The sequence below is a fragment of the Alnus glutinosa genome, chromosome 7 (genome assembly GCF_958979055.1).
Source record: "Alnus glutinosa chromosome 7, dhAlnGlut1.1, whole genome shotgun sequence".
Taxonomy (NCBI): domain Eukaryota; kingdom Viridiplantae; phylum Streptophyta; class Magnoliopsida; order Fagales; family Betulaceae; genus Alnus; species Alnus glutinosa.
This window is the reverse complement of record NC_084892.1, coordinates 1,237,352-1,300,193: the sequence shown is the minus strand read 5'-3', so window position 1 is coordinate 1,300,193 and position 62,842 is coordinate 1,237,352. Positions and strand designations below refer to the sequence as shown.

At 36.9% G+C, this 62,842-nt stretch overlaps 5 protein-coding genes and 1 pseudogene across 9 annotated transcripts; 5 read left to right on the top strand and 1 right to left on the bottom strand.

Moving 5' to 3' along the window:
- Window positions 1–1,043: 1,043 nt before the first annotated feature.
- On the bottom strand, window positions 1,044–2,169 carry LOC133873980 (uncharacterized). The gene has a single exon (XM_062311793.1). The coding sequence runs from the start codon at window positions 1,855–1,857 to the stop codon at window positions 1,201–1,203; it is 657 nt and encodes a 218-aa protein (XP_062167777.1). The 5' UTR covers window positions 1,858–2,169; the 3' UTR covers window positions 1,044–1,200.
- A 9,188-nt stretch (window positions 2,170–11,357) lies between these two features.
- On the top strand, window positions 11,358–14,421 carry LOC133872397 (putative disease resistance protein RGA3). The gene is made up of 2 exons (XM_062309900.1): window positions 11,358–13,997; window positions 14,127–14,421. Exon 1 carries the CDS (start codon window positions 11,358–11,360, stop codon window positions 13,896–13,898), a length of 2,541 nt encoding a protein of 846 aa, XP_062165884.1. The 3' UTR covers window positions 13,899–13,997; window positions 14,127–14,421.
- Window positions 14,422–25,975: 11,554 nt separating this feature from the next.
- On the top strand, window positions 25,976–30,967 carry LOC133874375 (uncharacterized). 5 transcript variants are annotated; one of them, XR_009901254.1, is made up of 4 exons: window positions 25,976–26,195; window positions 26,273–26,337; window positions 26,944–26,999; window positions 28,112–28,378. XR_009901254.1 is itself a non-coding variant. In XM_062312277.1 (3 exons), the coding sequence occupies exon 3, from the start codon at window positions 29,343–29,345 to the stop codon at window positions 30,174–30,176; it is 834 nt and encodes a 277-aa protein (XP_062168261.1). In that variant the 5' UTR covers window positions 25,976–26,195; window positions 26,944–26,999; window positions 28,091–29,342; the 3' UTR covers window positions 30,177–30,967. The 5 variants fall into 5 exon arrangements, 3 of the variants coding, with proteins under 3 accessions (XP_062168261.1, XP_062168262.1, XP_062168263.1); XR_009901253.1 differs by having other exon boundaries at window positions 28,091–28,378; XM_062312277.1 differs by lacking the exon at window positions 26,273–26,337 and having other exon boundaries at window positions 28,091–30,967.
- A 5,447-nt stretch (window positions 30,968–36,414) lies between these two features.
- On the top strand, window positions 36,415–40,372 carry LOC133874398 (putative disease resistance protein RGA1). Its single transcript, XM_062312302.1, has 2 exons — window positions 36,415–39,291; window positions 39,422–40,372. Exons 1-2 carry the CDS (start codon window positions 36,745–36,747, stop codon window positions 39,506–39,508), a joined length of 2,634 nt encoding a protein of 877 aa, XP_062168286.1. The 5' UTR covers window positions 36,415–36,744; the 3' UTR covers window positions 39,509–40,372.
- A 5,388-nt stretch (window positions 40,373–45,760) lies between these two features.
- LOC133872451 (putative disease resistance protein RGA4) lies at window positions 45,761–49,227 on the top strand (annotated as a pseudogene).
- A 9,174-nt stretch (window positions 49,228–58,401) lies between these two features.
- LOC133872591 (putative disease resistance protein RGA4) lies at window positions 58,402–59,328 on the top strand. The gene is made up of 2 exons (XM_062310147.1): window positions 58,402–58,465; window positions 58,592–59,328. Exons 1-2 carry the CDS (start codon window positions 58,402–58,404, stop codon window positions 59,326–59,328), a joined length of 801 nt encoding a protein of 266 aa, XP_062166131.1.
- Window positions 59,329–62,842: the final 3,514 nt, after the last annotated feature.

Below are 62,842 nucleotides of genomic sequence, written 5' to 3'. Positions count from 1 at the left end.
GGTGTTGCTACCGCTGAGTTGAGGCTGGGCTAAGTTCTCTTTAATTTTTTTTTTTTTTTTTTTTTTTTTTTTTTTTTTTTCTTTCGTCTGAGCAAATACAAGAAAATGAATGTTTTGATTTAATTTGTAAGGACTTGTAAATAAAAAATCGCGTACTCTAACGTATTAGTCCTGACAGTGTGGATGCTTATCTAATTTTGTTAGAGAATTGGACACGTATGTATACATGGATTAATGGGCCCTGATATATAAAATTTTATTGGGCCTATCTTTGACTGCATTTGCAAGGAAGTAGCTAGCAGTTGGCTTCTAATTAACGGGCTTCGGATCCATCTATGAATTACACACTGGCTTGATCAGTTGATCTACATATCTGTGTGTCTGATTAAAGTTGGGTCCAGTTGCTATAATCCCATGAAACACTGATTTGATTTCTATATTCTTAATTTGAATATTTTTTCCTTGAGGATATAGTTTTCCTCCTATATAGGTTGGAGAAATTTTTATCGACCTATCTATAAAATTGCCATGTGAGATATACATTTTTTTTTAATAACATTAATTAATAAAGTTTGAGAAAATTCTATTAAAAATGCATATGTTTTTCATACTCTATTAAAAAATAATGTGCAACTCATATGCTAAAGATACGTGACAATTTTATAGATTGGCTTGAAAATTTATGCTAAGATCAGGAGATGCATAAATTTATATTTCTATAAACTTGTAAAGAAGAAGAGGCCGGCCAGGACGCTCAAGATAGGTTGTTTGATTGAGAAAACAAATAATTAAGAAAACAAAAATTATTTTTTTAAAAAAGCTGGTGCTTCAATTTTTTTTTTTTTTCGTTTTTTAAAATTATATTTTTTTTAAAAAAAAAAAAATCAGTTATTCTTTTCTTTTTTGTTTTTGTAATTTTTCATATTTTCGTTTTTTTAATTTTTCAATTTTTTTTTTTCAGAAATCAATGAAAAAAATTGAATATGTAGTGTCCAAGCAATGGGGTGAATAACTTCATGAAATATTTATTTGGTCTAACGACAACAAGAAAAACTCGGGCATATAGCAATTGACTGAGATTTAAGAAAGGTATACAGAGCATGGAACGAAAACCAAATGCACAAATACATACAGAGAGAAAATTAAACAAAACAGAGAAAAGAATAGATCTGAATGAACAAGGAAAAACTACAACCTTATCTAGCCAAATCTCCTTTTGGAATTGTTGATGCTGGTGGAGACTTGTGGGATAGAGAAATCTGTGTGCATGTCCATGAAAAACTTGTCGACAATGTCGACATAAAGTGGGCTTGTAAGGCGAGAATAGTAGTGCAGAGCCTCTTCTACGTCCAACACTTGTTCCAAATCATCTGTGTCCATCATCTCCAAATCCTTCATCTTTTCTGATAACACATGGCCCCCTAGGCCTCCATCTCCATTCGTGTTCTTTGAGCTGCACAGCCTGCACGACTCTTCTTTTCCTATTTGGGGACTTTCTCTGTTCTTCTTTTCTTCTACCACCCCTTCTTGTTTGCCATTCGCAGGACTTTGCTTTGCAGACTTTACGAAGCTTCCACTACATGCAACTTCTTCCTTCCTCTGCTCTTCTGAGGCCATTAGACTGCTATTGTAACTCTCTTTCGCCTTATTTAGACTGGCCTCCCATTCATCACAAAACTTGATGTAGAATTGATCTCTTTGATAATCTTTCCGGCTGCCACGACCGCCGCAAGAGAAGGGATTGAAGGAAGGGAGTTTGGAAAGCTTTTGGTGCTTCCCATAGAAGAAAGACCTGAGGTTTTGAAGGGTTTTGTAAAAGCATAAGTTGGCTTTTTGAATGGTTTCTCTAAGCAGCATTTTGAGGCTCTAGTGTGTAATTGCAGAGGCTTAGTTTTTGGTCAGTGTCTACAAGAACAGACACCACCTCCCCAATCTGTTTGGTTGCTTCTTATCTTCTCTTGATTTTACTTCCAACGTACAAATATAGAAGATAAAACAGTTCAAGTTTCTTAAAGTAACCTAATTAAAGACAAAAGCAATGGAGTTTGGACGGAACATTTTCTCCTGTTCTGCCTTCTAATACATCTGCTTTTGTGCATGCCCTCATGTATTGTCTTCGCTCCCTCTCTCAGGCTGAAACCTGACAACCGTTTGATTACATGATCACAAATCACACGGCCAGAGTATTACAAGCCTTCAAGCACATGGTGCTTGAATGATCGAGTAGGGAGAGGAACATTCCATACAGTTAGAAGATATTTAAAATTAGATTACGAGAATGAGGGCTTTGGAATCCGATGATTATGAATGTATTGTTTTTGACTACTTGTTGTATAAAGTGTTGTGGCATTCATTAAGATGCAAAGCTAAAGGTAGTGGGGTTGCTAAAAAGCTTATTGCAGCAATCCTTGTGTTCATGTCGTTATACATTTTAAGACCATGGGACCATGCATGAACCAAAGGGTCTCATGATACCCCTTCCCCCATTTGAATAGACCCTAAAAAAAAAGGGTCCCATTATGCCAATAAAAGTGCTTGTCTATTTTTTATTATTAGGGTAAATATAAAATAAATCTTTGAGTCAGCGTATATTTTGAAAATCCCTTCATTTTTTTTTTTCTACATTGGGTCCTTGTTTTTCACAAATTTGAAATCAATCCCTCCAAGTTTTCCGTCCATTTTCGCAACTTTCGTTAGTGTCACGTTAGCAATCTCGCCATATCATCTTAAAATATTATTTTTTTAATAATTTAGTTTAAGGAAAAAATGCATATTTGGTCCTTGTGATTGGCCTAAATTACAAATTACTTCATGTGATATCAACATGAATTCAGAGATCCTTATGATTGGCTTAATTTACAAATCGATCATTGGAATCAAATTTCGTTAAAAATTTTGACAAATTCTAGTTAAACACCACGTAAGCACCTCGTCAGCCAATAAGATGGTAACACATGTCCATCTTAATAAAAAAAAATTAAAAAATAAATAAATAAAACTTATTTTTTTAAAAAAAATTAAATTAATTTTTTTTTTTTTTAAAAAAAAAAAAACAAAGTGGTGGCTGCCGATTTTTTTTTTTAGAGGGGAGGGGCAGCCACCCCCATTGGCCGAGAGTGGCTAGGGCACCCATTTGCTTTATTTTTGTTTTAAAAATAATAATAATAATAAGTTTATTTATTTATTTTTTTAATATATTTATATTTTCTTATTAAGATGGACACATCACCATCTTATTGTTGCTTACGTGGCATTTAACGGAATTTGTCAAATTTTTTAATGAAATTTGATTTCAGAGATCGATTTGTAAATTAAGTTAACTACAAAGATCTCTGAATTCATATTTATATCACATGGAGTAATTTATAATTTAGGTCAACCACAAGGATTAGAGCATCAATATTGAACTCTCCAACTTATAAGTTTCAACAAATTTTAAAGAAAAACCCAGAAATCCATCATGCAGCAAACTCTCCGATGTTTCTCTAAAATAAGTTATGACAAAAAATCTCTCCAAATTTGACCCCAAAATTTCTTAGGCCATTTTTTTTATTTTTTTTTTTATCATTTTCTTTTATTCTCCCGCTTCTTCCCTCTATTCCTTGGCGCCCACTTTCCCTTTCCTTTTCTTTTTCCTTTTCCTTTTTTGTGACCCGCTGGTGATGACAGTGGAGGCCTTGGAGTGGAACAACGAGTTTTATTTCTTCTATTCTCGAACCTTCGCTTCCTGTAGACCTCTCTGTCTCTGTCTGTCTGTCTCTCTCTCTCTCTCTCCACCATTTTCTTTGTTATTGAGCTTCTTCCAGATTGGATTTTCTCAATCCTTCTTACTTGCAATGAAAAGTTTTACAGAAAGTGCTTGAAATTAGGGTTTGTTGGTTTGTGGTGGTGCTGGTTGAAGATGGTGATTCCGTGGGGTGGACTCAATTGTTGTTTGAGTGCAACTGCTCTTTATGTTCTCAGAAGGAGTAGTGGAAGGTCTGTGTTATTTCTTCTTTGTTAATTCATGGGTCTGACCGGGAAAGATGGGTTTGATCGGAAATGGGCTGACTGAGAGAATGAAGCTTTTTTATTTTGATCGGAAATGGGTGCGATATGAAAGATGTTTTTATGTTGATTCTATGTTTAATTTTGGTTTCTGTTTGTTGATTCTTGTTTTTCTGTTTGGTTTCTGAGAAAGATGGGCTTGTTCGTGAGGGAGTGGATTGGGAATGAGATTAAGAGTGAGGGGTTATTAATATGGTTGGTCTCAAAATCAATAAAAAATAATAATTAGTTAAAATTGAGAAATTTTTAGAGAGTTTGAACTTTAATGTAGGAATCTTTTTAAAAGTGATAAATAAAATCAAAAAAGTAATTTTTTAAGCTAAAATTTAGAGAAAATTTGAAGAGCTTGATAGTGATGCTCTTAATGGTGCATTTTTTCCTTTATTTAAAAATAATTTTTTTTAAGAAAGAAAAAAGAATGGATTTGGTGGGTTTGGGGTTGGCCGCCGGGAGTGATAGCATCCATAACAATGCGATCTTCCCTATGAGGTTGGGTAATTGGTCGCATCTTACCAGGCTTGTGCGGCTTCGGAATCCATGATCGAAACAAAGGTAAGAACTGAAAGGAGGAGTGTTCGGCAATCTCCATTTTGTTCGGGACAATCGAAAGAGATCATTGAGAAATTTTTACAAACAACTTGTATGCCGTGTCTCCTACCAGATTGGAGAATTTATTTTCAATTCAAACAATTTCCTTTTTACAACATTGTCAATCAAAATTGTATTTCAACAACAAAAACCCATATGAAACATCCGAGTGATGATCCACCGGAGAAGACGTCAGAGGTGCCTCTGGCTATGGCGATTGCAGCTGGTACAGGCTGGTGTGATGGGGTGTCTTCGTCCAGCACATTGGGGTTTGCAAAACCCGAATCGTCTGAAGAGCTACGGGTTTGTGAGAATTGCAGAAAAGAATTCCTGTCGTGGAAATCTTTTCTTGAACATGGGAAATGTAGCTCCGAAGAAGCCAAGTCGTTAATCTCGTTGCCTAGTTCAAACGGTGACGATGGAAGAAGAGGGTCCGGGTAGTCCAAAAGAAAGAGATCGTTGAGAGGTTAAAAATTGTAGAATTTAACCTCTTCTTGTACAACTGCAACTTTTCTAGGTGAACTAAGTTTCCAAGCTCAGTGGGAATGTTTCCATTGAACTGATTGCTGTTTAGTTCAAGATCTACAAGCTTGTTACAGCGACCTAGTTCAGAGGGTATTCTCCCAACTAGCGAATTCTCATACAAAGAGAGTCAGCTCAGAGAGCTGAGAGCAAAGTCCCAGCTGAGTTGGAATGCTGACGGTGAACGAGTTCAAAGTTAAATCAAGAGCCTGGAGGCTTGAAAGGTTTCCAAGAAATGGTGTAATTACACCTTTGAGCTGCTTATCAACCAGAGATGAGGAAATGACATTTGATAAAGGGTCACAAGCAATACCAGACCATGCAGTTCTGAAAACAAATGCAAACCTTGTTCATTGAACTCATCAGGCAAAAAACCCAACTGATGCAGTTCTGAAAACAAATTCAAACCTTGTTCATTAAACTCGAATTGGGTCAGCCCCGTGACATTTCATCAAACACCTTCTGGGCATTCTCCAAATCACCACTTTGCACACACCCATTGATCAAATTGTTACAAGACATTATATTTCTTTTAGACATATTATCGAACAGTTTCACAGCCGTTCGTAATTCTCCGATTTTGGAGTACATGTTAAGGAGGTGATTGGAAACAAACTTAGCTGAGGAACACCCAGATGTGATTATCATAGAATGGAGCTGTCTTCCTACTGATACAGCCTTTTGGGGTATGCATGCTTTGACGAGATTAGAGAAGAGAGGTGGGTCTGCACGGCCACCCCCGGCCCTAGGGGTTGGTCGTGAGCCACCCCAAACCCTTTCTTTTCTTTTTTAAAATTTTTTCTTTTTAAATAAAATGATTAAAAAAAAAATATTTTAAGATAATGTAGCAAAATTGCTGACATGGCACTAATGGAGTTTGCGAAAATGGACGGAAAACTCACGGAGAGACTGGTTTCAAATTCACAAAAAATTAAAGGATCCAATGTTGAAAAAAAAAAAAAAAAAGTTGGGGTTTTTTCAAAATATGCCTGCGGATTCATAGATTTATTTTATATTTATCCTTATTATTATTAGTTGTGTGAGAAAAGAGATAAATTGAACCCTCTATGCATGGAAATTTTGATTGTATTTTTGTATAGAGTTTGGTTTTGATTTTTCGGCGTTTCTGGTGTAATTGGAATTAAGAAAAGAGATGACATGCAGAATGAAATAATAAAAGAAGAATGACGAAGAAACTGGAGATAAATGGAATAGTACGTCTAACCTCCTTACAAACTAGCTAGGCTTGATCACAAAGTTCTGAATGAATTCAATTTGCTCTTTATAACTATTGAATAGTAATCAGCAATTTGCTCCTCCCCCTTCTCCTTTTTTTTTTTTTTTAATTTTTTATTTAATGGCAATTTGCTTCATTTATTGTATCGGAATGAACAATAAACTATTGCCCTTAAACTATTGCCCAGGAAAAAAAAAAAAAAAAAAAAAAAAAAAAAAAAAAAAAGGTTGCTCTTAAAATTATTGAATTGTCATAAACTCTTAGAACTTTCTTGGTCTTGATCTCACCAAAAAACAACTCAATTAATGAATAGGACCTTTTTTTTTTTTTTTTGTTAATTTTTTTTTTCTAATATAGCGAAATCAATAGTTGGGTTGGGAGTTAATTGTTTCTTAATTTCATTGAGAATAAAATTCTCAAGGTAGTATAGGTTGTACGCTTTCTCATTCATAAAAGAATAAATAATTAATAAAAAATGGTTTTTTTTTTTTTTTTTTTTTTTTTTTTAGTAAGAGCAAGACCTAGAAGGGCCCTTTTCACTGTCAAGCCAAATAGAACTATAACGGAAATGACATGATATTACTTCTCGAGTCATATTGAGAGACAACTCATTTTGTCACATGGTGAGTACAAAACTTTATATTTTTAAACTTTTTAGAAAGAGGAGGCAGTGATGCTCAATGTAGAAAAATGGAGAAATGTTACACTTTCTAAACTTTCTATTTTTTTTTTTTCTAAAATTTGATCTCTAAATGATGTGTCATGATCCCATATAAAAAATGTGTCATCATCTCATGAGAATTGTGATACATTGTTTCGAGACCAAATATTTTTTTTAAAAAAAAAAAAAAAAAAAAATTGAAAAACTCTAGCATTTCTCCAACGTAGATTGTTTGCTTGAGTTTGTAAGTAGATAGAGTATTGTACTGCTTTTATACATCCTATAGATCGAGGAGGAATCATGCGATTATCCAAACCAGGAATCATGCGATTATCCAAACCAATGACAGGTTGACTTCCAATATGATGTATTCATGTATATTCATATAATGAATACAATAGCATAATGAAAAAGAAAATGATGAATTTATGTTTATTTACATAAAAGAAAAAAAATGCCCAAATAAAAGACTTCCATACATTTTGATTATGCCAAGGGCTTCCAACTAACTCTGCGTCCAAAATAAGGAAGTAGGAAGTTGTTATCTATAGGGAAATATTTTTTTGCACACATTTTGTACACAAAGTCTTACGTGACAACTTGTTTTAATTTTTTTTTTAAAAAAAAAAATTATTTTACCAAAAGGAGCGGGAGATTTCCCCACCCCAGACCGTCACTCTCTCTCTCTCTCTCTCTCTCTCATGTTGGCTCTTCTTCCATGGACAATGGTCGACGACAAAAGCAAAATCAGACGACGGAACCAACATTTGATCCTTGATTATGTTATAACCATTTCGATCGCTATAATTTGTAGTAAGAGATGTAAACAAATAAATATTTCTTCTCGGTAAGAGAGTCTTTTATTTGGATGGGCTTTAAATATTTCATTGCGATGAAAAAGAAAAGGAATTTATATATATATATATATATATAAAACTTAACTTATAACATTTGATCTTTCATCACTTTTGTAAAAATGTATTAATACTCTACAAAGTGTCAGTTTACGGTATCCATTTTTCAATTTTTATTTTTATTTTTTTAAAGAAAAAAAAAATTAACCTTCAGTTAGAAATTTTCATTAAATCTTGTCAAAATTTTCAAAATACTCATCCATTTTTTTTAAAAAAAAAAAAAAAAAAAAAAAACCCGCTAGGATTTAACTAGTGTTGCTTAGAAGTTAACAAAATTTGTAAAAATACCTATTCCTGAATCTTTGAAAAAATTTCTAATCTTTATTTTTATTTTAAAAAAATAAACATATGGGTATTTTAGAAATTTTGATAGAATTTAATGAAAATTTTAACGGTGGGTTAAAATTGGAAAAAAAAAATGAAAAAGAAGAAGATAGATACCTTAAATTTATACTTTTTAAAATTTTGGTATTTTTTGTAAAAGTGATAAAAGATTAAGGGTTATAAGTAAAATTTTTCTAAAATAACAAAGACTTCCATACATTTTAGTTACTGATAAAAGGCCAAGGGCTTCCAACTAACTCTGCGTGCAAGATATACACAAAAACCCATATTGGGAGAACAATATGTAGTTGGCTGTCTTTTATTCTTTTTTAAATCTAGTGAGTATAAAAGGTACGCTAAATTGTCAAAAGTAAACTGCTTTGCTACTTAGCCTGCCTCTGTTAGAAAGAAATTAAGGAAAAGACTGGCACAAAGCCAAACCTAAATGGGGCAATTCTTCACAAAAAAATCAGACGCCATTTTACCAGTTTTGAAGAATTCGATGCAACCTTCTTCAGTTGTTTGACCGCATCAGATATCAAAATCAAAAGTTTTACAAACAAGTGTGAAGATTTTGCGAAATTCGATTGCAGCCTTGAACATCTAATCATATCTATAAATTTTTAAAAGTTTCAATTTAGTGTATCTATTTTTCAATTTCAATTTTTATTAAATTCTAATAGAGTTGTGTCAAAATTTTTAAAATGCCCATCCCTTTTTTTTCGGTAAAGAAAAAAAAAATTTACGAGAATTTAAACGTTAGTCAGAATTTATTTTTAAATTTACTTCTAAGTAATAAAATTGTTTATATAAACTTTATTTTATAATCTTAATTAATACATGTGAACCAAAATTCTGACTCACCACCAATTTTGACACCTATTAAAACTATACTCAACCCAACATTCATGCTTTAACCCTCGCGACCATTACAACCAATATTGCTGCCAATGTAGTTGCGCCAGCAAATGCCCTCCTCAATCTCAGCCCCTCAAAGTTCACCTTCAGAAGAGGAGATCTTCTTAATTAAGCATTGCAAAATGTTGGAATTTTATCTTCAATTCCGGACGGTTTTGGTTTCATCTACAACGTACAATGCTTGGTTTTTCAGCTTCTTCTCTGCAGGTTTGCTCTATTTGCTTCTATCCTGTTTGACAGGAAAACAAGTCTTCTCTGCAAAATGGAATGAAGCCTCTTGCAGCTGAAAAGATTTGGCTGCAGGGAGATCGAATCTTTTACAATTCTAAGGAATAAGGGTTTAATCAAATCAGTACTGTCCAGCAGTTATAGGGCTTTTGGTCAATGATTAGGTTCTTAATAATTGAAATCAAATTAGGTACCACGTGAAAGAAGTTCGAGTTATGGAAAAGCCAACTTATAAGCAGGATTAAAATGTCATAGAATTATGTATGAGCCTTGTATTAAGACGATATTATGTCGCCAGTGAACTTCAATTTCTACTTAAAGTGCACTCCCTCAGACCTTAGTGCAATAGATGCACCTATATTTAAATAAGTAATGTAACTTATATATCATATTTTTATTTTACAATTACGATGTGACAGTCCTAATTAATCAACCTTTGGTTTTTTTTTCTTTTTTCTTTTCAAGAATGACTAATCTAAAATTGGTTGAGACTGTCATGTCAGTATTGTGGGATAGTTGTAATGTGATATGTAAAAATAAAAAAATAAAATAAAATAAAAGGTAAATGTAAAGAATAAACAGTTAGTTTTGCTTATGTTTTACTAAAGAACCTCCCATTATCCCATAATCTTCCATAGAATTTGATTTCAGATGTATTAATTACATCAAACTTTTCTGTTGGCTTATCACAAAGCAAATAAGACAGTTTTAAACTTTTAGCCAGCTAAGGTTGATGTGTTTCGACGTTTTGATAGTCTCCGATTTTACCATATTAACAAACCAAATTTAGAGTGCATTTAGGCCCGCAACTTTGTAGGCTAAACGCCTAAACATATATTTTTAAATAAAATTGCAAAAAAAAAAAAAAAAATCCATTTGAGAGTACGGTTTACTCTAAACATCAGCTTTCAGCTCACTTGGGAATTTTGATTTATTTTTGTATAAAATTTTAAAAAGTTCAGATTCTCTTTTCTTTCTTTCTCCCCCTCCCCGGGAAATTTTGTTTTTTTTGTCATTTTCAATTCCAACACGTATAGAATTCACAACAAAAAAAAAAAAAAAAAAAAAAAAAAGAAGAAGAAGAAGAGGCTACGTAAGACCAGTGGATGGCAGTGAGATTGAGGTGTATAAAAGGTAACATTTCTCTATTTTAAATGAAAGAACGAATATTGATGGAATTATGATCAGCTAAATCGGGCGTGATAGGTGGGAAGGACGACTTTGGACGGTGGCAAGTGACAGGTCGAGCCCACACGGTCATGAAGTGGGCCGGCGGCGCACGTGAAGGGGATGATGATTGTCACTTTGATGGGGACTGCACGTGCATTTTGCAAGCCGACACTTCAGACTTCTCTCACGGGCCATTACTTTCTCTCTCACGGGCCACAGCCTTATAAAAGTTTCATTTAATACTGAATTGAACAAAAAAAGTTTCTGATTTTTTTTTTTTTTTTTTGGATAAATGTGATTGGCTAAGTGCTAATAGGCTGAGATAGGATTTTCATTCAAGGAAGTTTTATGAACAACTTTATAAAAGAAAAAACATTTTATTTATCAATTTTTTTTTAAAAAAAAAAAAAAGCTTAAAAATATGGTAAAATATTACTCCGCAACGACCGCAACCTTCAGTTTCTTGCTACCTTCCACTTACGTACCGAGGTCTCAGTCTTCGTCAACCTCCAGAGCATCCTAAATTTCTAATAACACAACAGAAACAAGATACAATCGTCTTCTCATCCAGATCGATAACCAAAAATCCCTTTGAATCTCACCCTTCAACACATCCGTACCTCCCTTTATTTTTCTTTGCAATTTGTGACATCTACTTAAATCAACCCTTACTACGTCAGACCACAACCATCTTCCTTGATTTACGGCTGGATCTTCGGTGTCCTCTAACATCCACCAATTCAACAACATGGCTGAACTTGCCTATGATATCGCAGGAAAGATCTTGGAGAAGTTAGGATCCCTTGCTTACGAAGGGATCAGCTTGGTATTGAACATCCAAAGCGAGCTGGAAGAGCTTAAAGGCACCACGTCAACCATTAAAGATGTGCTCTTGGATGCTGAAGAGAAGCAAGCTAGCAATCGCGCGCTGAGCAGATGGCTAAAACAGCTCAAAGTCATTTTTTATGAGGCCGAGGATGTGCTGGATGAAGTTGAGTACGAAGTTCTAAAGAAGCAAGTGACGAGAACATATGGGCGCAGCAGTAGCGCCTTTGCATTCCGTTCTCAACTGGGTCACAAAATCAAGGACATTAGAGAGAAGTTGGCTAAGATTGCAGCTAATAAGGATCAATTTAATCTTATACCTCGACTTGAAGATAGGCATGTCATTCATGGGAGGAGGATGGACATGACCCACTCATTTGTTCCTCCTTCAGAAGTCATTGGTAGGGATGATGATAAAAAAAATATAATACATTTTTTGATGGGCCCAGATGCTGCTGACAATGACATAAATGTCAATGTCAATGTAATTCCTATAGTTGGAATAGGAGGATTGGGGAAGACCACAATTGCTAAGTTGGTATACGATGATGAACGTGTAGCCAATCATTTTGATTTGAGAACGTGGGTTTGTGTGTCTGAGCATTTTGATGTTAATAGATTGATAAAAGATATCCTTAAATCTGCAACTGGTGCAAATATTGATAAGACGTTGGGTGTAGATTTGTGGCAAACTAGATTAAGAAATTGTTTAAAGAATAAGAAGTTTCTACTTATTTTAGATGATGTTTGGAATGAGGATCGTAGTAAATGGATTGAGTTGAAAGGTTTGTTAAGTGGTGGTTCAATGGAAAGTAGAATTGTAGTGACAACACGCAGTCGCTCAGTTGCCTCTGTTGTGAAAACTGGTCCCATATACACTTTAAAAAGTTTATCCCACGATGATTGTTTGTCTTTATTTGTGAAATGGGCATTTAAGGAAGGGGAAGACAAACAATATCCAAACCTCTTAGAAATTGGAAAAGAGGTTGTGAAAAAATGTATAGGAGTTCCATTGGCAATAAGGACTTTAGGCAACCTACTTTTCTCAAAGGTTGATGAATGGGAGTGGAAATTTGTGAGAGATAATGGGATATGGAAATTAGAACAAAATGAGAGTGATATTTTACCTGCATTAAAACTAAGTTATGATCAAATGTCATCTCACTTGAAGCAATGTTTTGCCTTCTGTTCTCTTTTCCCAAAAGATCATTTGTTTGATAGTGGTGAGTTGATTGCATTTTGGATGGCGCATAGACTCCTTAATAAAACGCCTAATAGTCAAATTCTAGAGTTGGAAGATGTTGGCGACATGTATATCAAGGAGTTGTTGTCCAAATCTTTCTTCCAAGATGTTACAAATGCCACTTGGTACTATAGGTTTAAAATGCACGATCTCGTCCATGATCTTGCACTCAAGGTTGCAGAAGAAGAGTGTTTAACAGTCGACCTTCGTACCCATACCATTGCTGGAACAATTCATCATTTGTCATTTTCACACAATGCTCAACAAGTTCCAAACTACTTTTACACCTTAAGTCATGGTGTGCGGACCACTTTGTTCCAAGTCAAGCAACAAGTGCCGACCTTAGTTGAAGCTTGCATCTCGAGATTCAAGTACTTGCGGGTGCTTGACTTATCTGATTCATCTTTTGAGGTTTTGTCAAGCTCTATCGGTACTTTGAAGCATTTGAGATCTCTGAACCTAGCTGGTAATACAAGAATCAAGAAACTTCCCAATTCCATTTGTGAGCTATACAATTTGCAAACTTTACTACTTCGCGGATGTGAGAGTCTTGAGCAATTGCCCAAAAATACAAGGAAGATGATCAGCCTTAGGTATCTGACGGTAACAACAACTTGCACGTACCTTTTTGAAAATGATGTATGCTTCTTGAGTTCTCTTCGGTTGTTGGGTATATTTGGATGTCATAGACTAAAATTTTTGTTTCAAAGGATTGGGATCCTTGCCAACCTTCGGACGTTGGTTGTTTCAGATTGTAACAACTTGATCGCTTTGACAAATGCACCGGCTGAGGTGCCCGCCTTAGAGACCCTTGAAATTTTTGGCTGTAAGGAGCTAATTAGTTTGACGGAAGGAGTACTTCTCAACAGGAGCCTTAAAAAATTAAAGATTACGAATGTACCAAAGTTGGAGGTTTTGCCGGGATGGCTCAAAAGTTCTTCTAACACTTTGCAATACCTGCATATTTCAATGTGTCAAAACCTCACGAACTTGCCAAAGTGGCTACCGAGTCTAAAATCACTTCAAACACCTGAGATTTTCGATTGCTACAAGTTAACATCTCTTCCGTTGGGGATGGATCGTCTCACTGCACTACAAGAATTGAAGATTCTCTATTGTAATGAATCGATCGGTTCAGAAATGCAAAGAGGAAGATGGGTCCAAAAATCGTCATATATCAATGGCCTCGATACCTCGAGTTCAATCTACGTTATGTCATAAATGGTGCATTTATACATATAAGCACATCCTCATTCCTAAGCGATGTGGGACGTCACAGTTTCCATAGGCAAAATTGCTCATATACCAACTGTTACACTGGTAAGATTGTTTTCTCTAACATTTCAACATCAATCGTTAATACTATTTGTTTATTCAAGTTATTTTTGTTTATTTTTAGCTTCTTTTGTTCTCATCTAAAGTTTACATATTTGTCTAATGTATTTGCAGTTTCCATAGGCAAAACCAGATTGAAGTTTTGATGAGGAGGAGGGGGCAAATTAAAACTATGAAAAATCTTTTAAAAAAAAATTGGGGGCAATTCTTATGTCCACCCCTGGCAGTTTCCATGCCATGACTTCAGCAAACTCAGCTCAAACATATTTGCTCCTTGATTATGTTGTAAACATTTCAATCATTATGATTTGTATTAAGAGATGTAAACAAATAAATATTTTGTAAGCGTTAATTAGAACAATAATTAAATTCAGTATCTTTTAATTCCAAAAACAAAAATATATTGTGATTTCGAAAATATGTATTCTCTACGCCCATATATTTTGATTTAGTGACATCGGCAATATGTGGAGCTTTACTGGTTATATCAAACATTTCAATTAAGCATATGCATTTAAAAAAGAAACATTTTAAGGATATTTAGATTAAAAATAAAAAATCATAATATCAAAAATGGTTATATAGTAGTGATACAAAAATTATAAGCGTAACATTGAGGCGTTTTACAACTTAAAGACTGTACTAAAATAATCAAAAGTTCATGTATATGAAATTGAAATTTGAGGTCATATTTGTCAATGACTTGCTCTGTTGGTTAAAACTTTCGTTATTTGTCATTTTCTTTCTCAAAACAAAAACTTTAATAAACAATCCAATACACAAGATAAATTCTTCATTTATGTTACATTAAAATATATTTTTTAACCAAAAAAAAAAACACACCCACTAAAACACGTTAAAATACAAAATTTAGTTTTAATTTTTTGTAAGTTACTGCCTTCTTTTTTTTTTCTTTTTTTCTTTTTTTCTTTTTTTCTTTTTTTTGTTATAAGCTATACATGAGAAAGGGAAGGGGATCAAGTTGGATCTTTCTCATTCTTGAGAATGCTTCCATAACAATAATGAGAAGTGGCTCATTTGGCAACTAAATGTGCCCAAAGATTAACACTCCTTAAAACTTTAATGGCAGACCAAGAAGAAAAAACAAAAAAAAAAAAAAAGAACAAGAAAAATAGTATCAGCAATTATGACTGTTGAAGATCATTAAGCGCTTAAATAGAGATTGTTTAAAGTAAGAATATTAACTAAAGAATTTCCTTCAAGCAGAATCTGAGGAATAAATAGTATCAATAATTATGACTGTCTTTTGTTAAGCACGCATCTTTCTTCATTTAAATTCACAAGTATATGATTACAGAAGATTTTAACACTAATTTTTTCTGCGTGAATAATCTATTAGTATATGATCATTTTCATTAAAGCAAATGAGCCCTTTTTTATTGTGGTATAAACCGATAAAGCAGATCATAAGCCTAATCAAACAGGTTTAGATCTGGAAGCAGATCTGTACATGGATTAACGGGCACTGATTTATAAGATTATTGGGCCTGCCCTTTGACTGCAATTGCCAGGAAGTAGCAATGGGCTTCTGACGGGCTTCAGATCCACGTTGAGTCCGATAGAGGTTGGGTACAGTTTTCATAATCCCAAGAATTTGTAATTGGATTTCTTCTTCTTACGCTGATTCTTCTTTTCAAAAGCCCAATTAACTATTCATGGGTCCTCACAACCTTATGTAATGAAAAAAGTAAGGGTAACTAATAATGCATTTGGTATGTATTGTGATTTTGTATATCAAAAGTGCGATTTTAAATCAAATAATGGATAAATGAATAGTTTGAGATTGTGTTTTTAAAAAATAGTAATTTGAAAAAGTAGAAAGATATGGGTTTTCAAATCACAAACAAAATCACAAGCAAGTATGAACGTTTTTAAAAACTCACGATTTTAAATGTCAAACTGTAATTTTAAATGATAAATTGAGATTTTGACAAATGCTTAACTATTTTTTTAAAAACATAATTTTCGAATCACACATTTTAAAATCGCAAATCCAAATAGAACAAATGAATTGCATATGCTCCTAAACTCAAAATAATTGGCCATAACTATTTAATTGGATGCTTGGTGGGCCATGTCTTGACCTCACCAAGAAACAACTCAATAATTGAATAAAAAGACATTTTTTATGTAGCGAAATCAAGAGTTGGGTTGGGAGTTAGTTGTTTCCTAATTGCCTTGAGAATGAAACTCTCAAGATAGTATAGATTGTTTTGTTGATATGAAATGCTTGCTCATTCTTCAAACAAACAAATAAATAAATAAATAAAGGTTTAATAAGAGCATAAAGAGAGATCAACAAGGGTCCTTTTCACCGGCAAGCCAGCTCATTTTGACATGGTATTGCTGCCTCGGTAAGATTGAGAAACAACTCATTTTAACACATGGTGGGTACAAAAATTTACATTTTTAAACTCTTCAAAAAAAGGAGACAGGATGCTCAATGTAGAAAACTGGATAAATGTTACACTTCTCAAATTTTTTTCTTTCTCCAAAATTTGATCTTCAAATGATGTATCACAATTTTATATAACTAATTAAGAGCAATTTTTTTTAAAAAAAATAAATAAATAAATTGAAAAACTCTAGCATTTCTCCAAAGTAGATTGTTTGATTGAGTTTGTAAGTAAATAAAGTATTGTACCGCTTATACATCCTATAGATCGAGGAGGAATCTTGCGATTATCCAAACCAGTGAAAGGTTGACTTCCAATGTGATGTATTCATTTATATTCATATAATGAAGTCAATAATAGTATAATGAAAAAGAAAAGGATGAATTTATGTTTATATATATATATATATAAACAAATTAAAGACTTTTATACATCTCGCTTCTCCTAAATGCCGAGGGATTCCAACAGACTCTGCCTACAAAATAAGGAAATAGAAAGTCTTTTGTTAATTATTAAAAAATATTTTTTGCATGCACTTTGTACACAAAGTTCTATGTGACAATTTATTTTATTTTATTTTTTTTTTTTTTTGAAAAATCTCAAGAGTGTAGTAAAAGTCATCGGTAGTGTGAATCTCAAGTTGGAGCAATGAAAAATCTCATTTGTAAAGAAAAGTCAACAATATTCTGAATTAGCTATATAAGAGCACTTGCAGTGGACTCACCAAAGTTTGGTCAAATTTTAGCTAAAAAATACACTTTAGTTATTTTAGCTACCCACTTTTCAAAGATATCAAATATCAAACTCTCTAAATATTATCTACTTCAAATAAATACTATTTTTTTTTATTAGTTTTAAAACAACCACTTCCAACCACTTTTAACTACCATGAAACCAAAATTTATTAGAAATTCAATGACCATATAGCTCCAACGTCCAACGCCCATACATGCTTCAACGTCATTTTGTGAATTAATGACAATTGATGAGAATAGCTCCAACGCTCATATAAGTTCCAACGCTCATTTTGCTCTTAAAGACAATTGATGATCAGTACAAAAACCAACACCCATTTTATGCTAAGAATTAATGGAAGTGGTTGGATGTTTGGCTCTTAATGACAATTAATGAGTTTAAAAATGAAAAACCAAAGCCCATACATGCAAAGTAGTGGAAGTCTGCTTTAATACCAACGTCCATACATAATAAGAAGTAATAGAATGTATGCAGAAAGTGTTTCTAGAAACTTGTAATTGCTTCATCTGTAAAGGGGAATGGGTATGGTATGTTAGTGAAGTTCCTGCCCCTAGACACGTTCCTGCCCTTGGACACCTCAGCATTGCTAAGACACAAGCCAAGGCAGGAGATGCTGCCACAAGAACTCAACGTGTCAGCGGAGTAGAGTCCAAGCCAAGAGAGACAGCCACGTGTGTGCAAGCCAATATGGTAATCCAGCAGCATCCCAACAAATATGCAATCTGTCTAGCTGACTTACAAACAGGAAAGGAAAAGTCCAGCTGCAGAGCGCATGGCGTGACATTCAAATCAGACTCCACGATTGCAGATCAACGAATGTGTAGCTGCTGCCCTTATGCAGAAAAGGAAACTTCTAGCTGCAACAAGCCATATCTATCACGATGCAGAAAAAGAAAGGTCCAGCGCCATGAAGCCGTGCCTATCACAATTTGATCTCTAAGAAAATATACATTCAATGTGTATATTAGACATAATTGACAATCCAATATTCTCTGTAATTACCTAATTGCTTGCCTTATTTACTAGGCAGCAAGTCTATATATAACGACTAATGTACAATGTAAAAATCATCAAGAAAGAAACAATTTTCACACTTGTCCTTAATCTCTTTTATGGTAAGCATACTAGCAAACCTAAAGCCAAAACTGTTATATGAAGATTGGTGAAGTACGGGATTTGGTTTGAATCCATCCCTAAAATCAAATATCCATGGATCACAAACAGATTTTATGGTCTCTTAAAGTAACCATTCAACTTATGACAACTAAAACAGAAATGTATGAGGAAATCAACAAGCAAAAAAATCCCTATCTATAAGAGATGAACAACACTGATTACATAGTCTATAAGAGATGAAAAAATCTCATATCATTTTTCTCCTATCTCTAAATCATTCACTTCTCTTCTAAAAAAATGTAAACTTCCAAAATTGCAACAGATATTGATAAACATCCACCATCAGCCATGAACAAAAAAAATCACACTTAAGTTTACTAGATTCAAAATAAAGTTAAGACCAAAATTTGTAGAAAAACTAAAGGTTGGCAATGATATCTCCATAAACAATCTGATGTACTAAACAGCAAGCCAAGAGATTGGACACCCAAAGAAGTAAAAACTGATACCCAAAGCCAAAGAAAAAAAAAATCAATACGAAAGGCGTAAGGCCACAACTTGAGAAATAACAGGAAGCAACAAGATTGAATCATATGAAGCTCTCAACTCCACATCCCCCAGGAAAAACAACAGATCCTTGGAAGACAAATAAGGCGTACGCATCACCCGAAACCCACAAGCCAAATGTAACCAACCAACGATTGTTCACATGGAAATCCAACGCCCATCTTGCTATAATGAATATGTACTAGTTTGCATGAGCACATAGGTTTTCCCCTTTACATTTCAATATCAGATGTAAAATTGATTAATAATCAAGAAGGTGATTGCAGAAAAGTGAAGGGTGGGGGGCTATGGCACACTTCTAAACCCATGTTCGGTTTTTGAAATTCGGTGCCCTTGTAGGTTGCCTTTTGTCGGGCAGAAATAGAGAAAAATAAAAAAACAAAAAAAAAAAACAATAGGTGGTGGTATCTCCAAAAGCTGCTGCTCATCAAAGCAGAGTGTTGGCAGAATGGATGAATGGGTTTGATTGCTCTTTTCATCATCAGTTTTGCACTCACATTGATTGACACAATAAACATGTTTTTATGCACACCACATTCACCAAATTGGCAGAGATAGTGAGAGTAGCAACACCAACGAAGACACCATTGCTTTTCGCCTATTTGCACCCATTCTCGCCCTATACCTTTGTTCCCCAACCACAACATTCCAATGAAACAAATGTATCCAAGAAACCCATAACCAAAACCCAGTAAATCATTTGTAACCCCTTCAACCACAAAGCACACAAATTTATCTCAACCAGTCTAACTCTAGAAAGCACAAAAAGCTAAACTAAATAAAGGGCATTTTTAACAAGAACATGCGTCAATCACATAGATTAATCGTATATAACTGATTATAGTTAAAAAAGCAAAAAGGAAAACCCATTTCTAACAAAATTATATGCAGAACCCTTTTCAACTTTCACATATCTAGCGAACAAACTCACAAAAAGTCTCTCTCTAAGTTTCTGTTGGTGGGTTTACAATTAACTAAAAATTATCACGCAACTCGGCCACAGACAAGAGGAAGAGAGATTCAAAAACCACACACCAAAATCAAAATATGAGATTCAAAATCAAAACCCATAAACCAAATCAAACCAAATCAAACCAAACCCATAAAACCAAAACAAACTTGGGATTCAAAAGCTTGCAGAGGTGATTTGTGAGAAAAGGCGCGAAGGAGCTCCAATTTTCGCTTCAGGAGATCGAGAACGCAGAAAGGGTAATAAACAAATGGAAAATAAGAAGAGACGAGAGGAAGTTGGCTCAGCAGAACAAACGAGCCATTTCGGCACTCACCAAATTTCCTGTAGCATAGACGAGTTCGTTGCAAACACAATTTTGATGAAACTCGTCTGATTTTGGTGGTTTCGTCTCTTTGGTGAATTCACTACAAGTGCTCTAACAGTATAATTTGATTCCTTAGTAGGCAGTGTTTTTTCAATTATCAATCTACTGTTTCTTACCAAATAGTAAATTTTGCTCTAAATTTTGCAGTTTTACATGATCTCCGGTAATTTTTTTTTTTTTTTAAAAAGGAAAATTTTACTAATTATGACTCTTAATCTTTCACCACTTTCGTAATCATATTCATAAACTTTAAAAAAAAAATGCCAGTTTAGTATATAAATCTTCCATTTTTTTTTTTTCAATTTCACAAATTCATTAGAATTTTTCATTAAATCCTAACAGAGGGGTGTCAACATTCCAAAAAGGAGAATAAATTGCAAGGATTTAAGTATTGGTCAGGATTTAACAGAATTTGCAAAAATACCTATAATTTAACGGAAAATCCTAATAGAGTGGTGAGAAAAAAAAAACAAAAACTTTTTGAAGTTTAAGGTATGATTGTAAAAGTGATGAAAAATCATGAGTGGTAAGTTGAGTTTTTAAAAAAAACTTAAAAAAATAAATAACGAGGTTGCTTTATTACAAATAGTTTTTCTTTCTTATAAAGTTTCATGTGCATAATCAAACTTTTATGTGGATTTATTTTTAAATTTACTATCATGTAATAAAATTGTTTATATAAACTTTATTTTTTAATCTTAATACATGTGAACCAAAATTCTGACTCACCATCAATTTTGACTCCTATTAAAACTATACTCAACCCAACATTCATGCTTTAACCCTCGCAGCGACCATTACAACCAATATTGCCGCCAATGTTGCGGCGCCTGCCAATGCCCTCCTCAATCTCAGCCCCTCAAAGTTCACCTTCAGAAGAGGAGATCTTCTTAATTACAGCATTGCAAAATGTTGGAATTTTATCTTCTGTTGGGAAGAATTTCGGTCCTTCTCGGGTGCTAGGCCTAACCCGAGAAACCGGCCCACTACATCCACCCGACCAGGGCCCAATGATCCAGAGATTAACCAGTTGGGGGCCCAGTCCTGTCGCTTGGGCCGAACCGGTTCAACCGAACCGACCCGGGTGCACGGTGATACGAACATCCACGTACATCCTGGACCACCCGGGATCTAAGGAACATGACGCATAACAAGATCGTGGGTCCGAAGCCGCATCAATAGCACACCATCCACGAAGGATCGTGCACCCGGAATCAACATCATGAACCCGAGATATCCGCATAACCGAAGCCACGTCTTCATGTAACCACCGATTCCCGGATGTACAGGGAAGCAATAACTGCACTTCAAAACTCTATAAATACCAAAGACCCTCCAGAGATTAAGGTACGCTAAATAATACCTAGCATTACTCTGTGCAATTATCTCCAGAACAATACACTTACTTAAGCATCGGAGCGGGATTGTCGGCATCCCCCGACGCAGTATTATCTTGCCGGTGTTTATTGACGAGGAGCATTTCAGCCTACCACTAATCGATACGTCACCAACCGAAAAACTGTTTTAACAGTTTGGCGCCGTCTGTGGGAACCAACTGGTGTTGTTTTTCTACTACAAATCCGCTATGGTGAACACTAGATCAGAAGCGAACAAAGCGTCTCGGGATGATAGAAACAACCGAGTAGAAGGAAACTCGAACGATCCCCAACTCACCCGCATGAACGAGAAAGCAACTTTGAATGCTATTCTCCAGGCTCGGGTTCCAGAAATCCACTGGACAGTCGCAGATCCAGAAGTCCAAGAGGTCCACAATAGTCATATCAGGGAGTGCCGAGAGGACGAAAGACCCGGAGGGAGCCGGGTCGAGCAATCCGGAGAAAGAAACAACCAAGAAGAAGAGATTCCCGTGCATCTTCCCCCTCCAAAAACTGAAGCCGAAAAGGCGGTGCAAGGCATGATCACCCGACTAGAACAGAGATGCAACATTATATCTGTAGCTATAAAACGGAATGACAAGGGAAAAGCTACCCTAGTCGAGAATCTTCTACAAAAAACCACATCTCCGTTCACCGAGGATGTGGCAAACATTCGTCTCCCAGAGAAGTTTAAAATCCCGGAGATTCCGTTTTATACAGGTCTTGAAGATCCTGTGGAGCATCTGGACAACTTCCGCGCCCACATGGACCTTCATCGAACGCCCGAGATGGTAGCTTGTCGAGCTTTCCCTCTGACCCTTTCGGGTAATGCTCGCGACTGGTTCCGGAAGCTTCCTCCAAACTCCATCCGTCACTTTGATGACCTCGGGAGGATGTTCCTGACGCAGTTCATGGCCGGGAGGGTCAGAAGGAAGCCATCCAGATCCTTGATGTCGCTACACCAGGGACCCGAGGAGTCTCTCAGAAACTTCTTCTTGAGATTCAATCAGGCAACGCTTGAAGCTGAAACCGCAACCGACGACTTCATATATGGAGCTCTCTTCCAGGGCATACGGAAAGATGGAGCTCTTATGGCTGACATAGCCCGAAAGCCTCCACAAAATCTAGACGGCTTCATGAATAAAGCCGAGAAGTACATCAACCAAGAAGAAACGCTCCGAGCCCTGTTGGGATCCGAGCAGAACCGCGCTTCCACTTCCGATAACAAAAAGAAGAAAAATGATCATCGGAAGGAAGAGCGCAAGCGCGCTCCGGGAGAAGAGGAGGCTCGGCCAAAGCGAGATCAGGAGTCGTTGAGGGGTTATAACTGGACACCCCTCAATGCTCCCATCATGGATGTACTTCTAGAGATAAAGCAAGACCCCATGTACAGGAAGCCCAGGCCGGTGCTGGTGAACCCAAATTCACCCCATGCGGATCAGTATTGTGCTTTCCATGATACCACCGGGCATCGCACTGAGGCTTGTATTTCCTTGAGACTGCTGATAGAACGTTTTATAGAAAATGGGAAGCTCGTACGTTTTCTCGCAGATCAAAGAATTCAACAAAATCCGGGGCACGGCTACCGCCCCCATGAAAACTACAATCGGTTCCATCAGAATCGGAACAATCCTCGAAATGACCGAGGAAGAGATCAAGAAAGGGGCAGGGAACCGGAACGCAAGCCAGACCCTCGGTTCACACGAGAAAGAAGCAGGAGCCGAGCCAGACCAGCACCACAAGAAAACCTTCCTGAGATACAGACGATTTCGGGGGGTTTTGGAGGAGGAGGAGAGTCTAACTCGGCACGGAAGGCATATGTAAGGCAATTACGGGATTTCGAGGTATACTCGGTGCATAAACCTCCAAAATCTCAAAAACGAGACGCCCAGGTGATTGGGTTCTCGGATGATGATTATGCGGGAGTGTCTCTTCCCCATACCGACGCTCTTGTACTAAGTTTGGTCATTGTCAACATAAAATACATCGTATATTGGTTGACACAGGAAGCTCGGCTGACATCCTCTATAGGTCATCCTTCGAGCAAATGAAAATAGATAGAAACAAGGTGATCCCGGTAAAGCATTCACTTCTGGATTCACAGGGGAACAAGTGCTCCCGCTCGGTTCCATTGAGCTCCCGGTGACAGCAGGAACGTACCTGAGGCAGAATACGATAATGGTACGATTCTTAATAATAGATCGTCCATCGGCTTACAATGCCATCCTTGGAAGAACAGCTCTCAACAAGCTTAAGGCGGTAACTTCAACCCCCCACCTAAGCATGAAATTCCCCACCGAAGAAGGAGTCGGTGTCGAAAAAGGAGACCAACGGATGGCTCGAGAATGTTACAACACAAGCTTGAAAAAGCTCCCAGAAGCTGCAAGACTCGGAGAGAGGAAAAAAGGCGACGAAAAATAGCAATCACCGTTAGGGGAGCCGGTAGAAGAGTTGGAAAGTTTCGAGCTCGGTGACTAGAAGAAGACGATCCGAGTAGGCTCGCAGCTTTCCCCAGAGATAAAAATGGCGTTGGTAGCGTTCCTCAGACGAAACCAAGACGTTTTTGCGTGGAGCCATGAAGATATGCCAGGAATACCCCCATCTGTGATTGTCCACAAGCTAATGGTCAACCCGAGTCACCGACCGGTTAAACAGCGAAGAAGAAGTTTTGCTCCTGAACGGAATCAGGCTGTAGCCGAGGAGGTACAGAAGCTCCTGAAAGTCGGGTTTATCCGGGAAGTAGATTACCCGGAGTGGTTGGCCAACGTGGTGCTAGTCAAAAAGACCACCGGAAAATGGAGAATGTGGGTCGATTTCACTGACCTCAACAAAGCATGTCCCAAAGATAGCTTCCCTTTGCCTTGGATCGACCTACTAGTAGACTCTACATCCGGGCATTAAATACTCACGTTCATGGATGCCTTCTCGGGGTACAACCAGATTCACATGAATGAGATCGACCAAGAAAAAACATCCTTCATTACCAACCGAGGCCTTTATTGCTACAAGATGATGCCGTTCGGTCTGAAAAATGCAGGGGCCACGTACCAGAGGCTAGTACACAAGATGTTTCGAGATCAGATCGGACGGAACGTAAAAGTTTATGTCGATGACATGCTTGTCAAGAGCATCCGAACCGCCAGCCATATAGCAGATCTGAGGGAGACCTTCGAGACGTTGATGAGTCACAAAATGAAGCTCAATCCAGCAAAGTATGCTTTCGGCGTCTCCTCCGTAAAGTTCTTGGGGTTTATGGTCTCCCAAAGAGGAATCGAGGCAAATCCCGAGAAGGTTAACACAGTCCTCAGTATGCAATCGCCTCAGACGACCAAGCAACTGCAACAATTAACCGGAAGAATAGCAGCCTTAAACCGGTTCATCTCCAGATCTACAGACAAATGTCTCCCGTTCTTCAAGATATTGAGAAAAGCGTTTGAATGGAGTAGCGAGTGCGAAGAGGCCTTTGAGAAGTTAAAAGAATACCTGATCAATCCCCCGCTCCTGAGCCGCCCGGATGAAGGCGAAATACTTTATCTCTACCTGGCAGTATCACCCTCGGCCGTAAACTCGGCTTTGATCCGAGAGGATCTCAGGGTCCAAAAACCAGTATATTTCACCAGCAAAGCACTTCATGGAGCCGAGGAGAGGTACCCCCGGATAGAAAAGTTAGCATTCGCCTTGATTGTCTCGGCACGGAGACTCAGGCCATACTTTCAAGCACATACCATACGGGTACTGACCGAGTATCCAATGAAAAAAATATTGCAAAAACCAGACCTCTCGGGCAGGCTGGTGAACTGGTCGGTAGAGCTCGGGCAATTCGACATAGAATTCCATCCTCGACCATCCGTCAAGGGTCAAGTACTAGCTGACTTCCTTCTAGAATTCAACAATAAACCCGAAAGCGAAGAGCTGCCCAAGAAAGAGACATGGGTGGTATATGTCGACGGTTCCTCAGCCAACCGGAAAAGTGTAATGTCCGGAACATTATTTAATAAATAAAGTATAAAATTTAAGTAAATAATTTATTAAATTAATTTAGTGTCACTAAAAATATAAAGGAATATTTTTAGGTCTAAAGAAATAGAAAAGAAAAAGAAATTATAAGAGAAAATAGAATAAAAATGAAATTATAAAAGAAATTAGGAATGAAAATTGAAAATAAAAGAAATTAGAAAATAAAATTATATATATATATAAAAGGGCCTGATGGCCTTTAAATCAAGGCCATACGGCCATTAAGAAAGCTATGGCCAAATGGCCATTATAATAATAAAATAAAATAAAAAGAAAAGTCAAAAAGTCAAAAAGGTGAAAGAAAAAAAAAAAAAAAAAAAAGAATAAAAGAAGAGAGGTGCACGTGCACCTCCCTTCTCAAATAATGGAAAGGCCATTTGGCCTTTCCAAAGCAGAGGCCGTGCGCCTCTGCTGTCTCAAAAAGAAAAGAAGAAAAAAATGGAAAGGGGTCATCTGACCCGATAGAAAAAGAAATAGGAAGGAGATGATTTTCATACAAAAATTATGATCTATGAAGATCCAACCGTCCAAACTCAAATTCGACTTCGGTAACGTGATCTACGAAGCCTGATCTACGTTTCTACCGATCGTTTTGAGGTAAATAGTTAAATTTATATTTTGAGATTTTTGGTTAAATCTAGCAAAATATGAGCTTGATATAGTGTTTTCTTTAGGCTTTGTGTTATTTGGAGCTTGCAAAGATTCCCAAACACCGGGTATTATTTGGGTAAATTTTTAGGTAAGTTTCTTTAATCCCTAAGTTATGGGTTAATGTTATTCTAGATATATTAGTGTTTATGAGTGAGATTAATATTTTTGGTGATTAAGTTAGTGTTTCATAAACCATGGGTTAATTTTAGAAACCTTAATTCGATGGGTTAAATTAATTTGGGAGTTTTAAGTGATTAAAATTTAGATAATTAAATTATGCTAAAATGTTAGTATTTGATGTAAAAAGATTTATGAACATAATATTAGAGTTAATGATATTGAGAAAATGTTAGCGTGAAATAATCTAAAGATTAGTGAATATAATTTTAGGGCTAATATTATTATAATAGTGTTAGTGAAAATAATGTATGGGTTAGTGGAATTAATTATGGGTTAGCAACTAATATATTTTTATGGGTAAATAATTAAATAGTGATGTCAATATCTAACCCTTAGTGAATACTTTGGATTAATATTGTTTGAGTTTTAATTAGTGTTTAGGATTTATGGGTAGGCGTTTGGAACCCTTAAAATACTATGGGTTTTCCATGGGTTAGCTCTTGAGCAATTTTGGAGCTAAATGTGAGTCCAATATTAGAAGTTGTCAATAATGTGCAATGTATTGTTTTTACAGTAATGCATTGCATGGTGGTGTCTAGGAGACCTAGTGCTTAATATCCGCGCAGCCAGGTGAGTATTCTACTCACTGAGAAAATATATTTTCGTATTTTATAGAAATGCAAATGATAGATAATTTTCTACTGAACCAACGATATGTTAACATGTATGCTTTGAATGTTTTAAGTAGTTTCAATTATGTTGAAATATCAATGATGTTATGAAATGATGCATAAATGAAATGTTTGAATCGATTTAAAGTGTCTGAATATGTACTGCAATTCTGCAAAGAAAAATAAAGAAAATTTCATGTTGATTGGTTCATGGTATTTGAAGAAAGCATGATTTCCAAAGAATAGGAGTATAGAGTTAGAATTGTAAAGCATAAAGCATGAGGCCCATAATAAAGAAGAGAGCGTAAGGCTCATAATAATGAAGAGAGCGTAAGGCTCATAATAAAGAAGAGAGCGTAAGGCTCATAATAACGAAGAGAGCGTAAGGCTCATAATAATTGAAGAGAGCGTAAGGCTCACAATGAACAAAAAGACTATCATGAGCATGCATAGCATTGTTTAAATTGTGTGATGTTTTCATGATAAGTATATTGTAGTTTTGCTAGACGTATTAGTATGCATAAGAGTCTTGATAGAAAAAGAATTTATGTATATTGGTATCGGATGGTTGCATGATTTAAATGTAGTTTTGCTAGACGTATTAGTATGCATAAAAGTCTTGATAGAAAAAGAATTTATGTATATTGGTATCGGATGGATGCATGATTTAAATGTAGTTTTGCTAGACGTATTAGTATGCATAAAAGTCTTGATAGAAAAAGAATTTATGTATATTGGTATCGGATGGTTGCATGATTAAATGTCATGGTGTTCTATAACGAATCTTTTTCGTATAATACTAGCTACTCACAGTATTTAAATGTTTTCTATTAGTCGGTGTTTGCTATATCAGCTATGGGGGTTTTTCAAACAAAAGTTTATAAAATTGGTAGCTGTTATAGTGTACGCACGACTAAAAATGAAAAGTTGGTTCTTTGCGAAAACTCAGTGAATAGTATACTGCTGAGGTCTTAGTGTATTTATTTATGCTAAGGCGGTGGGCTCATAATTCCACCTGTACGGATGCGGCAAACCCCCGCAACCGTGCAGACATTGATGCTTTGGTTGCAGGCTCTGCGGATATAGATATTGACTCGTCCACCTAGCGTATGGGATACTATGATTGGAGCACATCGCAACAGTCATAAGACACGGACTCATGGGTAGTCCGCATTTTGGGTATTTTATCTATGGCTCGTGTCCTACGTGGCACATGTATTTGTGGAGCCTATATTTTAGAATGTAATTAGTGTAATATGTTTTATAAGCTTTAATCAGTTAGACATGTAAATGGCTCTTGTCGTCGATAACAGTTATATATTAGATGTATTTCCGCTATTGACATGTGTTCCGTTGCACATGGATATTTATATTTCGCTGTGTTAGATGTAACTCTGAATATCAGGTACATGTTATGGAACGTGTACCTATGTTGGCTGAGCGGCAAATAGTCGTGCCACTGTGAAGATCCGTTTGTACGTTTTCAAAAAAAAAAAAAAAAAAAACGGGTCGTCACAAAAAGTGGAGTCGGTGTTGCTCTAGTAAGCCCGGATGGAGAAAAATTTCAGTACGCGATCAAATTAGATTTCGTTACCACTAACAATGAAGCAGAATACGAGGTCATATTGGCCGGGCTCACTATAGCTCGGGAAATGGGAGCAAAGAACGTGGAAATCCGAAGCGATTCCCAGGTAGTAGTAAGCCACGTACAGGGAATTGCAGAAGCCCAAGGAGAAAAAATGATCCAGTACCTCAGCAAAGTACGCAAACATCAGTCTAACTTTGAAAGGATCGCCATGACAAAAATTCCCTGGGAGGAAAATGTCCAGGCAGACGCCCTCTCCAAGATGGGCTCGGGTACCGGACCTGATGTCAAAACATCAACCTACGGGGTGTGATACAATCCGAACCATCAATTACTCCTAAGTTAGACGTGATGGAAACTGAAGAAGAATCGATCGACCCAGAATGGGCCACTGATGTAATTTGGTACCTCCGGGACGGATCTTTACCCAGGGACAAACTGTTGTCTCGCAAGGTAAAAATGCACTCAAAGTGGTATGCGCTTATTGGAGGAATACTTTACCGTAGAGGGTACACCGAGCCGCTTCTCAAGTGTCTCACAAACTCGGAGGTAGAGTATGTGTTAAAGGAAATACACGAAGGAGTTTGCGGGAACCATTCAGGCTCTTGGATGCTAGCACACAAAGCAATGAGAGCCGGGAATTACTGGCCAACAATGAATAAGGACTCGGTCAAGCTAGTTCAACAATGCGACTAGTGTCAAAGGTTTGCTCGGGTGATGAAAAACCCTTCTGAAAAACTCAATCCGATCAGCTCGTCCTGGCCATTCGCAAAATGGGGGGTTGACATAGTCGGACCCATGCCGCCGGCAAAAGGAGGACGGAGATTCCTTCTCGTCGCAATAGACTACTTCACAAAATGGGCCGAAGCCGAGGCATTCGCTACCATTACCACCGCCAACGTGATAAAATTTCTTTGGAGCTCAGTCGTATGCCGTTTCGGCATTCCACATGCCTTTGTTACCGATAACGGAAAGCAGTTTGACTGCAGACCGTTTCGTAAATGGTGTACGGAACTTCGAATTCAAAATTACTATTCCACTCCGATTCATGCACCAGCAAATGGACAAGTAGAAGCCACCAACAAAACACTCCTTAAAACACTAAAGAAGAAACTCAGCAAGAAGAAGGGGGCTTGCGCCGAGTATGTTCCCGAGGTCCTCTGGGCCTATCGTACTACAACACGAACTCCCACAGGTGCTACTCCTTTTTCTTTGGCATACGGTTCCGAAGCGGTCATCATTGCTGAAGTTGGATCACCAAGCTTCCGAGTGTCATACTACAATCCAGGATTAAATGATGAAGGGAACAAGCTCAATCTGGATTTGCTACAAGAAAGAAGAGATGAAGCCCAGGTCACATGGGCAGCATTCCAGGACCGAGCCGCCCGTTATTCCAATAAGACAGGAAATCCTCAGAAGTTCCAACTCGGGGATTGGGTCTTGAGGAAAGTTAGCCTGATAACTAAAGATCCAACCGAGGGAAAGCTTGGACCCCAATGGGAAGGCCCATACAAAGTAATACGGTGTCACGACAAGGGGCGTACTATCTGATTGATACAACCGGAAGGGTACTACCGAGAGCATGGAATGCCGATCATCTGAAAAAGTACTTTATGTGAATCACATGTAACCGATTATGTTTTCAGTAAGTTCAAATTTAGAGTTTGTACAACTCAAATTTATACAACTTATTTCTCGGCTCAAACCAGCTCAAATCAAGTCAAGTGTTGTGTTCCTCGGTTTGAAACACAACCGCATCAGAACACAACCACCGATCATGTTCCTCGGTCATGACTCGGACAATTCCAAAATTTGTCCAAGTCATTGGGGGGTGACTCGGCTCTAACCAGCTCAAATCAAGTCAAGTGTTGTGTTCCTCGGTTTGAAACACAATCGTATCGGAACACAACCACCGATCATGTTCCTCGGTCATGACTCGGACAAATCCAAAATTTGTCCAAGTCATTGGGGGGTGACTCGGCTCTAACTAGCTCAAACCAGCTCAAATCAAGTCAAGTGTTGTGTTCCTCGGTTTGAAACACAACCGTATCGGAACACAACCACCGATCATGTTCCTCGTTTATGACTCAGACAAATCCAAAATTTGTCCAAGTCATTGGGGGGTGACTCGGCTCTAACCAGCTCAAACCAAGTCAAGTGTTGTGTTCCTCGATTTGAAACACAACTGTATCGGAACATAACCACCGATCGTGTTCCTCAAATCAAATCAACCGTGTTGGGTTCCTCGGTACAAGCAAAACACATTCAAATCAAAATAATTCTTTTAAATACAAAATGATAATTCTATTTATACGCCAACCTGGTGGCAAAATTTAAATTCAAAGTTCCAAAAAAAAAAAAATTATATATATTTTACAAGAGTGGACTCCCAGCCGAGTCACCAGCTTCACCCTCTTCGCCAGCTTCACTTTCTTCGGTCTCGTCTCTCCCAGGAGTACAATCTGAGATAGAAGGTCCGAACGTCAAGTCATCCCGGTAAGGGTTCGAGGCATCCTCGGTCCAATCCTCAACATCCGAGAAGAACTCCACTCCTAAATTTTGGAGCTCGTTGGTGGCAGTCTCCGGTATCCCAATAAGGTCCGGAGTCACAGTTTTCGGATCAATCTCAAAGGCGTCTGGGTGAAGAAGCATTGTCCTCAAGCTCTCAAAACCCCAGTTCGATCCTCGACCCCAACTAAGTCCCCGGAGCCAAGGAACCAAAGCAAGTTGCTTTTTCAAGCGCTGGGCCTAGGACTTATAATGACGACTCCTCCTCTGAAGCTTCTTGTTCTAGGAGTGCGCCTCTTTCTGCTTCTCCGAGAGACCTAGCTTGTCGGCAGCCAGCAAATCCTTCTCTGATTGTACCTCTGCTACCCGGGCTGTCAGTGCTGACTTGGCTTCATTGGCCTCGGTTAAATTGGTCAATACCCGGTCAAGAGTCTTCTCGCGTTCAAGCGCTTGGGCACGAGCCACCTCTGCCTCCTTCCGAGCTAAAGCCAAGTCCATGTCCCAGGCCTCAATGGTCTGATCCCAAATCTGAATACCCTCCTTTAAAGTCTCTAGTTCAGACTCCAGATCCTCGGTCCGAAAAACTTTAAATTCCAACTCCTAAACCCGAAGCTGCAGCTCGGCAACCTGAGCCGTTAGAGAAGATTCACTGGCCACTGCTCCACGGTATGTCCGCCACAGGGCTACCGACCTCATAACTCCCTTTTAATATATATATATATATACACACACACATATATGAAATAAGAATATGAGAAGGAAAATTGCATACAAGGCATCGCTGTTTCATAATTCGTAGAACTTACTTGAAGCTGGGCACAAAGCAGTGTTTCTGCAAACTCATCCGAGGAACAAGCCACGGCCGCAGAAGAGGACTCCTCCGGGAGTATCCCTATTAAAAACTCCAAAGGACAGGCCAGTAAACCTTCTCGTAGAGAATCTATCAACAAACTTGGTTGAGAGGTACTTGTTTCCCCGCCTCTCAGGGGAAAGTCCCGAGTCTCGGAAGGTACAGTTGGGTCCGACCTTTCTCTGAATGGCTCCGTGGAATGTATGACACCAACCTCCGACTGATCTTGCGACTCTACTACGATCTGGTTCGCCGGCCCCAGACTAGCTTCGGGATCAGAAAAGGGTCCAGCCACAACATTTACAGCGGTTAACCGATCCGAAAGCTCTTCAGGGGCCGGTGGAATTGAAGTGGAGGGTTTTGGAAGAGAGGTCTTCACCGGTACTTCTTGTGTCACCGGGGCCTCCGGCAACATAAAACGAGGACGACCGAAGACAAGCTCGGCTTCCGTGGCCCGAATGAGGGCATACTCTAGAGGATCCGGGGCGACGCAGGCCCTCTTCGGCGACCCTTGCACTTTTTCTTTCCCTTTGCGTTTAACAGCGCCTTTAACCGAAGGAAACTCCTCTGTCGAATCCCCGGAAGCATCTCTGATTTCTATAACTTCGGATCCTGGAACGACTTCGTCTGGAAGATCCTCGGTTGTCCCCCGGTTGTCCCTTCCTGTCTCCTCGATTGTTCCCTCCGGCTCTTTCCCAAGTTCGGCAGGGATAAATGGAGTTGAGGCAAGTGAGGTCTCCCCGGTTGTCCCCTTCGGCTCTTTCCGTCCGAATACCTCGGGTAGCTCGTCCCTCGATTCAGCTACTTCAGCGAAGACAGTCAGCACCCGATCCTCCGAAAGAGTAGCCACCGATTTTAGGAGGGCGATCGATTTGCCACCCGTCTTCGGCCGAGGAGCTGCTGTCTTGGGTTTAACGTTCTTTTTCGACCAGGAAGCCCCCACCGAGGGCTTAACCCGGGGAACAGCAATAGCTCTGCTCCCAGATTTTTTCACTAGCGTCTTCCCCTTCCGATCGTACCATATCTTACCGGAAGGAATGGAGTACTTGAGAACTTTCCGCATGTTCTCGTCAGTAACAATGTTGTCATAATCAATTTTTAAGTCATTTCCTAGGGTTTGGGAGAACGTCAACACAGTTGCCACCCTCCTCCTCCCGGTCGCATTTAAAGCCGGAGCCTCCCTTAGATCGACCCGGATGGGTCTCCTGTTCCGGGGCATCCTCTGATCAACCGGTAGGCATACGACCGACTCCCATTCCCCTGAGACTCGGAAGAATTCAGATCTCCACCCCCCGATTATTGGAGTAAGTGGGAGAGAGATAGATGAAGATAGGGTTGTTCCGAATGGTAAACTCCACAACCCCCTCTCGTTTAAAGGACGCTCGGTAGATGTTAAAGAACTCCGGAATCGTCATCCGGGCCTCCAGCATCGTACGCCATAAAATAAAAGACGCGAAGAGATACCTCAACGCGTTTGGCGTAATTTGACTCAGGGAAACCCCAAGGAAGAGTACCAACTCCCGAGCAATGTCCGGAAAGGGAAATCGCAGCCCAGCCAGAAGCATCCGCTCATATATCACTATTTCACCACCGCGAATCTCCCGGGTGACTGGGTTCTGAAAGTGTATTAGAACCGAAGGCGAAATATTGAAATTATTTTGGAGACGGAATTCGTCCCCAAGAAGGGTCTTCGACGCCCCACGATGATCGAGGGGTATGAGGGGCATTGGGTCCGCCCCCCTGGAGCCAGGTCGTCACCTAGCTCGGGTAAAACTTCATCGTCGGAGAAAACATCTTCTTCTTCTTCCGACCCCTGGATGTCAACCGCTCGAAGCTCCTCGGCGTCAGGCATTTTTGGTATGACAAGATAATTTACAAAAAAATATTAGGAAAGAGAAATCGAAGAGTTCGAAAGGAGTTCAAAACAAGAATGACGGAAATGCGAATGGAGGGGTATTTATACAAAAAGGCAACCGGGATTAACCGGTTACGAGAAACCGGGAGACAAGGGAACGTGAACTAATTTCATCCCTTCAAACCGGCAACCGAATCGTCACCGGTTGCACATCTGACAGCCACAACTTCCCTCAAAAGACGAACCGGCGTCAAATCACATTTATTGTGCTGCTGGCGCACGTCAGCAAATCCAAAGGATCACAGGTTTAACCGGTTTTCGGGCAACCGGAAGCTGAATGGTCTCACATAAATTCATTTCCTCCAAAACCAGCAGCAGACAAGCTCCGGTTGCTCACCTGACAGATTAAACACGCCTCGAAAAACGAACCGGCGTCCAAATCATGTTCAATGCGCGGCTTGCGGATTTCTAGGAAGATTGAAAATTCAAAGTTTGAATTTTCAAATTTCAAACGAAAGGGGGAAGAGTGGGAATCCTTTAAAGGATGACACGCAAAGGTCCTCGGGTGGATGATGCACGAACAAGGCAAAGCAACCGACAAAACAAAACCTTATAAATGAGCCACCGATTCAACCGAGAAATACACGCAAAGACCCATTGATTAGTCTTGTTACTGTACAACCGACTCAAAATTCAAAATACACCACGAGGTAAGATCAGTCAATTATTCCTAAATTCTCTCAAGTATAAAATTTACCTAAGAGAATTGGGGGGTAACTGTTGGGAAGAATTTCGGTCCTTCTCGGGTGCTAGGCCTAACCCGAGAAACCGGCCCACTACACCACCCGACCAGGGCCCAATGATCCAGAGATTAACAGTTGGGGGCCCAGTCCTGTCGCTTGGGCCGAACCGACCCGGGTGCACGGTGATACGAACATCCACGTACATCCTGGACCACCCGGGATCTAAGGAACACGACGCATAACAAGATTGTGGGTCCGAAGCCGCATCAATAGCACACCATCCACGAAGGATTGTGCACCCAGAATCAACATCATGAACCCGAGATATCCGCATAACCGAAGCCACGTCTTCATGTAACCACCGATTCCCGGATGTACAGGGAAGCAATAACTGCACTTCAAAACTCTATAAATACCAAAGACCCTCCAGAGATTAAGGTACGCTAATTAATACCTAGCATTACTCTGTGCAATTATCTCCAGAACAATATACTTACTTAAGCATCGGAGCGGGATTGTCGGCATCCCTTGACGCAGTATTATCTTGCAGGTGTTTATTGACGAGGAGCATCTCAGTCTACCACTGATCGATACGTCACCAACCGGAAAACTGTTTTAACATCTTCAATTCCGGTCGGTTTTGGTTTCATCTACAACGTACAATGCTTGGGTTTTTCAGCTTCTTCTCAGCAGGTTTGCTTTATTGGCTTCTATCCTGCTTGACAGGAAAACAAGTCTTCTTTGCAAAATGGAATGAAGCCTATTGCAGCTGAAAAGATTTGGCTGCGGGGAGATCGAATCTTTTACATTTCTAAGGAATATGGGTTTAATCAAATCAGTACTGTCCAGCAGTTATAGGGTTTTTGGTCAATGATTAGGTTCTTAATAATTGGAATCAAATTAGGTACCACGTGAAGAGGTTCGAGTTATGGAAAATGTGGCTTATAGGCAGGATTATAATGTCTTGGTATTACTTATGAATCTTGTATTAAGGCAGTATTATGTCGTCAGTGAACTTCAATTTCTACTTAAAGTGCACTCCCTCAGACCTTAGTGCAATAGATGCACCTATATTTAAATAAGTAATGTAACTTATATATCACATTTTTATCTTATAATTGCGATGTGACAATCCCAATCAATCAACTTTAGATTTTTCTTTTTTTTTTTGTTCAACAAGGACTGATCTAAAGTTGGTTGAGATTATCATGTCAATATTGTAAGATAATTATGAGATAAAAATATGATATATATAAAAAATAAAAAAATAAAAAGAATAAACAGTTAATTTTGCTTATGTTATACCAAAGAACCTCCCATTATCCCTTAATCTTCCATAGAAATTTGATTTCAGATGTATTAATTACATCAAACTTTTCTGTTGGCTTATCACAAAGCAAATAAGACAGTTTTAGCCGGCTATGGTTGATGTGTTTCGACGTTTTGATTGTCTCCAATTTTTTTTATTTATTTTTTTTTCCTTCTGAATTCTATACGCGTCGGAATTGAAAATGAAAAAAAAAAATCTATAGTGTTAGGTAGAGCCTTATCGCTGCACTTCGTCACTTGACTCACTTTGATGGGGACTGCAAGCCGACACTTTTGACTTCTCTCACGGGCCACAGCCTTATAAAAGTTTCATTTAATAATGAATTGAACAAAAAAAGTTTCTGAATTTTTTTTTATTTTTTTTTGGATAAATGCGATTGGCTAAGTGCTAATAGGCTGAGATGGGATTTTCATTCAAGTATTCAACGAAGTTTTATGAACAACTTTATAAAAGAAAAAACATTTTATTTATCATTTTTTTTTTAAAAAAAAAAAAGCTAAAAAATATGGTAAAATATTACTCCGCAAGGACAGCAACCTTCAGTTTCTTGCTACCTTCCTATTACGTACCCAGGTCTCAGTCTTCGTCAACCCCCAGAGCATCCTAAATTTCTAATAACACAACAGAAACAAGATACAATCGTCTTCTCATCCAGATCAATAACCAAAAATCCCTTTGAATCTTACCGTTTAACCCATCCGTCTCTCCCTTTATTTTTCTTTGCAATTTGTGACATCTACTTAAATCAACCCTTACTATGTCAAACCACAACCATCTTCCTTGATTTACGGGCTGGATCTTCGGTGTCTTCTAACATCCACCAAGTCAACAACATGGCTGAACTTGCCTATGCTCTCGCAGGAAAGATCTTGGAGAAGCTAGGATCCCTTGCTGACAAAGAGATCAGCTTGGTATTGGACATCAAAAGCGAGCTGACAGAGCTTGAGGGTACCATGACAACCATTCAAGCCGTGCTCTTGGATGCTGAAGAGAAGCAAGCTACCAATCGCCCGCTGAGCATCTGGCTGAGGCAGCTTAAAGATATTTTTTATGATGCCGACAATGTGTTGGATGAAGTTGAGTACGAAGTGCTTAAGAAGCAAGTGATGAGAACATATGGGCGCACCAGTAGAGAGGTATGTGGTTTGTTTTCATGTTGTAGCGCCTTTGCATTCCGTTCTCAACTGGGTCACAAAATCAAGGACATTAGACAGAAGTTGGGCAAGATTGCAGCTAATAAGGATCAATTTAATCTTATACCTCGACTTGAAGATAGACATGTCATTCATGGTAGGAGGAGGGACATGACCCACTCATTTGTTCCTCCTTCAGAAGTCATTGGTAGGAATGATGATAAAGAAAATATAATACATCTTTTGATAGACCCATATGCTGACACAAATGCCATTAATGTAATTCCTATAGTTGGAATAGGAGGATTGGGAAAGACCACAATTGCTAAGTTAGTATACAATGAGGAACGTGTAGCCAATCATTTTGATTTGAAAATATGGGTTTGTGTGTCTGAGGATTTTGATGTTACTAGATTAATAAAAGATATCCTTAAATCTGCAAACGGTGCAATTGATGAGAAGTTGGGTGTAGATTTGTGGCAAATTAGTTTAAGAAACAGTTTAAAGAATAAGAAATTTCTACTTATTTTAGATGATGTTTGGAATGAAGATCGTAGTAAATGGGTTGAGTTGAAAGGGTTGTTAAGTGGTGGTTCAATAGAAAGTAGAATTGTAGTGACAACACGTAGTCGCTCGGTTGCCTCCATGGTGGGAAGTGGTCGTACATACACTTTAGAAGGTTTATCCCACGATGATAGTTTGTCCTTATTTGTGAAATGGGCATTCAAGGAAGGGGAAGACAAACAATATCCAAACCTCTTAGAAATTGGAAAAGAGATTGTGAAAAAATGTAAAGGAGTTCCATTGGCTATAAGGACTTTAGGCAGCCTACTTTTCTCAAAGGTTGATGAACTTCAGTACTGGAAATTTGTGAGAGATAATGAGATATGGAGATTAGAACAAAAGGAGGGTGATATTTTACCTGTATTAAAACTAAGTTATAATCCAATGCCATCTCACTTGAAGCAATGTTTTGCCTTCTGTTCTCTTTTCCCAAAAGATCATGAATTCGATAGTAATGAGTTGATTGCATTTTGGATGGCGCATGGACTCCTTAATAAAACGCCTAATAGTCAAAATCTAGAGTTGGAAGATGTTGGCGACATGTATATCAAGGAGTTGTTGTCCAAATCTTTCTTCCAAGAAGTTACGGATTTCACTTGGTTCTATAAGTTTAAAATGCACGATCTTGTCCATGATCTTGCACTCAAGGTAGCAGAAGAAGAGTGTTTAACGACAGTCGACTTTCATACCCAGAACATTGTTGGAACAATTCTTCATTTGTCATTTTCACACGATGACTATGGTCGAGAAGTTCCAAAATACTTTTACACCTTAAGTAGTGGTATGCGGACCACTTTGTTCGCAGTTAAGCAACAAGTGCCGACCTTAGCTGAAGCTTGCATCTCGAGATTCAAGTACTTGCGGGTGCTTGACTTAACTTATTCTTCTTTTGAGGTGTTGTCAAGTTCTATCGGTACTTTGAAGCATTTGAGATCTCTGAGCCTAGCTAGTAATGATAAAATCAAGAAACTTCCTGATTCCATTTGTGAGCTATACAATTTGCAAACTTTACTACTTCATGGTTGTTCGAGTCTTGAGCGATTGCCCAAAGATACAAAGAAGATGATTAGCCTCAGGTATCTGACAGTAACAACAACTTGCACGCACTTGTTTGAAAATGATGTATGCTCCTTGAGTTCTCTTCGGATTTTGGGTATATTTGTATGTCCAAGACTAGAAGTTTTGTTTCAAGGAATGGTCGGGAGCCTTACCAACCTTCGGAGATTGGTTGTTGCAGGTTGTGAAAAATTGACCTCTTTGACACTTGATAACAAGCATCTAACTGCCTTAGAGACATTGGTAATTTTTGGTTGTACAGAGCTTAGTTTTACTGGAGGAGAAGACAATCAGGATCTGAACTTGAGCCTTCAAAAATTAGAGATTACATATGTACCAAAGTTGGAGGTTTTGCCGCAATGGCTCCAAGGAACTGCTAACACTTTGCAGTACCTGCGTATTGCAATGTGTCGAAACCTCACGACCTTGCCGGAGTGGCTGCCAAGTCTAAACTCACTTCATACACTTAAGATTTTCAGTTGCCCCAAGTTGTCATCTCTTCCGGAGGGGATCGATCGTCTCACAGCGCTAAAAGAATTGAGGATTGAGGAGTGTAATGAATTGATCGTTAGGAAATGCCAAGAGGAATATCGGTCCCAGATTGCTCATATACCAACAGTTATACTGGTAAGATTGCATTGTCTAACATTTCAATTTCAATCGTTAATATTATTAGTATATGTTTATTCAAGTTATTTTCGTTTATTTTTCACTTGTTTTGTTCTCATCTTAAGTTTACATGCCTATATATTTGCAGCGTCGGCCAAGGCTCAGTTCAAACATATTTGCAGCTTCCATGGGCAGAACCTTAAGTTTTGATGAGGGGGAGGGGGCAGAATTATGAAAAATCTTTAAATAATTTGAGGGGCTATTCTTAGGTCCGCCCCTGGCAGCTTCCATGGCATGAGTACTTCAGCAAGCCCAGTTTAAAAATTCTCTCACTGAGCTAGTGTGGTCTGATATCAATTTATATTAGAATGTACAGAATAAGAGCATCTCCAGCCAACAATAGCCAAAATAGCTACTGCTTTTTTTTATCACACTCTAACAAATTTTCTATTCTACTCTATTTTCTATTTAAATATTATTTTATAATTTTTTTTATTCTTTTCCTTCTCTCTCTAGTCTTTGGTCCCTCTCTCCCTCGATCTCCCTCTCACCTCCAGGCGCAAGCTACCAGCTCCGCCCATCACAGCAGTCTGCCCCCACCATCCATATATGCATGGTGATAGTTTGCCTTTTCCTTTGGGATATGGTTGAGCTTTTTCTCTGGGTAGGTGAATTTTGTATTTGGCACAAGAGTTTGGAAGAAATTCTATCCGTAAAGGAGATCTGGTGGCGTTCGTAAATCTCGTGTGAAACATGGGAAATGGATTGCTCTTTTCCTCGAGGACAAGAGGACTAAGGACAGGAATGGAATGTTACAGAGATGGAGTCCCATGATTCGTGGGATTGTCATATACAAGGAAATGTATATTTGACTTGGTAGCCGTTACACAGTAATAGTGGAAGATTATGCTGAGACTTTAGGCACACGACTGTGTTGATGTATAACGCCCGAGAAAATAAAAGATTTAATAATGACAATATATATATATATATATATATATATATATATTAATTAAGTAAACTCATCACTTCCATTGATGATTTTTAGTTTATGTGTGAGACTCAATTTATTTATATTTAGTTCTTAATTATTTAAAAAGACTTGGTGCACCCACAATACAGAATTGCACCTGTGACTTCACAGCACCACACGACTTCACAACGCTACTTCACCGCACCGAACATAATTCCACGCTCGTGGAATTATCCACACCAAAAAAAAAAGGATTCCTACGCAACGAAGCGACTGCACCACACCAAAGAGACTGGATGACCCCAGCCCACCACACCAAACCGAAGAAACTGGATATCCCAGCAGCCAAAAAAAAAAATCCAACCCAGCCGAATAGTTAAAAATAGAACCCTAATTTAACTATGATACCATGTCAATTGGACTGAATACCTTCTTTGTGAGGGTTTTTGTATTTATAGAAAAAGAAACCCGTAATTACAATACTGAATATCAGCAAGTACAATCAATAATAAATCAAATAGGGCCACTATAATTAGCCTAATAAGGCAACTATAATCAACCTAATAAGGCAACCTAATCAACCAAATAAGACAACTATAATTACAGAATATACATCAATATTATTTGACTAACATTCCTCAATCTCAGGCCCTCAAAGTTCACCTTCATAAGAGGAGATCTTACAGCTAGGCTTGGCAATTCAGGTTGTCGTGTCAACCCGTCGGGTTAGCGTGTCAACCCGTTTAGCTAATTTGGTAAAAAAATGTATCATTAATGCGTCATAAATATGTCATAAAGGGTTGATAGATCATAAACGGATCATAAACGTGTCATAAACAGATTGGTGGGTCATAAACGGGCCACAAACGTGTCATAAACGGGTTGACGGGTCATAAACGGGTTATAACCTAAACCCAAACCCTATATATTCATGTCGTGTTCGTGCCGGATTTGCGAGTCGTGTCAAAATTGCCAAGCCTACTTACAGCATTGGAAAAGGTTGGAATTCTATCTTCAATTCCGGACGGTTCGGTTTTGGTGTCATCTACAACAATGCTTGATTGGTTTTTCAGCTTCAATCTTCTGTGCAGGTTTGCTCTATTGGCTTCTATCCTGTTTTAACAGAAATACAAGTCTTCTCTGCAAAATGGAATGAAGCCTATTCCAGTTGAAAAGATTTGGCAGGCAGATCGAATCTTTTACAATTCTAAGGAATAAGGGTTTACTGTATCCAGCAGTTATTTATAGGGTTGTTGGTCAATGATTAGGTTCTTAATAATTGGAATCAAATTAATTAGGCACCACATGAAGAGGTTCGAGTTATGAAAAATGCGACTTATAGGCAGGATTAAAATATCTTGATATTATGTATAAGCCTTGTATTAAGGCTGTATTATGGCGTCAGTGAACTTTAATTTCTACTTGAAGTGCATGCACTCCCTCGTACCTTAGTGCAATAGATGCACCTATATTTAAATAAGTAATGTAACTTATATATTACATTTTTATCTTACAGTTGCGATGTGATCACAATCCCAATCAACATTTGAAATTTTCTTTTTCTTTTCAACAATGACTAATTTAAAGTTGGTTAAGACTGTTATGTCAATATTATGAGATAGTTGTGAGATAAAATTGTGATATGTAAAAACAAAATAAAATAAATAAACAGTTACTTTTCTTTTCTTTTCTTTTTTGCTTATATAATACCAAAGAAACCCCCCATTATCCCATAATCTTTCATAGAAATTTGATTTCAGATGTATTAATTAGATCAAACTTTTATGTTAGCTTGTCACAAAACAAACAAGCCAGCTATGGTTGACGTGTTTCGACGTTTGATTGTCTCCGATTTTACCATATTAACAAACCAAATTTAGAGTGCATTTTGGCTCGCAACTTTGTAGGCTAATCATATATTTTTAAATAAAATCGCGTAAAAAAAAATATTCATTTGAGAGTACAGTTCACTCTAAACATCAGCTTTCAGTTCACTTGAGAATTTTGATTGTTTTTTTTTTTTTTTTTTTTTTTTTTTTTTTTTTTTTTTGTATAAATTTGGTTTTCATTTGTTGTTGTCGGGGGAGGGACCCCTCCCTCCTCCGGCTCGTTTGTGCCCCTTAGTCCATGTGGACCAAGGTTTTTTTGCTCTCCTTCCTGAGTTTTCTCAGTGGAGGCTTGACTTCTCCCAGCCTTTTGGGATGTGGAGGTGATGTTCCCCCCGGTCGAGCCGGTGGCGGTTGTCTTTCCCCTAGCCTTTCGAGTCTATGGTGGCTTTTGCTTGTGTTTTTTTGTTTTTGCTTCTCTTTTCTTTTCGTCTCAGGCAGGAAAGCTAAATCAAGGAGTCCCGCTTGGAATGTGGTGGTTGTTCGTGTTTTTTCAACGGCGGATATGGCCTTTTCTTCAACTATTTTCTTCGACATTTGGTGCCAGATCTACTCAATCCCGTCGCTTTCTTAAAGACACGCGCCCCTCAGCCGCGTTACCCGACGTCGTCCGCTCCTTCTGCCGGAAGCCTTGATCACGCCGGTCGTCAGAGTCCGGCGCGTGGTCTGCACGCGCCAGAGAGCTCTTTGCTCTTTGGCATGCGTGACAGCCATGCTCCGCATCTTTCTGGTCGGGCACGGTGGGGCTGGGGGCTACGGTGGCTGATCTGCGGCTGGGTGGCATCGGTGACGGCGCATGTGGGTCATGCGCCGCCGTCTCCTGTGGTTTCAGCCCCTGCTTCTACTGCCGGCAGCTTGATTTTAGTGGCTTTCTGTCTGTTTGTGTTGTTTATTCTCTTGTTTCTTCTTGTACAGTCTGCTTGTGTATTACTCAGATTTTATTGGAATTTTAGTTGACTTGATGCTAGATCGGCCCTCTTTTATTTGAGAGTGAGCGTTAATGTAAGAGAGGCTCAAATGTAATTCTGGTAAGGTCTGATGTTTCTGCGCATGCAGCTGTTTTTAAGCCAGATCCTTCTGGCTTAGAGTTTAAGGGGTCTTGTCCTTTTACTCATGATGTACTTTGCAGATTTGATAATAGCACATGCTATTTGTTCAAAAAAAAAAAAAAAACACTACAAAAAAGGCTAGGGGTATAGTATCATTTAAAGCCCAAAAAACAATACTATTTAATTATATATTGTCGTTTATGAAACGACACTAAACATGCAGTCGGGACATAAAATAAAATAAAAAAAAAAAAAAAAAAAAAAACCTAGAAGTAGCAGTACAAGAAAAAAGTTAGATTTAAGTTTTTTTAATATCATTTACTGTTTAAACACGTGTTTTTTTTTTTTTTGGTAGGATAAGAAATTAAAAGAGAAGATAGAATTAATGAAAGAATAAAAGAAGAACGATGAAAAAAGTAGTGAAGAATAAAGATAAATGGAATAGTCCAACCTCCTTACAAACTATGCTTGATCACAACAATAGTCCGAACTTCTAATGTATCAAATTGGTTGAGTTTTTTTATTACCTTTCTCTCCCACTCTTTTACAACTTTAATTTTCTTCTTCATTTCTCTCTCCGCAATTTTCTTGCCCTTACTCCTTCTCGCCTGTATTCCATCTAACAAATCATTCTTCTGCATATTCTCTTTCATTTTTTGGACTTGCATTTGCTCCATTTTCAGACGCCCAAAGGCTTCATGTAAAAAAAAAACAAAAACATAAGAAGAGGAAGATTAGAAGAATTGCTGAATTGCTGAATTGGGCTCTTTTTCACATCTCTCTCCAAAAAAATTTCTATTTTCGCGTCTCTGCTCGTCTGATATTCTTTCTTTTAGAATTTTTTTTCAGTTTTCTACAGTAAAATTAAGAGGTTTTGAGGCTTTACTTGTGAGGTGTTTATTTTTTATTTTTTTATTTTTTTTAACGATTTGATTAAAAAAAAAGTTATGCGTAGAACGTTTTCCTATCAGAGTTTCATACTACTGAGATTTTTTTCAAGAAATTGTCAGTTTTACAGACACAAGATTGGGTTAAAAACTCATGTGTGTGTTCATGATTATTCTTTGATTTTCTAAGATGGTTGGCCCCGGTCTTGCAAGGAGTTAAAACTTATAAGGAGCATCTCTGGCTAGTGGGCTCTTTCTTTTAATTTTTTTTTTATCAAAATTTGGCTTTTGTCAGAATTTTTTGCTCCAAATTTAGCTCACAAATTTTATGAACTATTAAATATTTTATCATTTTTCTCTCATTTCATTTCATTTTTCACTTTTTACTTTTCATTTCTCCTAATTTGTTAGAAGTGGTAGCATAAAACCAACAAAAAAAATTAACATTTAGTTGAAATAGATAAATATTTGAAGAATTTGGTGTAGAAAGTTTATTAAAAGTAATAGTTAAAATATTTAGAGAGTTTAATAAGGTGTTTACTTGGCATGTTCTCTGTTGCCGAGAAAGACAAAAATAATAATAATAATAATAATAATAATAATAATTAAAAAAAAAAAAGGTTTGAATTGTCATCAAACTCCCAAAAAAAGAAAGAAAGTTGCTCTTAAACTATAGAAATTGGCGTGGATCTTGATGAAACTGTTGCCAAAACAAAATAATAATAATTACAAGAACAACTCCCCACCCACCCCCCCCCCCCCCCCAAAAAAAAAAAATTGCTATTAAAACTAATGAATTGTCATCAACTCCGCAACCTTCAGTTTCTTGCTGTATACCTTCTTATTACCCAGTCTTGGCCAACCTAACCTCCAGATCATCCTAAATTTCTAATAACACAACAGAAACACGTACAGATACATAATTTACAATCGTCTTCTCATCCAGATCTCGATAACCAATATCCTTTTCAATTCCTACCCCCTTATTTTTCTTTGCAGTTTGTGACATCGATCTAGTTGGATCTACCCTGATTACCACAGACCACGGCCATCTTCCTTGATTTACGGCTGGATCTTCGGTGTCCTGTTAACATCCACCAAGTAAAGATCACTTTTCAAGAAAGCAAAAGGCTAGGCGTTGGGAGGGGAAGTTTTCAAATAATTAATAACCGAAACCCAAATAATTGAACACATTACTGAGAGTCAAACAGAAAATATCTACCGACTTCATTATTGTAACGGAAATCTAAGGGCAAGTAGCTCTTAAATATTGAATAGTAATCAGCAAGTAGCAGTAGCTCTTTATTTATTGTAACGGAATGAACAAGCCAAAAGTTGTGCGAAGAACGTCGCCCTTAAACTATTGCCCAGAAAGACAAAACAAAAAAAGTTGCTCGATCTTCAAACTATTGAATTGTCATCAACTTCGCAACATTCAGTTTCTTGCTATACCTTCCTATTACCCAGTCTTTGCCAGCCTCCAGATCGCGTCTTCTCATCCAAATCGATAACCAAAAATCTCTTTGAATCCTACCCTTTAACCCATCCGTTCCTCCCTTTATTTTTCTTTGCAGTTTGTGACATCTAGTTGAATCTACCCTGATTACAACAGACCACAACCATCTTCCTTGATCATTTACGGCTGGATCTTCGGTGTCCAGTAACATCCACCAAGTCCAAGTCAATAAGAACATGGCTGAACATGCCTATGCTATCGCAGGAAAGATCTTGGGGAAGCTAGCATTCCTTGCTTACGAAGAGATCAGCTTGGTACTGCACATCAAAAGCGAGCTGACAGAGCTTGAGGCTACCATGACAACCATTCAAGCCGTGCTCTTGGATGCTGAAGAGAAGCAACCTACCGATCGCCTGCTGAGCATCTGGCTGAGGCAGCTCAAATATGTTTTTTCGGATGCCGACAATGTGTTGGATGAAGTTGAGCACGAAGTTCTTAAGAAGCAAGTGATCAGAATTTATGGGCGCACCAGTCGAAGAGTGGTATGTGGTTTCTTTTCATGTTGTAGCGCCTCTGTATTCCGTTCTCAACTGGGTCACAAAATCAAGAACATTAGAGAGAAGTTAGGTAAGATTGCAGCTAATAAGGATCAATTTAATCTTATACCTCGACTTGAAGATAGGCATGTCATGCATCGGAGGAGGGATATGACCCACCCATTTGTTCCTCCTTCACAAGTCATTGGTAGGAATGATGATAAAGAAAATATAATACGTCTTTTGATGGACTCGGATGCTGACATAAATGCCATTAATGTAATTCCTATAGTTGGAATAGGAGGATTGGGGAAGACCACAATTGCTAAGTTGGTATACGATGATGAACGTGTAGCCAATCATTTCGATTTGAGAATATGGGTTTGTGTGTATGATGATTTTGATGTTCCTAGATTAATAAAAGATATCCTTAAATCTACAACCGGTACAATTGATGAGAAGTTGGGTGTAGATTTGTGGCAAACTAGATTAAGAAACTGTTTAAAGAATAAGAAGTTCCTACTTGTTTTAGATGATTTTTGGAATGAGAGTCGTGGTAAATGGATTGAGTTGAAAGGGTTTTTAAGTGGTGGTTCAGAAGGAAGTAGAATTTTAGTGACAACACGCAGTTGCTTGGCTGCCTCCATTGTGGAAACTGGTCGTACATACACTTTAGAAGGTTTATCCCATGATGATTGTTTGTCTTTTTTTGTTAAATGGGCATTTAAGGAAGGGGAAGACAAACAATATCCAAACCTCTTAGAAATTGGAAAAGAGATTGTCAAAAAATGTAGAGGAGTTCCATTGGCTATAAGGACTTTAGGCAGCCTACTTTTCTCTAAGGTTGATGAACTTCAGTACTGAAAATTTGTGAGAGATAATGAGATATGGAGATTAGAACAAAAGGAAGGTGATATTTTACCTGCCTTAAAATTAAGTTATGATCAAATGCCATCTCACTTGAAGCAATGCTTTGCCTTTTGTTCTCTTTTTCCAAAGGATCATTGGTTCTATAGTGGCGAGCTGATTGCATTTTGGATGGCGTATGGACTCCTTAATAAAATGCCTAATAGTAAAAATCTAGAGTTGGAAGATGTTGGCCACATGTATTTCAAGGAGTTGTTGTCCAAATCTTTCTTCCAAGATGTTACGGATTGCACTTGGTTCTATAGGTTTAAAATGCACGATCTCGTCCATGATCTTGCACTCAAGGTTGCAGAAGAAGAGTGTTTAACGACAGTCGATCGACTTTCATACCCAGAACATTGCTGGAACAGTTCGTCATTTCTCATTTTGACACAATGCTCCACAAGTTCCAAAATACTTTTTCACCTTAAGTAGAGGTGTGCGGACCGCTTTGTTCCCTGTCAATCAACAAGTGCCGACCTTAGTTGAAGCTTGCATCTTGAGATTCAAGTACTTGTGGGTGCTTGACTTAACTTATTCATCTTTTGAGGTGTTGTCAAGCTCTATCGGTAATTTGAAGCATTTGAGATCTCTGAGCCTAGCTAGTAATATAAGAATCAAGGAACTTCCCGATTCCATTTGTGAGCTATACAATTTGCAAACTTTACTACTTCGTGGATGTCAGAGTCTTGAGCGATTGCCCAAAGATACAAGGAAGATGATCAGCCTTAGGTATCTGACAGTAACAACAACTTGCACGCACTTGTTTGAAAATGGTGTATGCTCCTTGAGTTCTCTTCGGTTTTTGGGTATATTTGGATGTCCGAGATTAGAAGTTTTGTTTCAAGGGATGGACGGGAACCTTACCAACCTTCGGACGTTGGTTGTTTCATGTTGTAGAAAGTTGACATTTTTGACACATGATCTTAACCACCTAACCACGTTAGAAACACTGGTAATTGATGAATGCGAAGAGCTTAGTTTGACGGGAGGAGAAGACAACTGGGATCTCAACTTGTGCCTTCAAAAATTAAGTATTACTTATATACCAAAGTTGGAGGTTTTGCCGTGATGGCTCCAAGGATCTGCTAACACTTTCTAGTACCTACATATTTCAGAGTGTCCAAACCTCACGACCTTGCCAGAGTGGCTGCCAAGTCTAAAGTCACTTCACACACTTGTGATTTTCAATTGCTCCAAGTTAACATCTCTTTCGGAGTGGATGGATCGTCTCATTGCACTAAAAGAATTGAGGATTAGTACTGGTTGTCATGAATTGATTCAGAAATGGAAAGAGGAAGATCGGTCCAAAATTGCTCATATACCAACGGTTATACTGGTAAGATTGCATTCTCTAACATTTCAACATCAATTGTTAATACTATCTGTTTATTCAAGTTATTCTTGTTTATTTTTTGCCTCTTTTATTCTCATATTAAGTTCTCTTATTGAGATCCTTTGCGTATCTTCCATCAACAGACACATGTTAGGCTGGCACAGCGTCAAACTAGCTTCAGCAGGCTCAGTTCAAACATAGTTGCAGCTTCCATGGGCAGAACCAGAAGTTTTGATTAGGGGTGGGCATCGGTTCAATCGGTTCGGTTAAGTTGATTTTCGGTTCGGTTAACCGACTTTGTCGGTTAATTCACCAACTTCATTCTGATAAAGTATATTTTCGAAATTCTCGATTAAAGTGGTTAAGTCGGTCGATAGGCGGTTGGTTAAGTCGAAACAACAAATACATAGTTTCTCTTGTAGAAACAACAAATCAAGGGAAAATTAAACCTATTTGACTGACCATATATAACTAGATGCAACAGATCGAAGTCAGAAGCTGTATATCAAGGGGAAGTTGTATATCATTATATCATTATATGCTTATTTTAAAGGAAAAGTACATGATTTCGGATTTCCAATCCTTTTTGCTCTTGATTCCAGTAAGGCCAACTTTACCAACCTTGTAGCCAAATCACTGCAGCAGTGAATCATTCATTTTCTTCAGTTTCCAAGGGGGAAGGGGCAGCAGGCGGCTGCGTCAACTTCAAATGTGAAGGTTAAGATTTGCTGATTCGGCGGAAATGCAAAAAGAGGAGGGGAAATGCAAAATGGGAAATGTGTCTTAGGGTTAGCCAAAAGAGATGAATATATAGTCTTTCAAAACAACGTCATTTCAATTGTAATGAACCGACGTTGTTTCTGTCCTACGAAAAACGATATCATTTCGTTTATGTTAGTTTGGTTAATCGGTTGGTTAAAGGGCAGTTCAGTTCAGTAAGTTAGTTAAAGGGCGATTCGGTACCGAATCGACTTATGGAACAAAACTTTATACCGACTACCAAAGTCGATGGTAGTCGATAAGCGGTAGTTGGTAGTCAAATATTTTGCTCACCCCTAGTTTTGATTAGGAGGAGGGGGCAAAACTATGAAAAATCTTTAAAAAATTTACGGGGCAATTCTTATGTTGGCCTTGACAGCTTCCATGGTATGACTTTAGCAAACTCAGTTCAAACATATTTGCTCCATGATTATGTTGTAAACATTTCAATCATTATGATTTATTTGTATTAAGAGATGTAAACAAATAAATATTTGAGGAAACTTCACAAAAAGGTACCCAATTATAGCGTTTTTTTTTCACTTAAGGGTACTAATGTAGCAAAACATTCAATCGAGTGTATGAATTTATCAAAACCGTTCAATGTAAGGTATTCCGTCACCCTCCGTTCTAAATCGATGACGGAGCCCAAAACACGTGCGATTCACGTGATATTTTACCCTCGAACTACCACTTTTGCCCCTCATCTAAATGTTCGGATTTTTTAAACTTAAGAACAATCGGCCGAAAAAAAATCACAACTCGAAGCATCTACTCCCTCGAACACAACTCACCCAATTCCTTCTTGCGACTCAGAACCTAAATCTAGTGGATTCCATTCTAAATCGATTCGGCTTTTGGCTGTATACAAAAGTGAAATACACAAAGGGTTGAGAAAGGTAATGTACAGAGCTTATGTTTTAGTTTATTTATGTAACCCTAATATGTCAAAGTTTACTATTTTGTTAATGGGTTAGTGGAATCCGATTCAGTTATGTGATTTTTGTATGTTAATAACATCATGTTTGTAGTTGAGGGGATTTTCACATCTAGTTGATTTTGTTTGGGTACCATGTTTAGCGCCACTGTCAACATCTGGTTGTATTTTTATGTTAGTGAAAAATGTATATTTTTTACGTTTTGTGGTCCCTCATGTTGCTGGTTTGTTGTGAGTATCTTGTTTGGGGTGTGTTGTGATTGATGCTGGGTCGGGAAGACAGTGCAATGTGCTGCTCTGAATTTTGTATACTCTTATGGTCCCGTGGGTCTTTTTGATGACTGTGCAATGTGCTGGTTTGTTTTTGTCTGTGATGAAGTGGTCCCAATGACTTTATCTAGTGACTGCAATATTGTAGTGTTTTATTTAAAATAAATTATTTACTCTTGTAGTCCCAATGTGTCATATTCGTTTCTTTTTGTCTGCTCATTGAATTTTCAATTTCATTATCATTTTTTTTTGGTCGATTTGTAGGACACATAATGTTTAATGAATGTCTCATGTTTGAGGTGCACCACGGAGGTCGGTTTAATAGGAAAAATGGGGTAGTCTATGTTGGTGGGGATGTAGCAAATTACTCTAACCTATATAACAAAGATGAGCTGTCATTTTTTTAGGTGGAGACTGTAGTTAAGTGCTATGAGTATAGTTCCGGTGACCTAATTTATTACAGAATGCCTAACAAGAGTCTAGATGAAAGGCTACGACTTCTGTCTTCTGACCATGATGTCATTGAAATGGTGGGGCACCATAATGGTCATGGAGTAGTAGAATTATATGTGGTTGGGTTTATTTTGTATGATGTAGTTGTAGATTTACCTAGATGAGAGGAAAGTGTTGATGAGGAATATGAAGAAGAATATGAGAAAAACTGTATATAGGAGAGATCCATTTTGGAATGAGGTTCTAAGTGATGACTCAGACGCCTTAGAAGTAAATGCTGATACGAGGTATGGAGAGGCAGGAGCTTCTGTCGAAGGAGAAGATGTAGGAATAGATCAAGAGTTTGTAGGAGAACCATCACACGTAGTAGAAGAAGAGTTGGAAGCAGAAGTAGCAGTAGCTTTAGCTGCAGCTGAAGATAAAGCTGCACAAGGTGTGAGTAAGGGTGTGGTTGAGGGTGAGGACGAGTCTGTTTCCGATGTGTCTCGGAGTGATATACTGATCACTCCTGATAATACTAGTGGAGATGATGAGCCGGATTCTTCAAAAAGGCCGTGTGTCACCAAGAGGGTGCCATTTTCAAAATCTGATTTTGAGAAGCCGACTCTGCAGAAAGGTAATACTTTTGATAGTGTGTATGATTTCAGAAAAGCCATTAAACAGGCCAATATATTGAAGGGGAAGGACTTGGTTTACCAAAAGAATTCTAAATCAAAAGTAATTGTAGTGTGTGGAGAGAAGAATTGTAAATATAAGGTTTATGGAAGACAGTTGAAGGGTGAGGCCACATTCATACTAATTTCGTTTAGGCCCAAACATACATGTGCCCGAAAATACAAGAATCATTTGATTACTTCCAAGTGGATTGTTGAGTGGTACTTGGACAGTTTTAGAGATCAACCGAACATGCCTGTAGAAGTCCTGAAGAAGAAGGTGAAGAAGAAATGGAATATTGAAATCCACCCTAGTACCCTATATAGGGCTAGGAAGAGGGCACACTAGGTGATTTATGGGAAGTAGGGTGAGCAGTACTGTGACGACCCATTTTTTTATTTATTACAAAACATTTCATAAACAATAATTTCTTAAAATACAAATGGATCTCCACAGTGACATGACGATTTGTCGCAAAGCTAACATGTGATATATATCCCATAATATGTACCTGGTAAATCAGAGTATGACATCTATCTAACTATACAGCGAAAAACATAAATCTAATAGCGGAAATTAAATCTCAAACATCTATCACCAATTAATTATAGCAAGAGCCATTTAACATCTATCTGTTTAAGTCTTTCCTCAATATAATAAATACATAACAGAAATGGCTTGACATAGATTATGTGACACAAGCGTCACAAGCCATAACAAAACCTATAAAACTGAAGACACCCATAATCCTGCAATTACGACAGTCGCGGCAAGCTTCGGTCATAATATCTCACGTGCACATCTATAACACCATCACTACGACCGGAGTACCTGCAGCCAGAGGAACATCATCTATACGGTTGTGGGGGTTTGCCACATCCGTATAGATGATGAGTTCACCGCCTCAGTACATAATACCGAGACTTCAGTGATATTAAACTAACTGAGTTTTCCAAATGAACCAACTTTTCTTTTTAGTCTCGTGTACACTATAACAGCTACCAATTTATAAAATTTTGTTTGAAAACCTCCATAACTGATATAGCAAACACCGACTATCAGAAAACATTTAAAACATACCATTTAGTTGGACCTATATGTAGAAGTTTCATTGGCTTGAAAGCAACCACGTATAAACCCACCTACAATAATACTTTTATGTTGGTAGCTCAAATGCACATAGGTCTAACGTTATTAACTGTAATAACACTGTGCCTCAGGGCATTACAACTTCATGTCAAATCACATAGTTGTCCATGTGGTTACTAGAGTAAGTCTCTAATATCCAAGCACTTCTTACCGACGTGCCACGACAATCTATCTACCTACTCCCAAGCCACACTGATATCGCAACCATTAGCGTCAAAACCAAGCACACTAAGCTTAAAACATGTCATCTCGCTCTTTAGTACAAGCTTACTATCACTTTTCGAACATGGTTAACACGGAATCCTAGGGCATTACAACTTCATGTCGAGCGTGTAATTGTCCATGCAGTTACTAGAGTAAAGCTCGAGTATCCAAGCACTTCTTACTGACGTGCCACGACAATTCATCTACCTACTCTTAGGACGTTGTATTACTCATACCGAACCATGACAATATTCTTGTTTGTCCAAGCTCAATGTTCTAAAATTATGCAACTAAACGATAGCAGTATACATAAGCTCTTTTGCCATTAAAACTCTTAAGCATACTAGTACGCCTAGCATAAAAACTACAATATTCTATATCATGAAAACATCACATAGTTTAAATCATGCTATGTATGCTATGCATGCTAATGTGCTGCTGATAAGCTGTTACTGGGCTACTGTTGGGTTACTGCTGGGTTACTGTATGCTTATGCTCTATACTACATGCTCTATGCTCTTTGCTTTACAAGTAAATATTGTCTTACTATATCATGCTGATAAATCATATTTTTCTAAGCATTTTTATATTTCATCCAAAACATGCTACACAATGTACTATATTCTGAAACTATCTTTGATATATTTGAACTTACTTTAAAGTACTCAAAACAAGTAAAACAGATATATTCAACATACAGTTGGTTCAGATTTATAAAACATATATATTTTGCAATTCTATAATATGTAAAAATAACAGTTTCTCAATGAGTAAAATATCACCTGGCTGCATTGGACTCACGACTCCAACTCTACATTGAAGGACCCATGAAGTCTCCAATGATGATACGATCCTACAAATGCTTATAACATTAGACTACGCTATAGAACTCTACACTCTATGACACAGACTATCCGCGTGCTCACACGTCACAATACCCGTGTCTATGTCTAGTTAAGTACCCTTATTTATTGTTAGGTTATCATTTAGGTTTAGGTTCATATTATCTCTCATTATCCATAAGACATATTTACTACTTTACTCGCCTATTATATATATTACCCCATCACATAATCATTATTAGTCATTTTATTACTTGTTGCTTATTTACTTAGGTTATCAATGTATATTTGGCGCATATCCATATATAGGTCTATATATACTTGTATATGACGCTTAACAACTTAAACTTAATCCGATGATACCCTAAAACACTTAGTGTATATAAATAGGCGAATTAGTTACTAGGTCATCCAATTACTATTTGACTTAGAGTTTATTTAGGTATTTCCGTAGTATCACTATTTTATATTTGTCATATATATATATATTTTCTAGAGTTTATTTAGCTATTTACTATTTACACACTTGCTATCCATCTTAAACCTTTATGTAGTTGCCTTGTCTTCAATCACCCAAATAGTACAAGACTAAGACCTTGGCATCCACCACCATAATCCAATATAATCTCATAACATTGCATTCTCTAATTCAATCACATTGGCCATGTACACTAAAGAATTTAAACACATTTGCTTCACACTCTACAATTCCTCTCTAACAAACCAACCTACACATAAACAATATTCAACAATTCATCACCATCAAACCAACAATCCATAATGTTTCTATACAACTAAAATTACATACCCATCAATATCAACAATGTCCTCAAACCAATTGTCTCCCAAAATCACCATCCAAGAACGCCCACAACTTGGAATCCCATAACTCCAACAACATTCCCATCAAGGTCCTTCATCCCTCATTTACATGAATTTGGCAATTACAAGCAAATCATCAAGCTAAAAAAAAACTCTCAAACTACAAACTTAACACAAATCAACACTAATTTTGGATTCCATCAAGAACTCAATCCATAATTTCAACCAACATCGTCAATCACTCCAAAACTGCACGAGGACTAATAATAATCATCTACAAACCACTATTTACTTTCCAAAATTCTATATACCTCAAAGCCCAATTTTTCACCAAAGCCCAATTCCAATACATAACAAATTTACCCATACTATTAAAATAAGTAATACATGACAAATCATTTTCTCACGTGATATGCGCAAAAATTTACATTTTTGGATAACATTACATAAGAGTATTAAAGTATCGGCCATTTTGATTTAGGGATATTAAATTTTCAAATGTCTTAAATTAGGGTATTCAAGTTTTTAAACGTCTCAATTACATGTACTCTGTTAAGATTTACTGTTAATTTCTGTCAAAATTCTCAAAATACCACTTTTTTTAAGAAAAAAATTATTAAGATTTAGGTGTTAGTCAGAATTTAACAAAATTTGCAAAAATACTCATGCTTAAATCTTTAAAAAAATTTATATACTTTTTTTTAAAAAAATAAATAAATAAACAAATCAATATTTTAGGAATTTTGACAAGATTTAATGGCAAATCCTAATGAATTACGTATTTTTTATTGAAATGTTTGAAAACTTAAATACCATTGTTTGAGACGTTTAAAAATTCAATATCCTTAAATTAAAACGGTCAATACTTCAATACCCATATGTTAAGTTATTCCTTATTTTTAAACTTTTGAGAAAATGGAGACAGGGATGCTCGAGGTAGATTGTTGGATTGAGTTTGGGACTTGTGAGTAGATAAAGTATTGTACGTACTGCTTATACATCCTATGGAGGAGGAATCGATCGTGCGATTATCCAAACCAATGAAAGGTTGACTTCCAATGTAATGTATTCATGTATATATATTTATATAATGAAGTCAGTAGCATAATGAAAAAGAAAAGGATGGATTTATGTTTATTTATATAAAAAAACAAAGACTTCCATACAAATTCGCTTCTGCTAAATGCCATGGGCTTCCAACTAATTCAGTGTGCAAAATATACACAAAAACCCATATAGAGAGGACAATATATAGATGACCGTCTTTAATTGTAAGAAAAAGTACACATATTTTTCTTAAACGATCACTTAATTGTTAATATTGTACCCACAAACTATCAATTATGTCAATGTCCCTCCTTAAAGTATTAAACAATGTTAATATCTTCCCAATAACAAAAATATCGTTCATAAAATTATAAAAAATCTGAAAATTATATAAAAATAAAAATGAAAAATGAAAAATAAATTAATAAATGAAAAATAAAAATAAAAATCAAGGGTTTTTCTTTTTCTTTTTTTGATTTTGTTTTATTTAATTTTCAGTTGGGCCACCCTCTTGGATTTTCATTTTTTTGTTTTTATTTTTTTTAATATTTTTTTAATCTTTCAAAAAAAAAATTGTTTTTTTTTAAATTTTTTTAATAAAGTTTTTTTTAGTTTTATTTTGTCTTCTTCGAATTTATAGGAATACATTTGTCTTATTGAAACTTTTTGAAGGTTTTTTTTATTTTTTTGTTGGCTTTGAGAGAACATTAACGTAATTGGTAATTTGAGAGCACATTGATAAAAGAGTAGTAGTTTGAACTTTGAATGGGGTATATATGTGTACTTTTTCATTAATTCTATATTATGAATTCAGAATTAGCTCAGAAAATTTAAAAATAAAAAGGAAGAAATTGTTAATAAATCTACATTTTTAAATCTAGTAGGCCAAGGGACATGTCAAATCTAGTGTATAACGGTAAATTACAGCTAAAGTCCGCTGTTATCATTAAAAAATAAAATAAATAAATAAAACAACATTAATGCAAATATTACTTGTTAATAAAGAAATGAATTTTCAAATAATTAAAAACCCAAACCCAAATAATTGATCGAATAATACATTACTGAGAGTCAAACAGAAAAAATATCCACGAACAAGATGATGAACCCGTGAGATGTGAAGGACGTTGATATGACAAAAAATATTCGGTGCATTACATGTCCATCACATTCAATACTGAGGAGCTGACGTGGACCCCAGAAAGCATGCAACGAATGGGGGATAAAAGGACAAAGCAAAAAGTTTTAGTGGCGAGCAGAAGACATGGAGGTCGACCAGCTTAATTGGCACCACCCCGAGTCCCCGACCACACACAAACCTCACTGTTTCACTTGAGATTTTATGTTGTTCCAAGTTGTCATCTCTTCCGGAGGGGATGGATCGTCTCACTGCACTAAAAGAATTGAAGATTGCCGAGTGTAGTGAATTGATTAGGAAATGCAAAAAAGATCGGTCCAAAATTGCTCATATACCAAAAGTTATATTGGTAAGATTGCATTCTCTAACATTTCAACATCAATCGTTAATACTATTTGTTTATTTTTCGCTTCTTTTGTTCTCATCTTAAGTTTACATATATGTCTATATATTTGCAGCTTCCATCTGACTTTAACAGGCTCAGTTCAAATATAGTTGCAGCTTCCATGGGCAGAACCAGAAGTTTTGATTGGGAGTAGGCAAAACTATGAAAAATCTTAAAAAAATTTGGGGGCCAATTCTTATTTCCGCCCCTGGCAGCTTCCATGGCATGACTTCAGCAAACTCAGTTCAAACATATTTGCCTCCTTGATTATGTTGTAAACATTTCGATCGTTATGATTTGTATTAAGAGATGTAAACAAATAACTATTTTGTAAGCGTTAGAACAAGAATTAAATTCAGTATCTTTTAATTTGAAAAAAAAAAAAAAAAAGGAAAAAACAAAAAGAGAAAGATATTGTGGTTACGAAAGTATGTATTATCTATGCCCATATATTTTGATTTAGTGACATCGGCAATATGTGGAGCTTAACTTGTTATATCAAACATTTTGAATAAGGATATGCATTTAAAAAAAAAAAAAAACATTTTTAAGGATACTTAGATAATAATAAAAATCATAATATCAAAAATAGTTATATAGTTTTGATACAAACATTATAAGAGTAATATTGAGGCGTTTTAAAACTTAAAGACTACTAAAATAATCAAAAGTTCATGCATATGAAATTGAAATATGAGGTCATATTTGTTAATAACTTGCTCTGTTGATTAAAACTTTCGTTATTTGTAATTTTTTTTCTCAAAACAGAAGCTTTAATAAACAATCCAAAACACAAGATAAATTCTTCATTTATGTTATATTAAAATACATTTTTAAACCAAAAATAAAAACACCCACTAAAACACGTTAACATACAAAATTTAGTTTTCTTTTTTTTTGTAAGTTTCTTCCTCCTCCTTTTTTTTTTTTTTGAGCAATACAAGGAGAAGGGAAGAGGATCAAGCTGGGTCTTTCTTACTCTTGATTCTTACATAGGAAAGAAAAGAGAGAGAGGTGGGAATGCTTCCATAACAATGATGAGAAACGGCTCATTTGATAACTAAATGTGCTCGGAGATTAATACTCATTGAAACTTTGATAACAGACCAGTACTAATAATAATAAAAGTAAATAAATAAATTATTTCAGCAATTTTGGTGAATACCATCCAGAACTTCAACAAAAATTGTTTAAAGTAAGAATATTTACTAAAGAATTCCCTTCAAGCAGAATCTGAGAAAGAAATATTTTCAACAATTACGACCGCCTTTTGTTAACCATGCATCTTTCTTCCCTTAAATTCACTAGTATATGATTACAGAAGATGTTGACACTAAATTTTTTCCGCGTGAATAATCTATTAGTATATGATCATTTTCATTAAAGCAGATGAGCCCTTTTTCTTTTTTTCTTTTTTTTTTTGTGGGATAAAGCATATCATGAGCCTAATCAAGCAGAATAAGAGGTTTCTACTTGTTTTAGATGATGTTTGGAACGAGAATCGTAGTAAATGAAAAGAGTTGGAAGGGTTGTTAAGCGGTGGTTTAGTGAAAAGTAGAATTGTAGTGACAATACGTAGTCACTCGGTTGCCTCCATTGTAAGAACTGGTCCTACATACACTTTAAAAGGTTTATCCCACGATGATAGTTTGTCTTTATTTGTGAAATGGGCATTTAAGGACAGGGAAGACAAAGAATATCCAAACCTCTTAGAAATTGGAAAAGAGATTGTGAAAAAATGTAAAGGAATTCCATTGGCTATAAGGACTTTAGGCAGCCTACTTTTCTCAAAGGTTGATGAACTTCAGTACTGGAAATTTGTGAGAGATAGTGAGATATGGAGATTAGAACAAAAGGAGGGTGATATTTTACCTGCATTAAAACTAATTATGATCAAATGTCATCTCACTTGCTTTGCATTATGTTCTCTTTTCCCAAAAGATCATGAATTCTATAGTGATGAGTTGATCTTATTTTGGATGGCGAATGGTATAATGCCAAATAGTCAAAATCTAGAGTTGGAAGATGTTGGCTACATGTATTTCAAGGAGTTGTTGTCCAAATCTTTCTTCCAAGATGTTAAGTGCACTTGGTTCTATAGGTTTCAAATGCATGATCTTGTCCATGATCTTGCACTCAAGGTTGCAGAAGAAGAGTATTCAGTAGTCTACTTTCATGCCAAAAACATTGCTGGAACAGTTCATCATTTGTCATTTTCACACGATGATTGTGGTCAAGATGTTCCAAAATACTTTGACACCTTAAATAGTGGTGTGCGGACCACTTTGTTCCCAGTCGAGCAACAAGTGCCGACCTTAGTTGAAGCTTGCATCTCGAGATTCAAGTACTTGCGGATGCTTAATTAACTTAACTGATTCATCTTTTGAGGTGTTGTCAAGCTCTATCAGTACTTTGAAGCATTTGAGATCTCTGAGCCTCGTTGGTAATGAAAGAATCAAGAAACTTCCCGATTCCATTTGTGAGTTATACAATTTGCAAACTCTACTACTTCATCGATGTTCGAGAGTCTTGAGCGATTGCCCAAAGATACAAGGAAGATGATCAGCCTTAGGCATCTGTCGGTAACAACAACTTGCATGTGCTTGTTTGAAAATGGTGTATGCTGCTTGAATTCTCTTCCATTTTTACGTTTATATTATTGTCAGAGTCTAGAAGTTTTGTTTCAAGGGACAGACGGGAGCCTTACAAACCTTCAGACGTTGGTTGTCGAAGGTTGTGAAAACTTGACCTCTTTGACACATGATCATATCAAGTGCCTAACCGCCTTAGAGACACTGGTAATTAAAGATTGTGAAGAGCTTAGTTTAACGGGAGGAGAAGACCACCGGGATCTCAACTTGAGCCTTCAAAAATTACGGATTGCATATGTACCAAAATTACGGATTGCATATGTACCAAAGTTGGAGGTTTTGCCTCAATGTGTCATAACCTCACGACCTTGCCGGAGTGGTTGCCAAATCTAAAGTCGCTTCACACACTTGAGATTTTTTGTTGTTCCAAGTTGTCATCTCTTCCGGAGAGGATGGATTGGCTCACTGCACTACAAAAATTGAGTCTTATCGAGTGTAATTATGAATTGATTCTGAAATGCAAAAAGGAAGATAGGTCCAAACTTGCTCATATACCAACAGTTAGACTGGTAAGATTGCATTCTCTAACATTAATTTCAACATCAATTGTTAATACTATTTGTTTATTCAAGTTATTTTTGTTTATTTTTCGCTTCCTTTGTTCTCATCTTAAGTTTATATATATATATATATATATATATATTTGTCTATATATTTGCAGATTCCAAATTTCACGTTCGGGGCTTAGACTAATCACGTCAGACATATGCTAACATATATAGTTGTAGCTTCCATGGGCAGAACCAAAGTTTTGATGAGGAGGAGGCCAGGGGGCAAAACTATGAAAAATCTTTAAAAGTTTTGGGAGGCAATTCTTATGTCCGCCTCAGCTGGCAGCTTCCATGGCATGACTTCAGCAAATTCAGTTCAAACATATATATTTGCTCCTTGATTATGGTGAAAACATTTCGATCATTATGATTTGTATTAATAAATATATGTAAACAAATAAATATTTTGTAAGCGTAAGAACAATAATTAAATTCAGTATCTTTTAATTCAAAAAAAAAAAAGGTAAAAATATTGTGGTTTCGAAAGTATGTATTATCTATGCCCATATATTTTGGATTAAAAAAAAAATCATAATATAAAAAATGGTTATGTAGTAGTGATACAAACATTATAAGAGTAATATTGAGACGTTTTAAAACTTAAAGACTACTAAAATAATCAAAAGTTCGTGTATATGAAATTGAAATATGAGGTCATATTTGTCAATGACTAGCTTGCTCTGTTGGTTAAAACTTTCATCATTTTTTTTTTTTCCTCAAAACAAAAACTTTAATAAACAATCCAAAACATTCACAAGATAAATTCTTCATTTATGTTACATTAAAATACATTTTTAAACTAAAAATAAAAAACACTCACTAAAACACGCATACAAACTTTTTCGTAAGTTACTGCCTTTTTTTTTTTTTTTTTTTTCTTTCTAATGAGCTCGGTCTTTCTCACTCTTGATTCTTACATAGAAAAGAAAAAAGAGAGAGGTAGGGATACTTCCATAACAATGATGAGAAGTGGCCTATTTGGCAACTAAATATGCCTGAAGATTAACGCTCCTTGAAACTTTGATTGCAGACCGAAAAGGAAAAACAGAAAAAAGAAAAATAGTATCTACAATTATGACTGATGAAGACAAATCATCACTTAAACATAGATTGTTTAAAGCAAGAATAATAACTAAAGAATCCCCTTCAAGCAAAATCGGAGAAGAAATAGTATCAGCAATTATGACTGCCTTTTGTTAACCATGCATCTTTCTTTCGTTAAATTCACAAAGTATATGATTACAGAAGAATTTAACACTAATTTTTTCGGCGTGAATAATCTATTAGTATATGATCATTTTCATTAAAGCAAATGAACCCCTTTTCTTGGCGGGGGGATAAAGCAGATCATGAGCCTAATCAAACAGGTTTAGATCTGGAAGCAGATCTATACATGGATTAACGGGCACTGATTTATAAGATTATTGGGCCTGCCTTTTGACTGCAATTGCGAGGAAATAGCATTGGGCTTCTAACGGGCTTCAAATCCACTGTGAGTCCGATAGAGGTTGGGTCCAGTTTAATTTCCATAATCCCATGAATTTGTAATTGGATTTTATATCTTTATACGCTGATTCTTTTGTTCAGAAGACCAATTAACTGTTCATGGGTCCCAAGAAGTTCCACAACCTTATCTAATGAAAAAGGCAAGGGCAACTATGAGTGCATTATGTATCCGATTTTAAATCAAATCACAAATAAACTGTAATTTAAAATGATAAATTGTGATTTTGTTAAATGTTTAATTACATTTTTAAAAAATTAAATTTTTAAATTACTCATTTTAAAATCACAAACCCAAATAAAACAAATGAATTGCCTATACTCCTAGACCCGAATTAATTGGCCATAATTATTTAGTTGGATGCTTGGTGGGCCATGTCTTGATCTCACCAAGAAACAACTCCATAAATGAATAAAAAGACATTTTTTATTTAGCGAAATCAAGAGTTGGGTTGGGAGTTAATTAAATTGTTTCTTAATTGCATTGAGAATCAAACTCTCAAGATAGCAGGGGTTGTTTTGTTTTGTTGATATGAAATGCTTACTCATTCCTTTTTTTTTTTTTTTTTAAAAAAAAAAAAAAGAATACTCTCAATGCAAGCTTTTTTTTTTTTTTTTCCTTTTTCTTTGTTTATTATTATTATTATTATTATTATTATTATTATTGAGTAAGTGCATAAAGAAAGATCAACAAGGGCCTTTTCACTGTCCCGGCAAATATAATTGCAGCGGAAAGGACATGATAATGCTTCCTGAATAAAATAGAGAGACAAATCATTTTGCCACATGACGTGTGCAAAAATTTACATTTTTGGATAACATCACATAAGTGTATTGAAATATTGACCGTTTTGATTTAGGGATATTAAGCTTTCAAAATTTTCAAATTAGGGTATCAAAGTTTTCAAATGTTTCAATTACAAGTACTCCGTTAAGATTTGCTGTTAAATCTTGCTAAAATTATTAAAATACCCTTATTTTTTTAAGAAAAAAATTATTAAGATTTAGGTATTAGTAAGAATTTAACGGAATTTACAAAAATACTCATACCTAAATCTTTGAAAAAAATTTATATATATGTTTTTTAAAAAAATAAACACATAAATATTTTGAAAATTTTGACAGGATTTAACGACAAATCTTAACTGATTACTCTTTATTAAAACGTTTGAAAA

Coding starts and splice junctions, on each gene's coding strand:
- LOC133873980 (XM_062311793.1), bottom strand. CDS start 1,857: ATGCTGCTTAGAGAAACCATTCAAAAAGCCAACTTATGCTTTTACAAA.
- LOC133872397 (XM_062309900.1), top strand. CDS start 11,358: ATGGCTGAACTTGCCTATGATATCGCAGGAAAGATCTTGGAGAAGTTA.
- LOC133874375 (XM_062312279.1), top strand. CDS start 29,343: ATGAAAAACCCTTCTGAAAAACTCAATCCGATCAGCTCGTCCTGGCCA.
- LOC133874398 (XM_062312302.1), top strand. CDS start 36,745: ATGGCTGAACTTGCCTATGCTCTCGCAGGAAAGATCTTGGAGAAGCTA. Junction 39,292..39,421: donor ATATACCAACAGTTATACTG/GTAAGATTGCAT, acceptor ATATATTTGCAG/CGTCGGCCAAGGCTCAGTTC.
- LOC133872591 (XM_062310147.1), top strand. CDS start 58,402: ATGAGCCTAATCAAGCAGAATAAGAGGTTTCTACTTGTTTTAGATGAT. Junction 58,466..58,591: donor TGATGTTTGGAACGAGAATC/GTAGTAAATGAA, acceptor ACACTTTAAAAG/GTTTATCCCACGATGATAGT.